Genomic DNA, 69,514 nt, shown 5'->3' on the forward strand with positions numbered 1-69,514 from the left:
TCAGAATGAGATCGTGGTGACAGTTCTACAACATTGTGAAGACACTAAAAACAAGTGAATTGTATTTTTTAAAGAAGGGTGGATTTCATAGTGTGTGGAGAATTATATCTCAATTTTTTAAAAATCAGTGACTTAATCCAACCCTTTGATTTTTCAGCTGAGAAAGCTGAAATCTAGAAGGATGGGGAGACCTGCACACTTGAAAGGCACACAGCCCAAAGTCCAAAATGGATCCCCAATCAAATCTCAGACTTCATGGTGACCTGGCAAGCAGGTAGGGAAGATTTCCTGTGTTCCTGAAACCACATGAAAAAACCAATAGCTTCTGTGGCCTACCTAGCAGCCTGGCCCTAATCAGAAATAACAATGGCTCCTCCCCATGTCCCTCCCTCCTATAATTTTCCCATGTAGTGGAGGTACATTGCTGCAATGAGAAAGAGCACAGGACCCAGACCAAAGCCTGGGATGAGAACAGAGGACTGCTGATGCTTGTGGCCCACTGGAGGAGCCATGGGGGCCTGTTCTTCACTAACCGAGCCTTGGCCCGGCTGCAGAACTGCATCTACACTGACTCTCACCAGCCCTGGTTCCAGTGTCTGTGTACTATGTAACCATTAGCAAACCTCTTCATCCCATAGCTGGGATCCTTCCCTATAAAATTCAGTTGATAATAAGAATAACACCTTTGGAGAACTGAGTAAGTTAACATCTGTAAAGTTCCAACGCAAGTACTGTTACATTTATTACCACGTGAAGATGCTTTGAAATGCCCAAGGACTGTGTTCTGTTTTAGCAGTGACAACCTGTTAGAATTGCATGTTAGAAATGACCTAGGTTCACGTCTGAAAAAGAGAGGTCTGGGGAGGGGAGAGTGCTCACAGAAAAGCATAGCTTCAGGATAAAGGGTTACATGTTTCAATATAGAATCCCTCTTTCTCATCTTTCTGCCTCATTTTTTTAGGGTGCTAGCAGAAAGACTAAAGCGAAAGAAAAAGTCCGATAAGCCAAATTCCACAAGTGAATCTGAGGGTCTGGGGATGGTGTGCTGATGGGAGGGAATGCGGGGCAGAGGCTTCAAGAAGGTGGTGACGCTGGAGCTGGCTTTGCAAAAAGAGGAAAATAAGCTCAACAAAGAAAATTGCACAGGAAAGGCCCAGGGGCGACAACTCTGTGTGTGGGCAACAGGGGTGCTGCTTAGGAAGAAGGGCCAGTTCGGTGAGGTGAGTTGCCGATGGTGGTGGGAAGAAGCCAAGGCAGAGATGAATTTGGCTTTTCTGAGGCCACCTCCAGGACCAGTGCTCTGAACTGTCCTCCTAGATTTAACCGGAACCAACCAAGAAGCTGGAACCTCTACTACATTCTCACGGGCAATCCCCAGAACATGCCCTGAGGGGAAGGGCACTAATCCCCACCCAAACCCACGTGGTTTTCACCTACAATTCCAGAAATCAGTTGAATGGGAGCATTTCTCTTACAGTGACGTGTCTAGAGGAATCCATGGATTTTAAGGAATTTTCGCTAAGGAAATGTGGGGTCTAGCTCCACAACTTTAATCAAAGGAGGCACCCAAAATCCATGCTCAGGAATGGCCCATGTATTCAAGCTCCCTAACACTCTTGTGAGCGTAAACAGGGGGGTGAAAGAGAGGACTGAGGGTATTTTCAGGCATCGTGTCCATGTTTTTTGCATAAACAAAGGGAAGAAATCAGGCTCAGAATCAACTGGCGCCTTTACACCACAGATTATTACACCTCTCTGTGGGAACCACACTTATCATGACATAGAATATGCCACTTGGGCCCTCATCAGCTGCAAATGGAAGACTTGTGAAATAAAGCCCAGGCCTCCTATTTGGGGAATTGGGTGATGTGGAGAACATCTGCCCTAGCCATCCTGGCTGGCATTGAGTGAGCTTTACTTTTTAGTAATTTACGGAGCAATTTACTCTTACATTTATCAATGTAAACCCCCAAGTTCCCACATCATTATCACACAATAACCCATGAAGTTCCAGAGAGTAAATGTTACTTTTTCCACTACGGTGACCAATCAAGAGAATGGAATTATCTCTCAGGTTAGAAGGGAGAAAAGAACTACAGAGTTTTGCCCAGACTGAGAAGGGTGAGCATCCTCTTTCCATGTCAGCCAATTTCAAGCACCCTGATAGGGAGGGACCATGAGCTGCAGTTCAAAGCCCTTGAGAACTGGGATCGTGTACATCTCCTTGTGGATGGACCCCAGTGCCCCACCATGGGGTTGGCCCACAAAAGAAGCTCAACAAATAGTCATTGAATTCATGAATGAACACGTGGTTATGGTGCAGTATTATTTTCAGATGCATACACGTACCCATATGAAATAGAATTAGTAGGCTGGGTCATATATAGATAAATAAAATATATTTGGTGCCTTGTATGTGTTGAGTATGTAATGTACTGGAAGTATGTGAATGATAGCATATGTCCCTCCACCTGGAGAGAATTCTCATCAATCTCCATTTTCAAAATGTCAGCTAAACTATTTGAACATGGAGCTAAAACATTTGGACCAATAAAAATTCAGGACCTCAGGCATCCATCTGAAAAATCAGCTGAGAACTGACAGGAATCCATACCTTGCCAATGATTCATTTGAGACACTGGTCTCTCTGAGACAATCCAAAGACACAGAAAGAAGGTATAGTGATGAGTAGGAGCTGCCTAGTCAATGGCCACATGTAGCTAACCTAAATGGAATTGTGCTATAAATGTAAAATACACAGCAGACATCAAAGACTTAATATAAAAAAGAATTTACCACATTAGTAAATGTTTTACATTGATTATATGTTGAAATAATAAAATTTTAGCTGCATTAGCTTAAATAAAACATATTTTAAATAAATTTCACTTGTTTCTTTTTATTTTCTTAGTTGTTACTAGAAAATTTTACATTACAAATGTGATTCACAAGAGTCAAAAGATGGCAGCAACTCAAATGTCCCTCAGTGCATGAATGGATAAACAAAATGTAATAAATGTACACACACACACACACACACACACACACACACACACACACACACACAATGGAAAGTTATACAGTCTTAAAAAGGAAGGAAATCCTGACACTTGCTACAACATAAATGAACCTTGAAGACATTATGCTAGGTAACATAGGCCAATAATAAAAGGACAAGTATCATATAATTTTACTTACATGAAGTAGCCAGACAAAGAGCAGAATGGTGGTTGCCAGGTTCTGGGAGGAAAGAGAGTGAGAAACTATTGTTTAATAGGTATCGTGTTTCAGTTTGGAAAGATTAAAAAGTTCTGGAGATGGATGGTGGTGATGGTTGTACAACAATGTGAATGTACTTAATGTTACTGAACTGTACACTAAGAATGGTTAAAATGGTAAGCTTTGTGTTATGTATGTTTTACCAAAATAAAAAAGAGAAAAAAATAAAAAGAATGCAATTAACTGAAAGGATTTTCAAGTGTTCCAAAAAGGAAAGAAAATCTTCATTTTATTAGATCTTTAGTTTCTAAATCGATAAAAATGCTAACTTCACTACTTCTCATACTTCAAGTCAAGAATCTCTCTACATTTAAGGGGATTTCTCGCTGATTATATAGAAGAGTTTTCTAGGTCATTCAATCAGGAATTTCACGGTTTGCTGAGCCAGGGGACTCCAAATGTGAGGGTATATGACTTGATAGGGGTGGAGAGTTCTGGTTCGGGGCTGAGGAAGCAGGAAGGAGGGGTTTTTGTTATTGATTGCAGGGTATCCCAGAGAAAGGAGAGAGGTGAGAGTAAGAAAGGGTTGGCACAAGGGGCCCATTCCCTTCCAGGTCCCTTGGGACTCCAGAGGGACAAAGAAGTCAGGGCAGAAGAGAAAGGAAGCTGCTGTCAGGAGGAACCACCTGAGACATAACAAAAGCAGGGCCACTTGAGGTCCAGGTGACAAATGTAGCACCAAGCAGGGGAAAGAGCTCTTCTCCCTCCACTTGGGCACACCAACCACCTGAGGGAGACTGTGGGAGTAGAATCTGCTCTGGCACAGAGGCTGGCATTGCCACCAGGCATGGGACTGAGCAAGGAGCAGCAGGGGAGGACCAGGGCAGGAGCCACATGGTGACTACAGATGCTGGCTGGTTTGTGGCCCCACGGGGGCTTCTCTGTGTAAAGCCACAAAAATATTTGGAGAGGCTTTGTAGGAGGCTGGAGGACTCTTATGAGCACACGGGGGAGCCAGAACAGGAACTCGGAGTTATTGACATGAATGTGACTTAATTTGCAGTCAGACTGGTGAAGCCTGGGAGAGGGGTTGTGTTACATGTGTGCTGTAAGGGTGCCCCAGTTTTGCTCCAGAGAAAAAAATACCCTGTAAATGCCAGAGAATGGTTTGGTAAAATAAATTGAAGTTCCCTGAACAAACAAAATTCCAAAGGCAGGATGATTTAATTCAGTTTGAAAGGACTGTAATGAACAAGGAAGAGGAAATCCATTATCCAGAGGAGATTCTCCGAAGAAAAGGCTCCAATGCTAGAAGCTGGGAGCACTTTTCCTGGCAAGAGATTCACTGGGGTAGACAGTGAATGCTTTTCTAAAGTAATTAGTATGCATGTGACCCTGTGCCCCTGGCATAGCCAATAGGACCAAAGATACACAACCCACCTAGCACTAGGGCAGCTGATCTGTGGGCTGCTAAAGCTATGAGCTGTGCTCCAACTTGAAAAATTATCAGAAGCAACCATCCTATATAATAAAGAGGTAATATGCAAATTGACTGTCACTCCAACACACAAGATGGCCGCCCCCATGTGGACACAAGATGGCCAGCATGGGAGGGCAGTTGGGAGGGACAGGCCAGCAGGGGAGGGCAGTTGGGAGGGACCAGGCCTGCAGGGGAGGGCAGTTGGGGGGGACCAGGCCTGCAGGGGAGGGCAGTTGGGGGGGACCAGGCCTGCAGGGGAGGGCAGTTTTGGGGGACCAGGCCTGCAGGGAAGGACAGTTAGGGGTGACCAGGCCTGCAGTGGAGGGCTGTTGGGGGCAACCAGGCCTGCAGGGGAGGGCAGTTGGGGGCGACCAGGCCTGCAGGGGAGGATAGTTAGGGGCAATCGGGCTGGCAGGCGAGCAGTTAGGGGCAATCGGGCTGGCAGGGGAGCACTTAGGTGTCGATCAGGCTGGCAGGGGAGCAGTTAGGCATTGATCAGGCTGGCAGGCAGAAGCGGTTAGGGGCAATCAGGCAGGCAGGCAAGCAGTTGGGAGCCAGCAGTCCTGGATTGTGAGAGGGATGTCTGACTGCCTGTTTAGGCCTGATCCCACAGTGGGATGACTGCCCGTTTAGGCCCGATCCCACAGAAGGATGTGAGAGGGATCCACAGTGGGATCGGGCCTAAATGGGCAGTCGGACATCCCTTGAGGGGTCCCAGATTGGAGAGGGTGCAGGCTGGGCTGAGGGACACACATACACACACACCCACCATGCACGAATTTCGTGCACCAGACCTCTAGTTTTCAAATAAAGAACAAGGCATTTGGCAGGGGACTTAAAGCAAAAGTATATACTGGGGGTTGTGAGATTGTACAAGAGAGGGAATTCTCTCTGTCCCTCTCCCCATATCTCCTGACTCTTGTGCAAGAGAAGGACAAATATGCCTGGACCAGGTTTCAGGGCACCAAGTGGACCGTGTGTCCCAGGTTCCTCATCCTTCTCTTGCACCCAGGTGAGGTTAACCAGGGCCTTTCCCAGTGCAGGGAGAAGTCTGAGCATTTAATCTTTTTCTCCTATCCTGCTTAGGGTGCTACTACTACCCTTTTGATCTCCACTCTATGCTCCTAACAATTTATGAAAATTTAATATAGTATACAAACTCTTCTGAACTATAAAAAGCAATAAATAAATACAAACAGTCCCCAACTTATGATGGTTCGACTTTCAATTTTTCAACTTTATGAAAGCAAAAACAATACACATTCACTAGAAACCATACTATGACTTTGAATTTTGTTCTTTTCCTAGGCTAGTGATTTACCATGCGATACTCTCTCATGATGCTGGGCAGTGGCAGCCAGATGATTTTGCCCCAACGGTAGGCGTAGGCGAAGGTAAGTGTTCTGAGCATGGGTAAGGTAGGCAAGGCTAAGCTATGTTCAGTGGGTTAGGTGTATTAAATGTGTTTCTGACTTATGATCTTTTCAACTGAGATGGGCTTATTGGGACATAACCTCATCACAAGTTGAAGAGCATCTGTATAAGGTTTGATGGCTACTGCTCTTTTTACCATTACCATCCCCTTTGTGATTTTCATTATGGTCCTTAACAGAAGCATACTACAAGTCCCCAGATGGAATTTTTACTTCATGAGATATTTTCTCATGAAAAAGAACAGCACGCTCAGAAGGAATTGAGACACTCTGTTCTTTGGAGAGAAGGGTGAGAGCCAAGACTTCTGTGGATTATTGATGTCCACTGATGCCTATTATGTTGATCCTGCGAAATCTGGAAGGCCTTCGGAATCATTAAAGAACGCTTAGACTGTGTCTAGTTTACTTGTTTAATGTTAAGTGTATTTCCTTGCATTTGAAGTCTTCGCAAAGTTGGAATCTGCCTGTGGTGACTCAGTTATTAAATCGTGGAATGTGCACTTTATTAGCCAACCAAGCCAGATACACTTTGATTGGGACCCAGACCACCTGAGATTTCATGTCCAGCTCCAAAATCCTCCATGTCTGTGCTCCCCTGCCTCACCACAGGACCCAAGGGCGAACCCGCCCTAACATCCTTCGTCAACATGTAAATTAAATCAGAGCAAAACTAGCTCACTGAATCACTTTTATGTAAATCAAAGCCCTTTGGGAAAATCAGGGCACCGCACAGAGCAAAGGCACAGCAGGTGGGCCCCTGCCAATGAGGCTCCTGGCCCAGCTGGAGCTGGACCTCCCAGGAGCCAGCTACCTATGCACAGCCGGCGGCCACCCAGTACTCAGTACTTGTGCAATCGCTCCTCATAGGAGTCCATTGTTCTAAATTATTTTAATTTTTTAAAATATTCATTGAAAATCATTTCACACTTACAAAAAGCTTACAAAGAGTACATGTATATCCTTCATCTGGATTCCCTAAAAGTGAACATCTTAACCACAATACAGGAATCAAACGAGAATATTAACATCGCCACACCCCTTAGAATCTATACGGCACACCTCATTCACATTTCATCAGTTGTCCCACTGACTGTCTTTTCTGGTCCAGGACCCAGTACTAGGTCACATGTTGCATTCAGCTGTCCTGTTTCCTTAGTGTCTTGGAGCCAGTTTCTCAGCCTGTGGCCCCAAGGAGAGCGGACATCCTGCTCGCCTGGGCATCAGCAGGGAGGAGTCTGTTCTCAGTGGGGAAGGTAAGTGCTAAAGGGAAAGAGGCCACATAGCCAATGGGCACTGAGGACACTGTCCCCTGCAGAAACCATGGGATGGTTTGTCTCTATCTCCCCAGTCCCATACCACACAGCAGTGAAACACCATCGAGGGCTCGATGAAGTGTACCAGGCCTGGGGAAATCTTAGCATTTTCATTCTCCCTCCTTTCAGAGTCCTCACAAACTGCATTATTACTTACTCTTTTTTTTTTCTTTTTCTTTTTTTGTCAAATAATTTGGATTTTCCACAGAGAAATTTTTCATCCTTAGCAATGCTGTTTAATCAACAAAGATTCCTTTTCATCATGTTTTCCCTAACCACAATCAGAATATGATTACTATATGTCAAGAAGTTATACTCACCATTCTCTCTCTCTCTCTCTCTCTCTCTCTCTCTCTCTCTCTCTCTCTCTCTCTCTCTCACTCTCTCTACACACACACACACACACACACACACACACACATGCATTTCTGAATGCATATTAACAAGTTTTAGTTGTTCTTGAAAAATGCATAGTAGTTAAATGCCACATTCTGGAACCAGACTGAGTTTTAAACACAGCTCTATTACTTACTAGCTCTGTAACCTTGTGCCTCAGTTCTTATCTATGAAACCGGATAGTAATAGTGTAGACCATATATGTTAGAAGGAGTAATGCTTGCACAGCATTTAAAACAGCTTCTGGGATATAGTTAACACTATATGGATATATTTTTTAAATGTTTAAAAATAAAGAGGCCAGTGAGACTACTTTACCCAATTAACACCCTTGCTATTAATATGCAATTGGATATAAATCTTCCTTAAATGTAATTGGTCACTTCACTTACATAGTTAAAGCTCTTGGGTTGTTGGCAGTGCTCTAAAACTAGCAGTTTCCAGAGGGAATTCAGTCTATGGATGTGTGTTATGTTCATGTGTGTTTTGCATGTGCATTTTTTTCATTTGTTATTGGGCCAACATGTAAAATGAAAGATGTCATGGAGAGTGAATTTCTGACATTTCTCCAACATTCAGACTTATCCACATGAACCTTATGTTCCCCAGAACAATAATGTCAAAAGGAGCTAAACAGACAGATCCCCTTTAGGCAGGGACATGATAGTGCATCAGCCACAGCCCCCACCTCTCCTCATAGTCTTCCTGACACTGAAGTGAGAGTGAATTGCCATATATGATCCCGTGTACACTGTTTTTCTCATAGGAGAAAACTATTTCTCTTTACCTCTATTAAGAGTAGAACAAATAATTTTCCAAGTACAGGTCTTTCACATCCTTGGTTAAATTTATTTCAATTTTTTAATGCAATTGTAAATGAAATTATTTTCTTAGTTTCCCTTTCTGATAGTTCATTATTAGTGTATGAAAATGCAGCCAATTTCTGAATATTTATTTTGTATCCTGCTACTTTATAGAATTAATTGATTAAGTCTAGTAGTTTTTGGTGGACTCTTTAGGGTTCTCTATATACAGTATCATGTCATCTGTAAATAGTGACAATTTTGCTTTTTCCTTTCCAATTTGGTTGTTTTTTATTTCTTCTTCTTGTCTGATTGCTGACTTCCAGTATTATATATACCAGTGATGGCGAACCTATGACACGCGTGTCAGCACTGACACACGTAACCATTTCTGATGACACACGGCCGCTGAGGCGGCCGCATGCCGAGGATGAAACATTTGCTGCTCCTGAGGATGAAACATTTGCAAAATAATGTTTTTTCCTCAAAGTGACACATACCCGAGTTATGCTCAGTTTTTTGGCAAAGTTTGACACACCAAGCTCAAAAGGTTGCCCATCACTGATCTATACTAATAATAGCCTAGGTGGTGTCACGCCCTCACATTGTCACAAGATGGCCATCACAAGATGGCTGTCAGAAGATGGCCATCACAAGATGACCGTCACAAGATGGCCTCAAGATGACCATGTGCACAGTGGAGGCGGGGCCCAGCGACCACTCCACACGGTGAGGCCTTGGGGTCCCAAGGCTCTGCTCTGCATGGAGTAGGCCGGTCCCAGCAGAAGAGGTGGGTCGCGGAAGGGGAGGGCAGTTAGGGGCAACCAGGGCAGTTGTGGGCGATCAGGCTGGCAGGGGAGGGCAGTTGGGGATGACCAGGCCATCAGGGGAGGGCAGTTGGGGGTGACCAGGCTGGCAGGGGAGCAGTTAGGGGGTGATCAAGATGGTAGGCAGAAGCGATTAGGGGCAATCAGGCAGGTAGGCAGGCGAGTGGTTAGGAGTCAGCCATCCTAGATTGGAGAGGGTGCAGGCCAGGCTGAGGGACACCTTCCCCCGTGCACGAATTTCGTGCACCGGGCCTCTAGTGTTGAATAAAAATGGTGAAAGCAGACATCCCTGTCTTGTTCCTGATCTTAAGGGAAACACTTATTTTTTTCCCATTGAGTGTGATGTTGGCTGTGGTTTATTATATATGGGCCTTATTATGTTGTGTGATACATTTACATAGTGGTATACTACTCAGCTGTAAAAAAAGAAGGAAATCTTGCCTTTTGCAACAGCATGGATGGACCTGGAGAGGATTATGCTAAATGAAATAAGTCAGTTAGAGAAAGACAAGTACCATATGATTTCACTCATATGTGGAATCTAATGAACAAAATAAACTAACAAACAAAATAGAAACAGACTCATAGATACAGAGAAAAGATTGATAGCTATCAGAGGGAAGAGTGTTGGGGGCTGGGTAAAAAAGGAAAAGAGATTAAACAAAGAAACAAAAAAACACCTCATAGACAGACAATAGTATGATGATTATAAGAGAGAAAGGGGGTGGAGGGAGGTAGAGGAGGATAAAGTGGAGATAAATGGTGATGAAAGGAGACTTGACTTTGGATGGTGAACAAAATACAATGGACAGATGATATATTATAGAATTGTACACTTGAAAGCTATATAATTATTTTTTTCATCTTTTTAAAATTTATGTTTAGAGAGAGGCAGGGAGAGAGAGAGAGAAACATTGATTGGTTGCCTCCCACACACTCCCCAACCAGGGATAGAACCCGAAACCTGGGTATGTGCTCAGGAATCAAACCATCACCTTTGGTGTATGGGACAACACTCCAAACAACTGAGCCACACAAGCTGGGGCAACACCTATATAATTTTATTAATGAACTAGGGGTCCAGTGCACAAATTCGTGCACCTTGAAAAGAACTGTGGGCCGCGAGGCTGCCGTGGGCAACAGGTGCAGGTCTCGGCCCATCCTCCACATCCCCGCCTGGCCCCTCCCACTGAGGCCCCCAGCCCCCCATCTGCTGGCAGCCCCACTCCCGCTGCTGCCACTCCCATGCACTGATGGCGCCAGCCCTGCTCGCACCCATTGATGCAGAGTGATTGGGGCAGGCGCTGTCAGTGGGTGTGAGCCGTGGCTGCTGCCCCATCGCCCCACAGGAGCAGGGGGGTGGTGGAGAAGCCCTCAGGGGCTATCGGAGCTGGCAGCCGCTGCTCTCACATGCTGATGGTGCCGAGTGATCGGTACCAGTGCAGGACTCTGGCAGTAGACGCGAGCAGAGGCTCCGGCGCCAGCAGCATGTTCGAGAGGCAGCTGCCAGCCCTGATCGCCCCTGAGGAGCAGGGGGAGGTGGAGAAGCCCTGAAGGGTGATCAGGGCCAGCGCTAGGTGCCAGCAGTGGGTTCAAGTGGTGGCTCCAGCACTGGCAGCGGGTGCGAGCAGAGCTGGTACCAGCAGCGGGTGCAAGTGTCGGGTGGGACTGCAGCACAGGAGAAAAGAATTTTCAGAGGCTGGCCCCGATGACAGCAACTGGCACCCTGCCTTGGTCTGGCGCCCCTGCTCACCTGCTCACCTGCTCCACCATCCCACCATGGCTGACTCCTACCATGTTCTGCTCTCTGCCACCTGCTGCCAATGCCCGTCATGTTCCAAGCGCATCCCCTGGTGGTCAGCGCACGTTATAGTGACCAGTTATTCGGTTGTTCCAGTTGTTCTGCCATTCAGTCTATTTGCATATTAGCCTTTTATTATATAGGATGTCACCCCAGTAAATTCAATAAAAAAAAATTGAGAGTAGAAGTAATAAAGAGATGTGAGGATCACATTTAGAGAAAAACGTGACAAAACGTAGTTCTTCATAACCATGACATTTTTTCCTACACGTTTTATAAGAAAATTGTGTCAGGTATGAAAAAATACAAATCAAAGCTGCTAATTCTTATACTGGACCTCTTCATTTTCTGTAGCTTCATTCATTACTGCCTGGCCACAGTAGGTTTTCCAGTTTGTGACCCCTGGCCCAGGAAATAAAGCACCAACATTTGGCCTAGAATTTCAGACCCTTCAGGACCTCATCATCCCTGTGGACCCCCTCACATTCACTTTCCCACACACATATGCTATATTCAGCAATTTTGAACTATTTTCAGTAATGTGACTCCATGTCTTTTATGCCTCACTGAAGCCTTATAAATGGAATATCTAGCTATAAAATAGAAATATTAGTCTGATGCTCCATCTTAAATCACTGGTATTTATCAACATTATACATTCCAAAATATCCATAAAAAAGATAACATTTGGGTTAATCAAGTAACCAAATTTAGTTTGATGGTAAATCAAAGCTTGACCATCAAGAACAAAAAGTATCTATAAATCGTCAAGCATAATTCATTCTGACTACAATACAGTAAAAACATGCATGAGGAGTGCAGATACAATCCCATGTGCCACACAGCGATTTTAGAAACTGACACGTGCTATTATGAACTGGAAAATATATGTGACAGTATATATTTTGAATAGATTAATAACATGCTGACATTTCCTCCTGGAGGTTCAGGCTATGTATATATTACCAGAATCATCTTAGCCCAAACAAAATTGATCCTGGTTTAGGAAAGTTCTTCACTTGGTTGAGGGTTCAGAGTAAATGGAGAGGGTGCTGAAAAGAATTTCTTATTGAGTGGATATCTGTGGGAACAAGAACATGATTGCTAGTGGTGTTACCCACATGTCAGGTCCTTCAGGCAGGAGAAGAGGCCCTGGATTGGGGAGGGCAGAGGAGGGAGGGACAGAGGAAGGGAAGCTCTCTTATTCTAGCCCCTGGCAGCTTGGTGACTTAGCAAAACAACAGCATGTGAAATGAAGAAATCTTTGATAATCCCCTGAAAGAGGTGAGATCTGGGAAAACGTTTTCTGCTCAAATTCACACATTTATTGAGGTACACATAGCCCTTGTAAATTCTCTGTTTCAGGTGAAGAAACTCAGGCCCTGAGAGTTTGATTTTTTTAAGAATGCACAGCTAGTAAGAGTTCAGGATTATTAAACTCCAAGGGCTCTGATAACTAGCCCACAGCTGCTTCCCCTGTTGCATTTCAAAGTTTCAATATTTTACTAATTTTTCTCTCATCTTAAAAAACTATTTCAGTGCTAAAAGTCTATAATTATTTTGTTGTGGGATGGCAAATGATACAGAATTAATGATACATCTCACATATGGAAATAATTGCCACATTTCTTGAGCCGTACTATGTGTTAGTCCCTAAACCTGTGTCATCTCATTTAATTCTCACAATAATCCTAAGATAGGTAGCATCATCCCCACTTTACAGGTAATAACACACAGGCTCAAAGCAGTAAAATAACCTGTCCTGGTGACATAATTCATAAATGGTGAAGCCTGGATTTTTCATGTTTCTCTGACTCTAAAGCCTGTGCTCTTTGCACTGCACTAAACTGTCTCTCAAAATACCATCCTATATAATAAAAGGGTAATATGCAAATAGACTGAATGGTAGAACACCTGTGGCCCATCACCCTGGCGGGCCCTGCCCCCAATCAGCCCTCCACCCCAGCTGGCCCGCCCCCGATGGCCCCCATCAGGGGCGGGCCAGCTGGACCCCACCAGTGCACAAATTCGTGCACCAGGCCTCTAGTAGCATAATAATCATGATTCTTCACTGAATTTTATAGGTCAGCTGCTGGTCAGAATAATTTACTTTGGTTCTCAGATTCTCATTACCACACCACCATGGGGGTCATACGATTGCCTATTCAGGGAGAGGTTGACCAGCCAAGGACACAGAGTCTATATGTATTTGATCAAAGGTCTTTCAGAGTCCAAAGCCAGGCTTCCCCTTAGATGGGCTCACAGCCCCTGGTGGGACATGGTAAATGCAGTGAGCAAGTGGTCTAGGTGAGTGCATTGAGAATCGGCTGTACAGCTTTTTAAAATCCTATTACAGTAATGTTTAATTGACATGGAGTTTCTGTTTGGGTGAAAAGTTCTGGAAATCGATCGTAGTAACAGTTGAACACTGAAGGTTGGTATTCTCCCTCTACAGTACTGGTATTGTAATGGTGCGTGTGTCCAAAGCAGCAAAATCACAATTTGGGGTCAGATCACATGGGTAGCATTTTGAAGACACAGTAGGTTTGGCATGAGCAGAGGATTCATTTTAAATTGATCTAAAACCCTGAAAGAATACATGTTAGCACAGAGGTGTCCATCTCTGGCTTTTCCTTCTGCTTCTCTCTCAGTCCCAAACCAAGTCTTGCTGGTCCTGCCTGGACTCCAGCTCCCGCATTCCTGCCCTGGCTCTACCCATCACTGTCTCTGGCCTGGAAACAGCCACTGTCTCTGGCCTGGAAACAGCCACTTGGAGAACCCAAGCTCTCCTCACCTGCCCAAAGTCCTTTTTCCAAAAGGCAAGACTATCAAGTCTCTCCCACGGGACTTAAACACACCAACAGGCCCTGTACCCTCAGGAGAAAGTGGAATTCCTTGGCCCGGCTGCAGGATGCAGCATCGGTCCCTGGGCAATGAGCTCCATCTCTACTCAACTACTTGCAGGTTCCCACATGTCCTGCCCTCTCAGCACCTGGATTTTGCTGCTGTTCCTTCTACTCGGCTGTCCTGCCCTTTCCTTCCCCATTACCTTACCTGGATAACTCTACTCAGCCTTTAGGTCTTGGCTTAATCATCCTTTTCTTCCAAATCCTTCCTGACCCTTACCCTCCATCTGCATCCCCAAGCCCTACAGAGGGACCCGCCGTGCTCCCACACTGTGGTAACCACAGTACTGCAGCCCCACACCCAACTCTTTCTCCCACTAGACTTGGGGACAGGAACAAGTAAATCTAGTTCACAATTGGATCCCGAGCCCTGGCCCAATGCCTGGAACAGAAAGTGTGCTCAACATAAACGCACTGAGTTGTTCAAAACCTGAGTCCCCAAGGCCCTGAGGAGGCATGACAAAGAGCCTTCTTACCTGAAGCTGGTTGGCTGCCCTCCCTGGGAGCTCACCTGTCAGCACCCACCAGTGAGTCCCATGAGGAAAGGGATGGGAACCATGGTACCAGGGCCTGGACAAGTCAGCAGCGGGCCTGTGTTCTACTTACAGTCTGTTGACTCTGTGCCTGCGATAGTGCCGCTCCTCTGCTCAAGCACCCTCAGGGACAAAGCTGCTCGAGTGACAGAGTCCGTGCTGCTCCCCTCGATCAGGACTCCACTCCCCACAGCCCAGCCACTGCACCGCTTTTCAACCTTTTGCCCACTCTTCCCTTCGTATACCTCACAGTCCAGCCAAAGAAATGCCTCCGTTTCCCCATACACGCCCCAAGCAGATCCGCAGCCGCTGTCCTTCCACTGGATGCCTTCCTGGGCCCCGAGCCCACTCTGCCAATGCCCAGCCCTCCTGCTGCCCATCCCCGATATTACCTCCACGTGAGAGTTTCTAAGATCCTCCAGCCAGAGAAATAGCTCCTTCCCTGCTTGCCTCTTTCCCATGACTGTCCCTTCCTATCACGCCTTATAGTTTTCTGTGTATTTGTCCTGTCTCCTACTAGACTCTAGTGGGGAAATATCTCATCTGCTCACAGTATTGTCTGCACCCTGCAGGCTCTAAGACATATATTGCAATAACTAATTAAGGAGGTAAGCAAGCTAAATAGCAAGAGCATAGACCGAGAGAAGGCAGTGAATAATAACTACCATCACACTTTCTGTTGTGGAGCCTTTATACCTTACACAGCTCCTTCACGAATTTAACCCAGCCAAGTCCCATGACTATCTCTAGGCCAGCGGGTAAGTTCTACTCTGCCTACTTTACAGGTTGGGAATGAGTCTTTAGGAGGCTCTGTGGCTTCTCCAAGACACCACAGCTGGCCTGAGGTGGGGCTGGGATTGGAATCTTCTAAATCCAAATCTGACCCATTTTTATTAAACCATGTTGCCCAAATAATAACAGTTTGGTCCACTCTTACCTTTTCAATAAAAAGTCGACAAGTACAATGTTTGCTGTTCCTGATCCAAAGCCGCAGGAGGGTGGAAGGGAAGGAGGCGGCCTTCACTGGAGGGTTTCTTGTCCCGAAGAGGCTCCAAACACCATGAGCCAACAAAGCCTTTCTTTCCTGCAGTTGGCACTGCCTGCCCCGGCCCCGGCCCAGGGAGCCCGCCAGCAGGGTGATTGGCCAACTCCGGTCAGGATTAGCCCTCAGACTCCTTCTTCCCCTAAAGCCTGCAGGTTTTTGCATTATCTGTTCTCCATTCCACTTCAAAAAAAAAAAAAAAGTTTCTGTTTTTGCTTAATTTTAATCCTGGAAATGGAGAAACACAGTTTGCTTTTGGTTTCTAACCAAAAAGACTGTAGGAGTTTAAATCAGCTGAAACCTACAAGTCCCCGAGCTTTGCCTTAGTGCAAGGGTGATCTGAATGGGCCATGCCTGCCCTGCGAAAGCTACACGGCTAGTGTGCTGAGAACCACAGGCCCGGCTCCCTCCCCGGGCCCTTGTGAATTGCACTCAGACCCACCATCGCTACTTCCCTTCTTCTAGGAAGCTACATCCTTCTGAAGGCAGTGGACTGAGACAACTCTGCCCACCTGGCCCCTCAGGTCCATCAGGCCCCTCTCTGATTTGGATGAACCTGGGGGTACAGCCTTCCCAGGGCCAGGACTACGGTAAGGCAAGTGAGACACCCTCCTTAAGTGCAAAATCTAAGGGGCATCAGAAACCTCAGTCATCACAATATATAATATTTAAATGCAACATCAAAAAATCTAAATTAATGCGCAAAAAAACCCATGATGAATAAAAGATCAAAATTTTAATTAAAGACAGAATCAGTATTCCCAGTTTTCCTTTTGCCTCGGGCTCCAATGTGGCTATTTTGTTCAGCATAAATTTTTTGGCATTAATTTTGATTTTTAAAAATAATAGTATTAAAATATTTTATCTACATTAATTACTGTGGTTTTGGGTGGCCCTTACGTTTTGTGCATGAGGCAAGTGCCCTAATCCTAGCCCTAGTCTTTCCTGCGTAAGAGTAAAGTAGCTTGCTGTGTTAGCTACTCTGCCACATCCCCGGGTCGAGGCTCTGACAGCTACAGAAAACCCGCAAAGCCACTCTTCCTACAGCCTACCCAACAGCCCCTTCTATAGCATTTCTGACCATGATCATTTGGCTCCAAGGTCAATGATTCTAAACCTTGGCTGCATATTGGAATCACCTGGGAAGATTAAAAAACTCCCAATCCTGGTTTAAACCAGCATCTCTGGGAATGGGAAGCATCAGTAAGGTGCCCACGCATGTTGGTTTGCCCAAAACAAAGGGTTCCCCAGGACAAGGGATGGCCAGGTCTAAAACTGAAATAGCCCATGGCAAACGGACATGATTGGTAACCCTAGTTGTTGTCTGCTTCTCAGATGATCCCAGTGTGCAGCCATGATTGAGACACTGATGAATAAATACTTCTAGTGAAGGGGAGCTTACGACCTAAAGACAGCAGCTGTAGATTCTCAAAACCTGGGGCATTATTTACTTCCCTCTGACCAAAGCATTATGGGATCCTTGATAGAAAGGTGTGAGGAGCAGAAGCAAAGTAAATAGTAAATCCAAAAGCCAACCGAGTCTGAAGTCAAGTTTGGCAGCAAAATTACACATGATTCAGGACAAAAGGGTATGTAAGTAATGGAGACATTCCACATCTTAGCCATGCTGACCTACCTCCTATCATACCTGGGAGTGAGGCAAACAAGACTAGAGAAGAGAGTGGAGGGAGAGTCAGTTTATACATTAAATGCCATAAGCAAAACCCTGTGTCCAGACCCACATCCAAATATTACTTGGCCACAAACTCTATTCATCCCTGTTTTTTCTGACAAGAAAACTTTGTCTTATACTTTGACCTCCTTGCAGTTGTCTGTGGTCTCAATCAGAGGGTTAATTGAATACAATAAAAGATATATTCGAGGAGACAGCCCTAAATTAAATTAGGGGAAACATTCCCACGGTTTTGATTTACTTCACAGGAAGAAGCAAAACATTGGACATCTTCTATTATTTCACTCGTGCCTGGAGGGTAAATGCAAGATAAACTTGCAGAAAATTCTAAAGAGGTCGCTTTAATCCCTAACCATTCCTGGGATGACTTCATTACTGGGAAGGAAAGGTTGTCTTTCCGATGCAAAGGCACCCTTGGCGATCCTGTGGGAATCTTCTCTGAGGCCAGTAGATCTCATCATTCGGGTTCTGGGATTTCTGAAGAGAATGGCAAAGAGGAGCACTGATTTTTTTTACTTTTTTAATTGGAAAAGTTGTCTTTCAGCCAACCTGCTTCCGCGGTGGCAGGAGATGTTTGCTGTGCTGCTGACATCTACTGAGGGACTGTGAAATAGCATTTCTCCACGGAAAGGAAGCGCAAGCTCCTCTTGAGAGAGCTGTGTCTCCCACAGGTAAGGCCATCTGTAGCACATCACGGACCTTTGAGCTAGCACTCATCGATTTCAGTGGGAGGTCGGGGGCCTGGAACGCTTACCCAGGCAGCTTGTAAAAAAAGAAGGGGGCAGCTGCCCTTAGTGGAGAGTGGTTTTTAACTCCGGCTTCTCTACAGGGAAAAGGAACCAGCGTTTCCTAGGGTAGAAGGCGCGCAGGTGCTCCATACCCATGTCACACTTGGTCCTCCTAGCAGCCCTCCCAGGTTAGTATCATTAGCCCCATCGTACAGATGTGAAAACTAAAGTTCAAAAATCAGGCATGTCCTGTCTAAAGCTACACAGCTGGCAAGTAGCAGACCAGGAACGGACACGGAGAAGCCTGGCTCCATCCCCGGGCCCTGTCTGCACTCCCTGTCCCCAACAGCACAACGCCTAAAACTCCCAACCCTAGGAATTACATTTGTACTCTTCGTTTCTAGGGGATCCCTATGGGTCTATGGGGGAAAATGAGACCGTAAGCAAGGAACTTAGACTCTGCAGTGAAATCAATACAACCTCTTCCTCTAAGTTATTATTTTGTTAATGACAAAGATATGCCACTAAAAAATGATCTATGCACTATAACCTTTGAAAAGATCCAAGTCGGATGGCAATTATATTTGGAATATTAAGGGATTATAAAGACCAGTTTCCCCTTCACTCTATTTCCTTCTCCCTTTTGGAAAGTCACTTTTATTTTATCATGAACCATGTGCCTTAACCCTGGGCTCAGGGCAGAGCCTGCCCTGGGTAAGCTCATGGGTAAATAAACGTGTCCCTCTGCAGGTGGATTTCAAATAATCAAAGGGGCCTCCTTTCCACACTCAGAGGCCCCTGTTTGTAAACATCAGAAGCCATCAGCCTAAACCCGTTTTTGACATCTGGCATCCTGGTCACAGGTTTTCTGGGCCATGACTGCTGAAATTAAAGGGCAGAGGATATAAAGGCTTAAAAATGTTTACTTCTTTGTTAAAAATCATGGTATTGGGGTTCCTGTTGGTTGGTCTGCCAGTGGGATAGGGAAGAACTGGTGTAAGAATATTTGTTTCTATACATTTGGTTGGGAAATTTGGTTTTCTTCTAGAAAATTGGGTTCCAAAAGACTACACGGAGTAGACAGAGGGCTCAGTAAGTAGTTATTTTGGGGGACAATAGGTAATGCGTGTACATGGTCTAGATTTCAAAAGACTATACAATGCAAAGCTGGTCCCTCTGCTCTGGACCCTCGCCATCCAGCCCGTCTTCGGGATGCAGCCTTGCCAGCATTTATATCTCCTTCCAGATATTCTAATATACAGAAATGCTTCTTAATTTTTTAACCTATGATAGCATACTATGCACATCATTCTCCCCCCGCTCCTTTCTCTGGACAATACATCTTGAAGATCCTTCAGCCCTTAAGTACAATTTAAACAAGTTAGGCCACCCACCAGGACTCTGAGAGCACCCTGTAACTTTATAAGTCTTTCAAAGCACTCGCCAAAATGAACATTCATCCTGGGATTAAAAGATCTCTTTCTCTTTTGAGGCACCACTAACCTTTGGCTGGGGATCCTCTGAGATTTTTCTCATCCAGGGTTTCTAATTCTACCTTCACGTATTAGATGGGATGATAAATTGCTATTGTGTTGTGTGCATTTCTACTTAATTATCTTCTTCAGTGAACCCGAGAATATCCGTGAATCAACAACCCAGTCCTGAAGTTTAGTTCAAAGTAACATGGTAGGGTTCTAAAAGGAACGCACTGGCGTTCTCTTGGGGTGAGACAAGAGCTTCGGAGAAAGGCTGGAGGAGGGGACAGCTTTGGAAAGGAAAGGAAAAATACATGAAACACGTACAAACAGAAATCAACATTTCCCATCAGGAAAGAGGAGTCTCCATCCCATCCCCAGGTGGTTGGTAAGTGGGGCACTCAGCCCGTGACACAGTCCTGCTCTAACCCCCAGGTCTGAGCTGCTGGTGTCTGCCAAGTCACCTTGCCTCAACTCACCTACTTCCTCAGTCCAAGTTCTTCCATGCAAATGGTACCACCACCCTGTAGTTCATAAATCTTCTAAATGTTACTTTCATCGGTACATCTTTTTTCCTTAAAGACGCTGATGGCGACAGTGGCATCACTCCGCACGTGACCATGTCGTTTTGCCGGTTTGCAGTTGGGCCTGGCCAAGTTCGAGAGCAGCTTGTCCTCTGAGCTGGAAAACGGCGTCTCAGAAAACAGGCCTCAGCTTTCAAGTCCATTCGGATCCAGGAAAGGTTGAAGGCCCCTTCAAAATACAATTCACTCCTCTACTCACAAAGCCCTCCATTCCTGTGGATCCGGGAACACCGAGTGGAGGAGGTAAATCCTGACCTCTGACCTTTAACCAGCCAATGATCTTGGTAACAGCACCCAGTACACGAGCTGGGAGATTTGAAGTGAGCAGCGACCCTGCCCAGGGGTGAGAAGCACACACAGTGTTTTCACAAAACAGTCAGATGCCCTGGGAAGGATGTCAAAATATGTGGCATGATCCTCAAAAATCCTCTCCCAGAGATGCACCCAAGGATGGTTTCAGACTGGCCTTGTGTTCCATGGAGACCAGGGCAGCCGGATTCATATCAACATTTCATAGACTCTAATAACAAAATGCTACACACACACACACACAAAAAAAAGTTGTCTACCAAAGTACATGAAACAAAGACTCTCAAATATTAAGACCAGATGTGGGAAATACTGGAGGAGGCATTTACTTTCGACGTACCCAGTGAGATATAAAAAAAAAGTATGTGATATCAACTGAATATAGCTTTGACTAGACTTTTCCCCCCAAAATACTGACCAGTAACAAAGCAATTTGTGCTCAAAGATTTAATCCCAAAAAGGAGGTTTCTTTCTTTCCGTTGTTGGCAGGGACCCCTTTTAGCGTGAAGCTGTAATAGCTCAATAAATAAACAAAGTCACCTCTCATTGTCCAATGTTCAAAATGTCAAGTGCTAGGGGAGGGCAAGCAGTTCACCTTCTCTCAAGTGCCCATCGATTTAAATTATAATCACTTCCCTGGTGACAACCGAAGGGGTGATGGGGAATGTACGCTGGGCGGCTCCAGGCAGATGTTTCTGTCTCGCTCACAGGAAAGTTCCACTAACCCAGGGAACCCAGGGTTTGGACGTTGGGACTTTCTCTGGGAAGTTGACTGCCTTCCCCTCCAACCCTCTAAGAGAGCAAAGGGAAGAAGGGGGCCTGCGACAGAGGGATCCCTCAAATGCCAAATGAATAATGGGCAAAGCAGCCCGGTCCCCAGAGGAAGTCCGGGTGCACTGACAGCGAGGTCGGGCTGCCCTGCCCTGAAGGCAGCCGGCCAGGGACAGGATGGCCGCAGGCACTCCGCGGAGGAGCTCGGGACCCTCCGTTTCAAATTTCCTGGCCATTGTCAATTTGTCTAGCAAACTCCGTATTATCTACACTTAAGAGACTTTTAATTTCCTTTCTTGATAATAAAAGTCTGTCTGAGGTGGTTGTAAAATGTATATTTATTTACCTCTGGGAATAGGGCGGAGGGCAGTGGAGTGTGGGTTAGGAAGGAAGAGGGGAGGAGAAAAGCCTCTGGTTTCCTTTTGCTTAGCCGTCCTCACCCCCTGGGCTGGTCCTCCCCTGCTCTGGCTGATCTCAGGAGCAAAGCTGTCAGGTGAGGAGCACACTCAGTCACCTCCGTGCCCCCCACCGACCCCCCTCTCCCTGCCAGTCCACTTAAGCGCTTGCTGAGGCCGCTGAGTCCAAACAAGAAGGAAAAATCTACTGTAGGGAGGACACCCAGGAGGCCGGCTGAGCAGAGGGGCTTCTCCAGCGAACTGGCTCCAGCTAGAGCAGGTCAGCAAGCTGCAGCCGGCAGGCGACTCCAGCCACCACCTGTTTCCGTAAAGGAAGTTTTACAGGAGCACAGCCACATTCGGGCTCTGGCTACTTCCCAGGGACGGCCGCAGAGCTGAGCCGTTGAGGGTTGAGTTATCGCAGGGGTCCTCAAACTTTTTAAACAGGGGGCCAGTTCACTGTCCCTCAGACCGTTGGAGGGCCGGACTATAGTTTTAAAAAAAAATACTATGAACAAATTCCTATGCACACTGCACATATCTTATTTGAAGTAAAAAAAACAAAACGGCAAAAACACCCGCATGTGGCCCACGGGCCGTAGTTTGAGGACGCCTAAGTTATAGGCATATGGCCTGCAACGCCTAAAATACCTACTGTTTGGTTCTATGCAGAACAGGTTTGCCAGCCCCTGAGCAGAGAAGGTGCAATGGCAGGTAGGAGGTTGTTCCCACACTCTGGGTAGGAGATAATAGTGTTTTTCTGGTTCAGTGCTGCTGTTTTAATCTTCCAGACAGGGTCTTTACCTGTTTGAAGGAAGGGCAGTGTATTTAGGGGAAGCCTACTTTCTTTAAGGGCCTCTATTATATCTGTGGTTCAAGCCCAGATGACAGAGAGGTCACTGAGAGCTGAGGAAGCTGGGGACAATCCATGCAGACTCGGGGATCTGAGCTGGGTCTGATGGATGGGCAGGAGGGACAGAACCTAAAAAGCCTGATGTTTCAAGGAAGGGTGTCATCATAGGCAACACAAAGAGAAATCTCTAAGGTCTGTGAAGAGGCCTCAGGGGAGCTACGGGCCCCTACTACTTGGAAGCAATAGAGAAACATCATAAGAACAGCCATCACTTATTCAGCACTTACAGTAACGTCATCTATATTAACTCTGCCCTTACAACTCTATAAGGTAGGTATCATTGTTATCCCCATTTTACAGATGAGGTAACTGAGGCACAGGGAGGGTAAGTAACTTGCCAAATGTCACACAGCAATTGAGTAGCAGAGGTGAAATTTTAGCATGGTGAGCCTGACACCATGAACTGATCGCTGTGCTGAAATAAGGCTACAGAGGAAGGATGGGGGACCAGGGCTATATTTTTTTTTTTCTTGAAAACTGGAGTAAATTCATGAGAATGGTATTTGAGAAAAATTAGCTGGTGACAGAGAGAAATTCACAATCAAGGAGCCAGGGAGGAGACAGTTGAAGTAATTGAGGTGTGAGCGATGTAGGAGTGAACCAAGATGGTGGCAGTGGGGATGGAAAGGAAAGTCAACACCAGCAAGACTGAGGTCTTCCTCACCAGCATTTATTGAATGCTGCGTGCACAGCTCCCTGCGCACCTCTCCTAGGAGTGCCTGGAATTCTTTACCCACATCCCCCCTTCTCTAGGCTGAGCACCTTTAGGTCTCTTGGTGGCTTTTATTCATCCCCCTACTCTGAGCCCGAGCATGCTGCCTGACACCCAACAGGTGTTCAGTAGACTTTTCATAACTGACTCCAACGTTTCTAGCCAGGAACTCCTGAAAGCCGGCGGAGCCCCGGTTGAAATGCATGCCTGGATGAAGCACCTGCACGTCTGAAAGGGGGTGAGCAGATGGAGAGCAGCGCTGTGGGCACACTCAGGCTGAGGCCTCCAGGATACGTGAGTGGAGATGTCCTGTCAGCGGGTGGAAATGCAGTCTGGGGCACAGGAAAGGGTCATGGCTGCAAAGGTCGACTTGCATGTCATCTGCAAAGAGGTGCTAATGAAGCCATGAGAATAGACGAGCTCATGGTGAGGGGCATGGCTACGAGAAGGGACAGGGGCTGAAAGAAGCCCATTGTTGGGGAGTGAGAGGAAGGAGAGGCACCCATGCAGGGGCAGCCCGAGAGGTAAGAGGAGAAGAGCAAGGTCAGGTTAGGGGGCCCCTTTCTTTGGGAGCTGAAAGACACACTTATCAGCTGGCCCAGGCAGGGACATCAGGGCCCAGCATTCCCACCTTGGGATCTTTCTGCAAAAAAAAATTATCCCTTAAAGAAGAGCAAAAATGTCCAACAAGAATGAACTCAGGTAGTCTAGGTGGGAATTTCAGGAGGCTAAGCAAGCTCCCCTTGCCTGAGGATGCCCACAATCTCTATGGAACATTCTTTCCTTTATTGTAAGGCTTTGGTTCCAGTTAAAACAGGCCACCGCTCCCAGGAGGAGCTCTGTGCCTGGGGGTGAATGAGTGCTCTGCAAGCCACTTTGGGTACAGTGTCCAAGGATGAGTGACAGGTCACTGGGCTCTGGAAGGCACGATAGGAAGAGGTAAGACAAGCAACAAAGCAGACAAATGCTGCTCATTTCACTTTGCCAAAGGTGAAGCATGCCGCATGTTTATTGACTAGGCAACATGGCAACAATAATCTCAAGAAAACTAGTGGTAATAGTGCAAAGTGGCCAGGTGAACAGCTTACATGTGGTTAAGCTTTCATACTGTGTTTACTTGATGGGGAACGCAGACTCAGCCAGAGGCAAAGTGACACACACACCCCAGTACCTTCCATGAGCATTGCTCAGCGCAGGGAGTCACAGGAGGACCACGAGCTGGATGAGTGCTTGCAGAGCCGGCCCTTCACATAGGTGATACCTTTGAAGTGTCACAGGAGAATGGGGGAGCTAAGGCCCCGCAGACGGTGGTAGGAGCAGTGCCATTTCACCCCGGTTTGGGAGGCTGCAGGGGTCTTCGGCTGCGGTGGGACAAGGACGTCCGGCTCGTGGTGCAGAAGTGGAGAGCTGTGTGCAATGACTAAGGGGGAGAAGAGAGGTGGCTGCAGGGGCTGGCTGGTCTCTGGCTGTGGAAGACGCTGCATGTCAGATAGACACAGCTTTTGGGTGGGATAGAAGTTGAACATCAGAAATGGCAAGCTTCAAGCTGGGAAAGAGGGGCCTGCACCCCCAGCAGAAGCATCATGGAACAGGGAAGAGAGAATACGAAACAATTCAGGCCCCAGCTCTGCAGCTGACAAACTCTGGAATCTGGCCACACTGGTTTCCCCACCTATAAAATCAGGGTAATTATAGCACTGATTTCAAAGACTCATAAGGACTCTGAGATAGGGGCTATCCAGTATTTAGCACAATGCTTCTCACATCCTGAAGGTTCCCCGGCATTCTCCGTATGGCTGAATCTACTACTGGTCAGTAGGAATATTAGGGAGAGGGAGAGCCCTGGGGACTGGCCCCAGTGGGCTCTGCCTGCAGGCTGCACACTGAGATCCCTCACTAAGAACCTGCTGGACAAACATTCTGTCTCTACTGTTCACATGCCAGCGGCGGGCTCGCCCAGCCACAGGCACAGGAACCAGGCTTAGGTAAGTTAGCAGTTGTGCTCAAGACGACACCTGAGTGTAGTGTGGACCTCCTACAGGGGGGTCACAAAAGACCAGGGAGAAATGGCCCAAACTTCAGGGGTTGGGTGGGATGGAGGTAGGCGGGGAGCAAGCATCCTGGGAAAGGCAGCGCATGCTGCCCGGGACAGAAAGAAAACTGCTGGAGGCCTCAGGCTGCTAAGGACAGGTGAGGCCTCCTCCACTTGCACACACGCCAGCCTCAAGCAGCCTTACACAGTGCACCCTTACACAGTGCACTAAGTCAGGGTCCAGGGCCTTCCAGACTCTGGTCTAAGGCATTGGATGTGGAAAGGCAGGGATAGTGTCGAGGCATTACCGCACATGGTCACTTCCACTGCAATGTGAACCAATATTTTCTGCACCCTTAATAGCGTCAAGCACTGTACTAAATGCTTGTCATGCATCGTGTTATTTGATCTTTACAAAATCCATTTTACAAGTAAGAAGACTGAGATACAGAAGCCCTGAGTAACTTGCCCAAGGTCATTCAGCCAGGCAATTCCAAACCGGGACATCTGATTCAGGAGTCTACGCTCGCCTGGGGAAGGCACGCTGGGCCCTTGATGAGCAGGTCAGGAAGGGGCACTGGTTGGTGAGACAGACAGGCAGCCCTGGGTAGGTCGCCTGTGGTGTAGCTGGGCTTTACCAAGAAGGCAGGGCAACCCATTCTGGAGGTGGCGCCCCTGGGAAAGGTTTGGGAGCTGTGAGGGGTCAAATGGAGAATCTTGCAATTCCATCTGATTTCCGTAGAGTTGTTCTCAGCACTCAAGAGACTCTGGGCTACATTTGAAATGTCAGATGCCCAAGGACAATTTGCAGTGTTAAAAAAAATAACTATTTTTGAACTTCAGTGGCAAAATTTTAAAGACAGAACTTAAAATACATTCTATCTGCAAAGAAGCTGGGAGTAGCCAGGCCAAAGAGGACAAAAACCCTCCATTTGCAGAATTCTGCTCCTAAAATATATTTTTAATATATTTTAATTGATTTCAGAGAGGAAGGGAAAGGAAGAGAGAAATAGAAGCATCAATGATGAGAGGGAATCATTGATCGGGCATGTGCCCTGACTGGGAATCAAACCGTGACCTCCTGGTTCATAGGTCGAGACTCAACCACTGAGCCACAGCGGCCAGGCCACTCCTATATTATTTTAACTTGTATTTCCGCGCCCACCCCTCCCCCCCCCTTTTCCCTTTGGCTGTCAGCACCTTCTGTCAGAGACCTGGGAAGCAAGTTTTCGATTCTGTCAGTTAGAGTTCTCTATTCTATCCTTCCTTCCTCTGAATATAGGAATCGCATGATTGAAGAGTTCAGCACAAAGGAAAAACAGCCACTACTATGACAGTTCATATGAAAGTGTACTGTTACTATCGTTTCCAAAACTTCCTAAGATTCAGGGTGGGAAAGAAAACGGCTCAGGTACCACTGATGTACATCAACAGATGCTTTTCCCCCCTTAAGATGAGAATATATTTCAGGTTTCAACTCTTAACACCAAAACCACTAGGAAGTCCTCTCCAGGGATACATTTGGCCTTTGCTGCTGCTCGTCACTCACACCCCTCCTCCCTGCGCTTCACATGTAATTCCTGGTGTTATAGGAAATGACAATACCGAGGTAAACATGCATATGCTTTCAATATGTCATCAATCGTGTTACATTTGGGGAGCATTTAGCAACAGCAACCACAAAATTGGAACCTTGAATTCCGGAGAAATTTAAACGATGGAGACGTTGCGACTCAGGGCTCACTAAGCCACATACACAAACCATCCAGAAACTGTCCTCAGAGCGGAGCTCGGGGCCTGGCAGGTCAAAAAGAGGCTCCAGAACACTGATCGGAGCACCTCTGGCCCTTCCGCAGAGGAAACATTACAAGTGCAGATGTGTGAATCTCTGTGCAAAGAGCCCCGGTCCCCTCTCCGGACTGCAATTCTTGGAGAGTTAGGCTCTCACCGCCCCACCCCCACCCAATAAACTTAATAGTAGAAAAAGAGGATCCCACAGAGTGAAAATCTCTCATTTTAAACTTACTTCGTGGGCCATTCAAAGAGAGTAGAAGAGAGAAACCCTGATACTATTTCCATTTTTCAAAAGGCTTAGAGAAATTGTAGATACGTTTCTTTTCCTTTGTTTTTGGCTGAAATTATATCAACTCTGTGAATGTGGGTTATCACAGACCAACCAGGGGAGTTGGAGGTTGATCTATCTCCAGGTTAATAACTAAGCTGGTTCGTACCAGGTTTACATAAAGTTGGTTTCTAAAGAAAATCTTTCCAACTGTGGGGTCTCTGGGGGGAATGAGTAGCAGAGCCATTGCTAATGAAGAGACTGGGAGGACCTGGGTACGCAGCATCGATGTGGAGAAAATAGGGATTGTTCATTTCTTCCACATTTTGTTTTAATTATTTTTCAAGTACATTTTATGTTCCTAAAACCTTGCTCAATGGTTGTACCTAACATGACTTGTTGTTTTGCAATCTGGATGCTGGAGAGAACCGGAGAAGTAGATTTGGAAGTAAAAGATATTTAATTGAATTGCCTTTTGTTTTGACAGATGTTTTATACAGTACTTTGTCTGTTAAGAACAAGATGTTCCAATAAATATTGGATAAGTGGGAGAGAAAATTTACTACAAGGCCATAAATCAATTGGCAAGAGGTCATAAACTGCAAGATTGGTGCTCAAAGCATTTATTAGATTATCAGAATCTAAGATTGATCTGTAGCTTTATCTACCTTCCCCTATCCATCATTTTTATGGGACATGAAAAAGAGTTATAAAGGACAAATTGCATTTAAAAAATTAAAATACAGGTTTTAGACAAAGCAGTATGCCAGGATATGGAACTAGATTAAAACAAGGGATAAATCAAAAAAGCTATCCAAAGTTGAAATATTTTTGTCGCTTGGTAGCGGATAAGTGCCAGTTTAGTAGACAATGACTTACTAAGATAAGAGAACTCGAGAACTTTTAAAAATACAGATGGGACTTAGAGATTGTCTCATCTGATCCCCCATCATCTTACAAATAAAGAAACCAAGGTCCGTGAGGTTAAGTGACTTCTAGAATAACACAGCCAGTTAATGGCATCCAAGACCCTAGTTCTGCTAAAGATAATGCAGAAGGTTTTGAGATTCTTTTTTCTTTTTGGAAGAATATATTTTTTATTAACAGAGAGTTATATATTTTTAATTTAAGACACACACCATAAACTCCTTGAGGACAGGAACTGACTCTCATTTTTACTACATATACCCTAAATATTTGTCTGCAGACTTCAGAAGTATGGGAGACTCTTCTGGGTACCCAGAGTGTGTGCTTCGCACACCTGCTCTCATGTGGTAGCAATGAGCTGGTGGAACCACAGACCGTAGGCAGGGACCTCAGCATCCGCATGCTCTGGCTGAGGCCAAGGGACGCAGAATAAATACAGGGGTGAGCTACACACCCGGCTACTTGAGCCACTCCAGGCCTGTTTTCCTTTGCTCTTTCCCCAGGAGACAGGGCCAGACTAGGGTGAGGCAAGCAAGGCACTGGGGTGTAAAATTTAAGGAAGCACTCACTCCCAGTGTCATACAAGTACAGTGTTGGTACTTGCACAACACTGGAAGTGAGTGCCTCCTTAAATCATAGGATCTAGTGCCTGGCAAGCCAGGAATAGATTCGCCAAAGTAAGGGACAGCCTAAGAGGGGGTGTCTCTAACTTTGAAGAAGACAACTTCTCCACAACTGGTTCCTAAGTGCCTCCAGACCCGACTCCCACACCCTGGACACAAAGGCTGAAAGGACTAGAGGGTGAACAAGACAAGGTCTCAGCCCTAGAGAGGATTTCAGTCAAATCGAGGAGGCGGCCATGCAACATCTGACAACATGTGCATGAAGTCAATGACTCTGACCTGTTCATTATTCCCAGACAAAATGCTGTGGGGACACTGAGAAAAAGGCAAGGAAGATGTATTTGGAGGAGGTGGTATTGAAGCTGGCATTGAGAAATATGAATGTGCTATTTATAAGGGGAGAAGGTGGCATGGGGAGGTGGGACTTCGGTTCTGCCCATCCACTGGCTTCTACTACAGGGATTGGCAATGCGGGGCCTGGGGCAGGCTGCTTCCAGATGAAATGTTCTACGAGCCTCAAAATGCGGCTCTGAATATAGGATTGCCAGATGAAATGTGGGGCACTCCATTAAATCTGAATTTCAAAGAATCAACAAATAAATTTGGGACATTAGGCTAAAATCCGTATTTGTTTTTTATCTGAAATTCCAATTTAACTGAGTGTCCTGTATTTTTATTAGCTAAACCTAGCAACCCTCCCTGAATGGAACTGGTGCAAGGTGGACAGGGTGGTCCTCTGCTCTAAAAGGAATGTGGGAGAAAGAATCCAGGCCTGACGGAGGATTCAGAGCAGCGGTTCTCAGTCCAGGATGCACATTAGCATCTCCCGTGGGAGCTGTTAAAAACCGTAAGTGCTCGAGTCCACCCTCTGGTTTAATTGGTTTCAGCATGGCCTAGGTATTAGCATTTTTTAAAGCTCCCTGGGTGGTTCTCATGTCAAACAGGGTTGAGAACCACTGCTTTAAAGACCACCAAGCCCAGACCTCTGAGGCAGAGGGTCAGACAGAGCTGGGTTTAAGATCAGCCTCTATCACTTCCTGACTGTGTAACCTAAACTATGCCTATGTCACCAACTGTAAACCGGGGATAATAATAATTCCTACATTATAAGGTCATTGAAGAGATTGCTTAAGACTTCCAGTTAAATACTGCAGATTGAGTGCATGCATTTAAATCCACCCTGTTCTGAAGCCCTCCTAGTAGAAGAATAAAAATTATACCAACGCATGCACTTACCCACATACTTGAGTAGAGAAAGCTGATATGTAACTGTCTACAGGCGGAGAGAAAGCGATAAAGAATGAGCCAGTTTACAACACTGAACCCCACACTGGCTCAGAAATGGAGGCAGTGGACTTCTCTGAAAGATGGGCTAAAAACTGCAGGATTTGCTGATGGTGTGCAAAGGGAGTGGACAGGCCCCAGACCCCTCCTCGAATCCCTGCACCTGGTGGCGGCCCCTCTAGAAAGAGACACCAGAGACTCGAGGACACTCAAGGATGCACAGTGAAGGTGTGGGTGAGGCAATTCATTAACAATAAGGGGATGGAGTGAAAGACTGCCGGCTGAATGGGGAGAGCCCCGGGACTCTACCCTGAGTGCCTGACACTAGGGCACACCCCCAAGGCAGGAGACTTTCTGAAGAACCTGGCCAGCATGAGAGAAAGATGGACAGTTGCTGACATTTGGGGATCTCCCAAAGAAAGGCTGGGTGTTCCCATCACTCTAGGCTCACACATCCTCCCCACAATTTTTTAGTAACTCACTAGACAGCAAGGCTAGAAAAGATCAGAAGAAAGCCTCTAACATGATCAAGAGACCAAAAGCAAATAGGGGGGAAAAAAGCACTTGAAAGAAACAGATAATTCAAGGAGTAGAATAAAACAAAAAAGAAAACTATAATGAATAGAAATATCAATATAACAATAATCATCCAGAAGATCTAATATCTGACTAATAGAAGTTTCTGCATGAGAATACAAAAATACAGAAATGAGTAAATTATCAAATAACTAATACCAGAAAATTTCCCAGGAATCAAGAAACACTTTTCTAGATTGAACAAATCCAACCAGCAGCAAACCACTCCACACCTCCACACAAATAAAAGGGCAAATACCAAAGTACATCATCATGAAATTTCAATATCCTATGAATAATAATAATAATAAGAATAATAATAATAAGAGAGAGAGAGAGAGAGATGTGAGAGAGAGAGAGAGAGAGAGAGAGAGAGAAGTCACACACACAAAGGATTTTGGATTAGAATGCCATTAAATTTCTCAGCAGCTAAAAGACAGAGTCATTAATGCCTTCAAATCCTAAGAGAAAATGATTTCCTATTTAGAATTCTATACCCAGCCAAACTATGAATCAAGAGTAGGGGTAAAAATAAAACCATCAGACAGGCAAAGGCTCCAAAATTTATTTCCTATGCTGCCTCTTTGCCACTTCCATAATTGATGGATGATGTGTGCAATCAAAAGTTGAGAGGAAATCAAGAAAGACAAAGATGCAGGATCCAGCAAACATATTATGTGCAAAAGTGAGGTGAAGGGAATTCCAGGATGAGAGTGAAGGGAAGTCTCAGGGAAGACAGTGTGTGGCAGACCAAGAGACCAGTCAGCAGTGGAGCAGGCAGGGGCTCTAGCAAGGAAGACTCCAGGTAAATGAGAACTGATGCTTATTTGATTTGTTTAGCAATATGGAGAGGAGTTTTAGGTTTCTGTCAGAAAACCTGAGACTCCCTTTTCTGGGCACATGTGTGATTATGAATCCCAAAGCAAACTGAAGTCATAGAGAGAAGGGCATGTAATAATAGGAAATATTGTTTATAGTCATTGTAATGTAGACACTGAATATTTAATAAAAAATTGGGAGCCTGAGAGGGGCAGAAATGGGAGAGGTGGGTGGGGGACTGAGGCTAAACCACACACTTCAATCAGTAGATAATGTCTATTTGGAAAACTGAACAAATGCACCATAATCATGTTATTCAGAAATCTAGAGGCAAATAACTGAGAAACAACTAAAGTAACTGCTTTAGAGATAGGATGGGGTTGGGGAGGAAATAGCTGTTTTTCATTATAAACCTTCTAGTTCTATGTGACTTTTTATGTTATATGCATGCATTTCTTAAATGTAGCTCCTGATATAGCACTTTGTATTGAATACAAAGAGCTCAAGGAATATTGACTACAATAATCACGTGCTAGATCTAAAACTGGACAAATGGAGACATTGTAGTTTGCGTAAAACTTCCTCCTTCCAAAATCACTAGAAGAAAACTAGGATCTCTTTTTTTTTTTTTTTTTTCCCCCCACTGGGTTAATGAATCTTTATTGTTCAGGTTACAATTGTTTCTCCTTTTTCCCCACATATCTCCCCACCACCCAGTTCCTACCCCCCCTCTGCCCTTACCTCCCCCCCCGCCCTCCACTGTCCTTATCCATAGGTGTATGATTTTTGTCCAGTCTCTTCCCATACTCCCCACACAGACACCCCTTTCCCCCTGAGAATTATCAATCCACTCCCATTCTATGCCTGATTCTATTAAGTTCACCAGTTTATTCTATTCCTCAGATTTTTAATTCACTTGACTTTTAGATTCACTTGTTGATAGATATGTATTTGTTGTTCATAATTTTTATCTTTCTTCTTCTTTTTCCTCTTTTTAAAGAATACCTTTCAGCATTTCATATAATGCTGGTTTGGTGGTGATGAACTCCTTTAGCTTTTTCTTATCTGTGAAGCTCTTTATCTGCCCTTCAATTCTGAATGATAACTTTGCTGGGTAGAGTAGTCTTGGTTGTAGGTTCCTGCTATTCATCACTTTGAATATTTCTTGCCACTCCCGTCTGGCCTGCATGGTTTCTGTTGAGAAATTAGCTGATAATCGTATGGGAGCTCCCTTGTAGGTAACTAACTGTTTTTCTCTTGCTGCTTGTAAGATTCTCTCTTTGTCTTTTGCTCTTGGCATTTTAATTATGATGTGTCTTGGTGTGGTCCTCTTTGGATTCCTTTTGTTTGGGGTTCTGTGCACTTCCTGGACTTGTAAGTCTATTTCTTTCATCAGGTGGGGGAAGTTTTCGTTCATTATTTCTTCAAATAGGTTTTCAGCATCTTGCTCTCTCTCTTCTTCTGGTACCCCCATAATTCTGATGTTGGTTCGCTTGAAGTTGTCCCAGAGACTTCTTACACTATCTTCAACTTTCTGAATTCTCTTCTCTTCATGCTTCTCTGGAGGAGTGTCCTTGGCCTCTTTGTATTCCAAATCTTTGAGTTGATTCTTGCAATCCTCTAGTCTGCTTTTGGGTCTCTGTATAATATTTTTTATCTCAGTCAGTGTATGTTTAATTTCTAGTTGGTCCTCATGGAATTTATCGGCCTTTTCCATGAAATTCTTGAAAAACCTTATAACCGTGGTTTTGAACTCTATGTCCAGTCGCTTGTTCTCCTCCATTTCTTTGGTTTGTGATCTGTTTCCTTGCCTTCTCATATTCTCTGCTTCCCTAAGTTGGTAGGGTAGCTTTGTGTACTAGGTGTCCTATTGGTTCAACGGGTCAGCCTCCCAGTTACCTGAGGTGGACACTCTTGGTGTACCCTTGTGTACTGTGTGTCCCCCAGCAGGAGCTACAGCAAGGGCTAGTTTTCTCCTCCTTTGCTTGGGCGGATTTGGAGCAGTCTGACTGGAGCTGTAGTTAATTTTGGTTAAGCTGCCACAGAACAGGCCATTTATATGCAAAAGCCGCTGTGTGGAGCCTGGACGGGTTTTTAGAATGTGCGGAGCGGGGTCTCAGGGCGGGGCGGGGTCTCAGGGCATCACTAGGCTGGGGCGTGGCCAACGGCGATGGCTGCCGTCAGCTGTCTCTGCCTTTCCACGTTTCCAAGTCCCTGCGCCCTGCACTCCAGCGCAGTAAACAATGATTTCTGGGCGCACCACTGCAAAAAAGACACTCTCACTTTCCGACCCGATGGCCGAGAGTCCAGCTTCTCCCCGTAGGTGCCTGGGTCCCCCGAGTGTCCCCAGAAACTGGATTTCAGAGTCATCGGGAGCTTGTCTCCCTGCGGGTTGAAGAAAAGCCGCGCACCCAGCTGCCCGCCGCCGGCCCGATTCGCGTGCCTCCGTACCTCAGCTTTTCAGCGATTGTGTTCCTTTCTCTTCTTAGTTGTAAATCTTCCACTCAGCCAGCTTTCCCATGGTTCTGGGTGGTAGACGTTTTGTCTTTTAGTTGTATTTTTGAAATTGTTGTGTGAGGCAGCAGATTAGTTGTTTAACTATGCCGCCATCTTGGTTCCTCCAACAACCTAGGATCTATGAGCCTAACCAATGATCACGGACAACAGGGGGGCGGGGGGGCTTGCGTGTGGGGGGGATTGGGAAGGGAACGGGGGGGAGGGGGTTGATGACAAATATGTGATACCTTAATCAATAAAGTAATTTAAAAAAAATAATAATTAAAAAAAAATGGATACTGAGGTAAAAAAAAAAAAAAAAAAAAAAAAAGGACATCCTCTGTGTCCAACCCTCTGGTGAGGTGGCTAGTCCCAGTCCACGAGTTTGCAGTCTGGTCAGGGTGGGGAGGAACAAATCTGTACCTGCCTATTTCACAAAGGACACGCGGTTAGCACCATGTAACAAGCTCCCAGTAGGTATTAAGCCAACCGCTAACCAAGACGGCCCCCCAGAGGGGGTCATAGTCATTGGGGGTCATAGTCATGCTAACTTTTAATGGATGAGAGTGTAGGCTCTCTGGAGGTAATACATGCAATTCATCACATCTCTCTTTTTTTATTTTCAACTTTTAGGGGAAAGCTTGTATTTGTATTATAAAATGTATAAGAGCAAGCAACAGGACCATCGACGGAGCTTTGCCCCCAACTCCACAGCTAGTTTTACTTCAGTCAAGTTTTTCAAAAGTCTGGCTCTCTTCATGAGAGCAGCACGCTATCCTTCTGGTTCCTTCCTGACTAACCAAGGGGCACATGACTCCAAACAATCAAATAAATTTGGTAAGAAGACCTAGGAGTCCGTCTTCCCCTTTTATTACCACTGGTGTCCTTCACTGGGGCTGGCCATGCTGAACAAGCTCAGGGAACAGCAGTGCTGGGGGCTGTAAAAGAGTCTTTGCTGAAAATAAAACAATAAAAAAATCAAGCTCAGCTGGATTCTGATTTAATAGTATCTGGCAAGCCAACTATATTATTTTTGAACACACAGACATAAATTTGATATGAATAATAAAACTGAAGTATAACATGGACAAAGGAAATATAAAATTCACCTAATCTTCAAAAGAAATTCTATACTTGAATAATTAACTATGCTCTATTTATAAAACGAGAATAATTGAAAACAGGATTTTCGGTTGATTCATATAGCCTCTGAAATATTTATTATTGCAAGTCGAAAAGATCTGTCTGGGGTTTGTCACTGAAAATGTCTAAACTCGGTGTCCAGATGTTTATTTAAGTTGCTCCCACAGAGTTCTAATGTCAATAACAGGGGTTATCAGAGAGCATCTCTGTGTATCTTCCTTGACTAATATTCTCATTTCTTCTGCATCTTTGATGTTTTCTTTCATTAAAATTCCTGGCCCATATCCACAAAAATCTGCTGGGCTTGCATTAAAAATTAGTCTGCAGACTTGACATATGATGATGCCCTACCTCTCCACAAAGATAATATTTATCAGCAGCTATCACTTAGGCATTGCAATCAGCAGCATAGAATCAATTTCAGAGAATAATTAAAAAAAAAGAACACAGAATCCAGATTTTAGAATGCCTAACTTGCAGATTCTAACTTCCTGCCTATACTTTTTTTCTGTTAGATAAGGCCAAGTTAGAACAAGTAATGGAATTTCTCACTATGAGCCCAGTTCACTCCTTCCTCTCTCTCACTCTCAGTTACCCTCCCTTCCCCTCCCCTCCCCCCCTGAAAATCTAAAGTAATATGATTTTAAAATAAAGGAAACCAGGCTCTCTGTCAAAACTCACTTCCTAAAGTTTCTGCAGAACAAGACAACAGGGAGAACATTTTAAAGACGTCTGATGCCCTTTCCCGTGTGTGAAGGTGCCAAAAGACAAAAGGAGTAGATTTCTGAGCCAACCAGATGAGGATTTTATTGAGAATCAGCTGTACAAACGAAACCTGTACTAAAAGTTCCTTCTTTCCAAAACTAACCGAGTTTTGCCCAAATTATTAAAGCACCCAGCACCCAAAGGAAGGAGGCATAAGTAAATGAAGTTTGTGTGAACATTCCCTAAAGTCTTGTGCATCTGAAGGCCGGTTCAGTCCTCTGGGCTGGGATCCGATGGGCAGTTAAGACCAGCACCCGCTTAACACTACTTACCCTCTGCTGTTCACTGTATTAATGTAAAAGAATTAAATCTGATTTGAACTCCAATACAATGTGAAGGGAGAAATTGGCACTAATGTGCAAAACCACTAATGATCCTAAACAGTGCCCTGTGGAAGGAAGGCACTCCTGGGAATGGGGAACAGATTAGTTATAAGATGTTATCTGCAGAAAAAAAAATCTCCATCTCCACTGGTCATTTGATTAGATCATAAGATTCATAAACTGACGTAATACAGCCCAAGAGGTAACTTCCTAGCACAAAGTAGGCGCTCAATAAATGTTTATTGGCTTTTCAATGAACATCTAGTCTAACATTTCTATATTAATAGGTAGTACATAAAATTGGATCTCGAGGCAAATCCATCTGGGAAATGCTGAGTTAAATAAAGTTAAACGGGCTTTTTACTCTAGGGCCCATCAAAACCTTTAATATACTAAGGTGATTTTGAATTCCCATGGGACAGAGAGTGAAGGGGGGCAGAGATTATGCCACATTTCCCCAACTTATTTTACCTGCAAATTCCATTTTTCTCAGGATTTCTGTTTTAAGACACACATTTTGGGAGATGCTGACCAGGTCCAATGCCATTTTAGAAAATGGACTATTTAAATCCCCCGAAGTTAAGTGACGTGGCCACACACTCAAATGTGTTACTAGCAAAGCAGAAACTCTCTACTCTTCCCCTCTCCCCACCTTCCCCATCCCTTCTTCAGGGCACTTTGATTGCTCTTTTGCTAATATATTTATTTTTTCTCCAAGTGAAGCCCAAAGGGAATGCCCTTTTAAACCCAATACTTGAGATAATGTAGCATTACCTGGTGATGCTCTGTAATAATTTTAGCAAGATGTGGTCCCCTTTGAGTGGAAGAGAGTGAAGGGAGCAGTTAACACTTGGGGGTGGGTGATTAAAATTCAGGTTTACTCCCACAATATCCTTCCATCACACTTCCCACATTTGTCATTATTAGTATTCTCCACTAGACTGTCAGCCCTACAGTCTCTCAGTGCCTGTTATATAATAGGTGTTAGTAAACATCAGCTGAATGAATGAATGACCAATGGAACAAGCCGACTAGCTGTTTATTGTCTTAAAGAACATCATAGCTCTTTGAAAGAAAGAATGACTGAACACCCCTCTACTCACCAGAACCAGAAGACTGAAAGAGGAAACCGTGTCTGTTTCCAAGGAAGATCAGCCTGGGACAGAGGAACGGACAGAAGCCAGGCAGAATGATCGCCAAGTGGCTTCACGGGATGGCACTCGCCCTGGTGATTTCACAAGAGTCACCAGAGCCAGTTAGATCAAAATTAACAAGCTGGTTTTGGTTCTTGCGTTGTCCATACTTTCAAAATACGGACTTTTGTTGGGGGAGGGGCATATAACAGAGATACATACCTAATGTGTCTAAAGTCAACGGTAACTGTCATCTGTGGCAAATTACCTTGTTGGGAAACTAACTTTGCCTGAAAATCTGGACATGGGTACTGGCTATACTCAAACAACATTTTTAAGTGTACACTTCAGATCCAGCCCCCTAGTGGTAGTAAAGTGATCTCTAGGTGGAGAGGGATGCATATAGGAATTTCTGGATGGCCACTGTCTCTTCCTAGTCTCTGGTTGTAGCAACATGAATTTTATCTCAGATTTTTTTTTTTAATGGAGGAGAAAACTCCCTTTAACGTTAATTATGTGTGCAATGCTTCTGTATGCAAATTCTTCTGGAAAGACATGCATGGGCCCACGCCCTTCTGCTTGGGCGTTGAATGTGCAGAGCCAACATTCCTGAAAAATAGATGTGGTGAAGAGCATTTAAGAAATCTGTACATCATCTATGCTATTCTCAACTAAGTGACCCTTTTTAAGGGTAAGGGCTTTTTTTTTTTTTTTTTCTCTAAGAATCAGTGTAATGTGAAGGGAGCAGTAACGGAGACACACAGCCCTGAACTCAACCCAGGTATGTTTCTGGGATCCAGAGAGGGGGCAGTTCCAAGGCAAGGAATGTGGCAAGACCTCCTGATGAAAAAACCCATCTGGGACTTGAGAAATCTGGATTCAATTCTTGGCTCCATCTCTAGCTCACCACATAATTAAGAGGGCAAATCGGCTAATCTCGCTGTCCTTCACTTTGTCCTCTTTAAAACGATAGTGTCTGGCCTCTCCCCACGTCTCAGGAATGCCATGTCAGCAGATGCTGGGATGTGAGGCCTGCGGAGCCAATTAGCTGTAGGCAGCAGGGACCTGTGCCCAGCCCCAGCTGCCCCTCCTGCCCCAGCCTGTCTTGCAAATTAATGTCTCTGGTCACACAGAGTCAGCGTGAGAGTGTGTGACTGAATTTCAGACAACTCAAAGCTCTTCCCTTCAAATAACAAGGCAAAGTAACATTTCTTTTGGCAAGCACACATTTTGTTTCATGCATAAAAATACTATCAGTGTCATGCAAAGACCTGGCTGGGCACATGCAGAGAGGGGGCCTGTTACAGACCAGGGGCCTTTTGCCTGAGAGGAAATCTGGGTTCTGATCCCGTCTCTGGCGGCTGTATGACCTTGGGTACACTCTGCATGGAAATAGCTACTGTTTACTGGGTGCTTACACACAAGTATGAACTCATGTACAAGCCTGCCTGGCTTATATACAGTAAGTGCTCGATAAATGTTAGCTACTGGTATTATCATCTAGTTTTGTCTCCTAGCAAACTTATGAGATGGGTCTTATTATTATTCCTATTCTGTAGGTGGGGAAACTGAGGACAGAGAAGTGACTACTGTGGTGCATTGTCCAGATCCCCTTTAGAAATGAAGAACACACTCCCCAGGCTGCTGGGAGGGCTGCCAGACAAGGGCCCTCAGCTGTCAGGCCTCTGCAGATTGGCTCACCCAAGGTGATGCTTCCCTTCAGGGACAGTCCACATCCCATGACGGATCGCACGTGGTGAAAATGCCTGGCCTCCTGTATTCGTTTCTAGGGCTGCCATAACAAATCACCACAAATTGACAAAAAGCTTAAAACAACAGAAATTCATTCTCTCACAGTTCGGGAGGTGGGAAGCCTGACAGCAGCAGGTTGGTTCCTGAGAGAGATTTCATTCCAGACCTCTCCCCTAGTTCCTGGTGCTGCAGGCCTTCCTTGGCATTCCTTGGCTTGCGGATGCATCACTCCAATCTCCACCTCTGTCTTCGCATGGCTTTCTCCCTGTGTGTCTGAGGGTCACATCCCCCTCTCTCTTAGGACACTGGTCATTGGCTCACCCTAAATGCAGGATGATCTCATCTTAAGATCTTTAACTTAATTACATTTGCAAATAAGGTCCCATTCACAGGTATTAAGCATTAGGGCTCAGACACATCTTTTGGGGGGCCACTAACCAACCCACTAGACCTCCCATGAGGAAACTGCTCTGCAGGGCTATCGAAGCTCCTGGGTTCCCTGTGCGGCCACCTGAGGTCTTTAGTGAGGCCTGATCCTGCCTCCTTCTCTTTCCTTCCACAGGTGTTTCTTTGAGGAGCTCTCCCTAATAGATGTCCTGCACACTACTCTCCAACTCAGTGTCTGCAAAAACAGTATGCATTTCAGTGTCTTCCTAAACCTTAATGTTTGGCTCACATATTTTTTTTTAATGCTTTTGAATTCAAATCCAGTTCTGCATTACTCTCTGAGTACCTCTGGCCAGATATTAACCAGGAGTCCTGAGTTTTCTTGCCTCCTTGCCTTTGCTGATGCTGTGTCTAATTATCTCCCGATCCTGCCAGTCTACATCCCCCTCAAGGTTCAAAGCCTAGTTCAAATGCCCTCCTTCGTGGAGTCTTCCTTGCCTCTATGCCTGGGAATGAGGTCCGTGGTCTCAATCACCTGACTCTGTCTACTTTAAATAAGAATGAGTTATGCATGTGGCAGCTCTATCAGGTCTGTGAGGGCAGGATTCAGATCCAGTGTGAGACTGCTGCATGTCAGGCCTGCACCTGCCACTCTCTTATACTTCGCATGGTTCTGACCCGGTCCTTTCTCTTCCTGCTCTGTTCTCCCTGGGCATCTAACTTAGGGGCTTCAACCGCCTCCTCCCAAGGGTCAGGCTTGCCTTTCCGGCGGCCCAGACCACATGTCTGCAAGATCTCCTGCAGGACCCCACAGGTCCAAGTCCAAATCTAATGCATATGTTGTCACACCTCAAACCTGATCTCTTTTTATAACCCAATCCTTCCCACCCTGGCTCCCCAACTTAGGAATCACAATGTGACAGAACAGGCCCCATTCCTAAAGGAGGGTCTAGTTCTCACTCTGAATGCTGCTGCTTCTGTGACATGTGAAATGAGGTCCCTCCTGGGGACTGAAGGGCAAAGCCATGCCCATGGAAGGACTGCAGTGGGCAACCTGACCCTTCCGTTCCCTTCTACCAGTGATTCCGAGGGTGCAGGGTGGGCAGGTGTTGAATGGAACCCTCCTCAGGGAGCCAGGGGGAAGCAGGAAGAATCGCAGCTAGCAGTTGCAAAACTTAGGACCATCTCATCCCCACAACAAGCCTGAGATGAGATACTACTCTTGTTCCCACTTTTCAGATGAGGAGGCTTAGAACGTGGGGTAACTTGCCCAATGCTACCTTGGAGTACGTGGTGGTCTGAGCGGCTGGTCAGGCTGGGGCCTGAGTGCTGGCAGCCCTGTGGGGCAAGGCTAGCCCTGGAGGGAGCCAGCTAGAGAAGGGTTGTAACTTGGGCTGTTTTCATGCTTTTGCCTTCTGTTTCCCCCTGTTGTCTCTTATCAAATTAAAGAAAATATCTATGAAAGGTATAACCTGTCATAGCACTTCGGTCAGGACCAAAGGGGAGGGCCAAGCTTTGGTGCAAAGCTTTGGTGACACCCTCTAGGGTTCTTCCCTGGCTCCATCCTTGCCAGTCCCCAGCAAAAGCCAGGCCACTGGCTGTCTGTAATTCAAGCAAACGGGGCAAATAGGAAAGGCAGCATGGGGGATTGAAAAGGGCACCTGACTTAGGGCAGGTCTCACTAGTGTGTGACTTTGAACAAGACCCTATTTCCTTCTCCAGAAAATGCTGGAATAATACCTATCTCACCGGGCACATAGAAGAGAGGCCACAGATGTGAAATCCCGTCCTAAGTCACACATTGCTCTGGGCTAGGAAGCCATCTCTACACATGCTCGAGTAGACAATCTCTACACATTTACTGCTTTGTGTCATCATACTGCCAAAGGGGATGAAAACTATTTGTATTAAAAATCTAAATAATCAATAGAAGATAGGCTTTTGTTTTTATAACAGAATCACTAGAAGAGCTATTTGACTCAATGCACATATACGTGGTACTGATTAAGAGAACCGATGTATTTACTAGCAATATTTTCAGACAAAATTTATAAGCACCAAGCTGAGTTTCCATCTTTTAAGGAGCATGCTTGAGGAAGGCCTTGATTTACAACTCTCATTCTTTTGCCTTAATAATATGAAATTTTTCCATTCGAAGCTTGGTCTGTCTTTAGCGTAATGTCCTAATTTCCCCTTGTCAAAACAGCTTTCTCGGGGAGTCTCTATTGTTCTCAGTTAATTTTAACACTAAATTAAAAGCTTCATATGGTGGTGATTTTAGAACATTTTCCTTCGCATGCCAAAAGGTGCCTCCTAAACTACTTCCAGTCATAATTGTTACCATCGTTACAATAAGGTTTTCATATAGACTCTCTTTTAGACCTCAAAGCGTTCTATAAAGACCACACTTTGAAATTTTGTTCTCTCAAAACATACCCCATACATTAGATAAGGGGTCACTGACCTCATCTTACAGACTTAATAGTCATGAGAGTACATAACTTCCCACCGGATTCAAAGGAAATAGTGGCATTTAAATCCTAAATCTAATAATCTAATGCTATTTCAGTGGCTTACCCTCTTTTGCGCCTTTTTTTCATTCCAAGTTTTCTAAAATCATCTGGGAAGTAATAGATCATCTTTAATTGTTCAGGCTTTTATGCTGTGCTTTCAGAATCGCTTCTGATTTGTGGTCTGGCTCTAGTTCAGTATTATCCAACACTAGGTTTATTTCATCGGCCCAGAATCAAAGCTTCCTCACTTTAGCCAGAAATTAAAATAATAGCTTTAAGTTTCTCCTCCCTGTCAGGGAGCTAGTCAATAATGCAATTTGCCATATTTCTTAGATGATTCTGTATGCTCTCTATAAAAGCTGGATATATAATCCTTTTATTTATTTAAGCACAAGCATTCTCAACTTTCTCTGTACAGAGGCAAAATCTTTTCTTCCCTAACAACTTGACTTTCTCTTAGTGTTCCAAACTCATGACACCTGCAAAGAACAAACTGCTGGATTTCACCTGGTCCTCTGGATAAAAGCCTTTGATACCTGATGTCACTTTTCCTGACATCTCTTCTCCAAAAAGTTTTATGCAGCCAACTACCAAGTGAGACGAGAAGAGTGAAGATACCAGCAGTGCCCAAAATGGTCTAAGATGGTTACAAACAAATCATTTCAAATACAAAGTGTTATCAGAAGAAATAAAGTTCTTTTGTAGTGTAAGTCATAGAGACATGACAAATACCCTGTGAGTAATCTGAGCTCTTGCCTAGCATGAGCACTTTTTAAAGCTCAAATGCAACCCTGATGTGTGGTATTCATGTGCAAGGCCATGCAATCCAGTGCCCAAAATTCTTGGCTGACTCTGAGTAACCTTGAGCAAATCAACTCAACACCCAGTTGCAGGAAATAGAGATAATTCTACAAATTATTTACCTTCCACATTGAATCAAAGCTCTTGGATGCCCAGAGAATGTGATGTGGATTAGAGACAGGTCCTATGATTATGAAAAAGTGTTATCCTAGCCCAGCCTGTGTGGCTCAGTGGTTGAGCGTCAACAGTTCAATTCCAGTCAAGGCATATGCCCTGGGTTGCAGCTCAATCCCTCCCCAGTAGGGGGTGTGCAGGAGGCAGCCAATCAATGATTCCCTCATCATTGATGTTTCTATCTCTCTTTGAATCAATAAAAAACATGTTTTTAAAAGTTTTATACTACAGATGACTATTATGTAATGAGATTAATCCTCCTACAATATTCCACGGTTCAGGTTAAGTCCCAAACTTTAGCACTTAACTTCCTTCTCTTAAACTAACCACTTCAAAATTGAAGGTAAGAGTTCATGATTGCAGATTCACTCCATTTTCCCATTTTAAACCTACATTTGACATTTTTAAAAAATTCTCACTTGCAAATACTTCTCAATTAAAACTACAAAATATACACACTAAAACTATGGTCTGATTTTTCTTTTTAACTTGTACACATTAAAAAATCATCCTAGTTGAAAGAATAAGTGTAATTTAGTTTATAATTGGCAAGGTTCCAAATCTCCAAAGCTTCAAAATATAGAATCTTAGGAATAAAAAGTTAGTTAATGACAGAACATGTCAAGCTGATTCTAAGATTTATATGAGGCCAGCATTATCTTAATTCCAAAACCAGGTAAAGACACTACAAAGAAGGAGAATTATCCCTGATGAACATAGATACTAAAATCCTCAATAAAATATTAGCAAATTGCATCCAGCAATATATTAAAAAGATCATACAACATGACCAAGTGGGATTTATTCCAGCGATGCAAAGCTGGTACAATATTCGCAAATCAATAAATGTGATACATCACATAAACAAATTGAAAGACAAAAATCATATGATCATATCAATAGTGCAGAAAAAGTACTCAACAAAATCCAACTCCCATTTTTTATAAAACCTCTTAGCAAAGTGGGAATAGCGGGAGCATATCTCAACATGATAAAGGCCATATATGACAAACCTACAGCAAACATCATACTCATTGGGCAAAAACTAAAACCATTTCCCCTAACAACAGGAACAAGATAGGGATATCCACTTTCACTACTCTTATTCAACATGGTACTGGAAGTCCTAGCCACAGTGATCAGACAAGAAGAAGAAATAAAAGGCATTCAACTTGGAAAGGAGGAAGTAAAATTCTCATTATTCATGGATGACATGATATTGTACATAGAAAACCCTAAAGACTCAACCAAAACACTACTAGATTTAATAAATAAATTTGACAATGTAGTAGGATACAAAATCAACACCCCAAAATTAATAGCTTTTTTATACACCAATAATGAATTCTCAGAAAGAGAAATTAAACAAATAATCCCATTTACCAATGCAACAAAAAAAATTAAGATACTTAGGAATAAACTTAACCAAGGAGGTAAAAGACTTGTACTCTGGAAACTACAGGGCATTGAAAAAGAGATAGAAGATATAAACAAATGGAAGAATATACCATGTTCATGGATTAGTAGAATCAACATCATTAAAATGTCCATATTGCCTAAGGCAACCTACAGATTCAATGCAATTCCTATTAAAATACCAACAGCATATTTCACAGATATAGAATAAATACTCCAAAAATTTATATAGAACCAAAATGTAAGTCGGGAAACCATAAAAATCCTAGAAGACACCATAGGCAGCAAAATCTCAGACATCTCTCATAGCAATATGTTTACTGATACATCTCCCAGGGCAAAGTAAACTAAGAAGAAAATAGACAAATGGAACTACATCAAAATAAAAAGCTTCTGCACAGCAAAATAAACCATCAACAAAATGAAAAGAAAGCCCACTATATGGGAGAACATATTTGGCAATGATACATCTGATAAAGGGTTAATATCTAAAATATATAAGGAACTCATACAACTTAACAAAAGGAAGACAAACAATCCAATTTAAAAAAATGGGCAAAGGACCTAAATAGACACTTCTCTAAAGTGGACATACAGATGGCCAAGAGACATATGAAAAAAAATGCTCAAAATCACTGATAATCAGAGAGAGGCAAATTTAAAACAACAATGAGGTATCACCTCACACCTATCATCAACAAATCAACAAATTACAAGGGCTGGCGAGGATGTGGAGAAAAGGGAACCCTAGTACACTGCTGGTGGAAATGCAGATTGGTGCAGTTATCATAGAAAACACTTTGGAGTTTCCTCAAAAATTAAATATGGAACTGCCATTTGACCCAGTGATCCCACTTCTAGGAATATATCCTAAGAAACCCAAAACACCAATCAGAGAGAATGTATGCACCCCTACGTTCATAGCAGCACAATTTAAAATAGCTAAGATCTGGAAACAGCCCAAATGTCCATCATTAGATAACTGGATAAAAAGAGCTGTGGTACATTTATACCATGGAATATTATGCATCAGTAAAAAAGAATCTCTTACCCTTTGAGACAGCATGGAGGGACTTGGAGAGTACCATGCTAAGTGAAGTCAGTCAGAGAAAGACAAGTATCACATGATCTCACTCATATATGGAATCTAATTAACAAAATAAACTGATGAACGGAGTGGTTCCAGAGACATGGAAACATGGAACAGAGTGCAGCATCTCTGAGGGAAGGCGGCGGAGGGTGGGTGGGTGGGAGGTAATCAACCAAAGACCTTGTATGTATATATGCATAACCTATGGATGCTGACAGTGGGGTGGTGGGGGCCTGGGGTGGGGGGGCAGTGTAGTCTGGAGAGGATCAAGGGGGGAAAAGGATATATGTAATACTTTCAAAAATAAAGATTTTTTTAAATAAAAGTAAAAAAATAAAATAAATTTTATATGAAAATGCAAAAGGTCAAAGATACCCAATCCACTTTTGAAAAATAGGATGGCAAGCTTTACTCTAGCCTTATCATAGAGCTGCCATAAATAATGTGGTGAAATATTAACACAAATAGATTAATGGAATCACAGAGAGAACCCAGAAAATAACACATATACATACACTTAATACGCAGAAGTGCACTGCATGATGCCAGGACAAGCGGCTACGCAGGATACTCCCTCACACAGCCACAAATAATTTCCAATTAGAATCAAAGACGTAATGGGAAAGGTAAAATTATGAAACATTTTTCAATGAAAAAGATTTTAAATGGCAAGAGAATATTTTTATGACTTCAGGATAAACAATGATTTCTTAAGATACAAAAGATACTAAATGATTGATAGACTTGCCATTAAAATTTAGAATTTCTGTTCATCAAAACCACCATGAAGAGAATGAAAAGTAATCCAGAGAGGATAAGGATATTTACAACAAATATAACCAAATAATGATTAGTATCAGGAATACATTCTCCAAATCAATGAGAAAAAGACAACAGAAAGATGAAGGAAAGACTTGGATGGGCACTTTTTAAAAGAAATCCAGTGGCCAATAAACATATGAAGATGTTCAATGCCATTCCAAATAGGGAGGTGCAAAATAAAATAAATATCTACTGTAAAAACATATTGGCTAAAATTACAATCTGGCAATATCAAGTGTGGATGAACTGGAAGTATCATACATGGTGGATGGGTCATGGTGGGAATAGTCAATGTTAAAGATGTGCACACCTTCTATTTCAGCTCCTAGGTAAATATCCTACAGAAATTTATGTGCACAAAGATACTCATTACAGCATTGCCTTTAATAGCCCAAACTAAAACGATCATAGAAGTAACTACCACAGAATGGTATTAACAGAATGGCACATGAAACAGCAATGAAAATGAATAAATCACACTTACACATGACATGAATTTTATAAACAATGTTGAGTGAAAGACACCAGATACAATATACACTATGACTCCATTTTTGTAAGTCAAAAGTCAGCAAAACAAACTAAATAGTTGCATACATAACTGGTAAAACCATTTTCTAAAGATGAGGGAAGTATTACCCTAAAGTCAGGATAGTAGTTATATTTGGGGGGCGGGGGAAGATGGGGAGTAACAGGGGACACACAGGGAGATTCTGGAGTACTGGCAGTAGCTTTTCTGCATCTGGTTTGTGATTACATAGCTGTTTGCTTTATCCATTAAAAGGCACATCTGTTTTATGTTTATAAAATTTTATAAAATTAAAAAAGCTATATTTTATAAAATTTTAAAGAATGAAGGAGTTGTACTACCAAATATTAATGCTAATTAAAGTCATAATTATTGAAAAGTGTGGGGAAAACAAAATAGGTCCAAGACACTGAAGACATCTATGGCTATTCTATGGCAGCATTACAAATCAGTGGGGAAATGGTGGTTTATACTAAATCAATTGATCAACTATTGGCAAAAATTAAAATTAAATCTCACCTCATACAATATCTCCAAATAAATTTGAGATGGATCAAAAATTTCCTTTTGAAAGGATAAGTATAAAAGTGAAATTTTTAAGAAGTACTAGAAGAAAACAAGGATAAATATGTATCCACCTTTAGAGTGGGGAAAGCATGCTCAAGCACAAGCATATCTGCAAAGGTATCCTAAAGAAAACTTCTACATTGAAAACACCATGGGCTGTATTAAAAGGCAAATAATAGACTAAAACAATAACAACAAAAGATGGACATCTTAACTTATAAAGAACTTATAAACAAATCAAAATCACAAATTCTCCAAGAGAATATAGATAATAGAATATAGAATGCCCCCCAAAAATGTATATACTAGTAAATGGTCAATAAACATGAAAAAAATACCCAACCTTCATTAAGTAATCAAAGAAACACCAATTTTACAGGTATCCTTTTCTGCAACTATTCAATTTGCAGATTCTGAACAGCAATTTTCAATTCTGGTTGTTTGATATATTGCTAGTGGGAATGTAAAAGGACACAATCTTTGTGATGAGTGATAATATATATAGCAAGATTCTCAAAAACTTACCTTTCACCTAGCAATTTCACTTCTCAAAAAAGATCTTCTGGAAATAAGTCATTTTGTACATGTGTAATTATCTCTTAAGATGTTGATAGCATCATTGTTTAGTTATAATTAATAATCAAACTGTCAAACATTAAGTTGATTTTAAAAGTTATGGTTCACCCATAAAATGCAACAGTCTGCAGCTATCTAAAATGCAAAATATTTAATATGGGGAAATGTTTACAACATATTGAGCAGACTATGAGTTAATGTATATTGTGATTGCACTATACTATACTAGGGGCCCGGTGCACGAAATTTGTGCACAGGGGAGGGGTCCCTCAGCCCAGCCTGCCCCCTCTCACATACTGGGAGCCCTCAGGGGATGTCCTATGGATGGCTTAAGCCCGCTCCCCATTGGGAACAGACCTAAGCCTCAGTCTGGCCTCCCTTTGCTTGAGGCAACCGGACTGATCAGGGGAAGGCACCAGCCCCATCACCCCACTGCTGCAGCCACTGCCAGTCACCACAGCCGCCAAGGTATTTTCATCAACACAGACTCCATTCCCTTCACCATGAAAAAATGACAACTTTCTTTAAGCATTTTCAAGGTGTGTCTTTCATAGGATATGACATTTCTTTCTTTTTCTTTTTATTCTCACCTGAGGATATGTTTCCATTGATATTTTCCCCTTCCCAAGCCTAAATCCTCCACCCCAGGCTTTAGGCTTGGGAAGGGATTTCCCCGGCACCTCTGATCATAGGCTTGGCCCCTTCCCACGCCTAAAGCCTAAAGCACCAGGCCAAAGCAACCCCCAGCTCCCTGCGATTGATTGCAGGGGGTCTGCTCCGGCACCAGGCCGAAGCGGACACCCAGCTCCCTGCGATCGATCACAGGGGGTCCGCTCATGCACCAGGCCCCAGCTCCCTGCGATCCGTCACAGGGGGTCCGCTCAGGGTGCCTATGTATGCAAATTAACCGCCATCTTGGTTGGGTTAATTTGCATACTTGCCCTGATTGGCTGGTGGGTGTGGCTTGGGCATAGCAAAGGTGTGGTCAATTTGCATATTACTCTTTTATTTGGTAGAATAATAAAAGCCTAATATGTGAATTGTCCCCTCGGGCAGTCATTCGACTGCTCGCTATGACATGCGCTGACCACCAGGGGGCAGCACAGAACACGGTGGAGGCTGGCATTGGAGGTGCTGGCAGCCCCAATGGGCTCCAACGAGAACAGGACCACAGCAGGATGGTGGAGCAGGTGAGCGGGCGGCCCCAGGTCAAGGCAGGTGCGAGCAGAGGCACAATCACCCTGCTGATCGCCCCACAGACGGCAACCAGCAGTGGTGGCAGCAGGGGGCGAGGATGCCGCCCAGCTTCTAAGCACTGAGGGAGTCGGGTGGGGGGCCCCAGCCCTGATCAATCAGCCCGCAGGCGGGATGGTGAAGCAGGTGAGGGGGCGGTGCCAGGCCAAGGCAGGGTGCCAGGCGGGGCTTTGGGGCTGCGAGGCTGGGGTCGCGAGCTGGGGCCCGATCTCCACAGGCCACCCTGAGGGACCCCACCTGTGCACAAATTTGTGCATCGGGCCTCTGGTTGAAAATATACATGGATAGCTATGCATATAAAAAAATATGTACAAGTACATATATACCCAAGTAGAACCTCTCTCTGGGTAGCAGAATTACAGGAATTGTGCATGTATGCATGTGAACCCTTCTACCTTATCCTACTTTCCAGACATACCAGTAACATGTATTATTTCATCCTCTAACAAAAGAACATCAAATAACTTTATGTTGTGAAATCATTTACTATTAGTTTTATAAACTAAAAATAATGAAATTATTAGCTCAGTATAGTTTTAATTTGCTTTTCTGGGGATAATGGGGGCTTGATATAGAACTCAGCCCTTACTCTCCTTGTACATCTGACCTAAATGTATTTTCCATCAAATTACATATATGAAAAGTCTCTTTTAAAGTTAAGTTAAATTTAATTAAGCACCAGTAACACATCATCATTAAAATTTGGAAGTTGCTCTAATTAATATTTTATTCTTGCTTTCAACGCTGTTTAAAAGCTCCAACATATTAAAGAAATGTTTGATAACATACATCTTAATTTCTCTGAAGATAATCATATAATCCTACAAACATGAATATATAGATTGAGGTTTCTGCAGCCTACATATGTATGTTTCTTTGGAGGGGGGCGGGGGGAAACAATGTATTGACAAATAATTCAATTGTATCTTAGAAACAAAAAAAAATGTTTTTTTCACCAAACTGAATCTATCATCTGTTAAGAGCAATAAACTCAGATCAGGTCAAGTATATGAACTCCCTTCACCTCATCAGTCATCTTAGACTTTCCTATATTTCATGTTACCCTGGGGAAAGCTGGTCATTCAGAGAGACCATCCACCCTCCAACATGAACTAAAAATAGTTATATACAATTTTCAACTGAGCAGGTTGGCACCCCTAACCCCCGCATTGTTCAAGAGTCAAATGTACTCCTTATTCGTAACCAGAAGAAAGATAACATTCTTCCAAGGGAAGACAGAAGAAGGAAACAAACATTTAAGCATTTTTCCATGAGTGTCTTCCTAGGTATTTCCCATCCAGTACCTCAATAAGCCCATGCAAACATGCACAGCATTCTTTAGACTGCTCCCTTCATTACTCGAAAGAAGAGGGAACTATATCTTCCTAATTCATTTTAGGTGATGCCTGGGACACCTAATATTTCACTGAAAGGCATGTAATAAAAGCTATTTGATAGAGGGAAAAAGAAGGGAAAAAAGCAATCACCTTTCATTTGGCTTAGAGAAAAAAAAATGTTCTTTACTATATACTAAAATATCAGACAACACACAACATACTGCAAAACTTTAATACAATGTTTAAACACAACATTCAAATGTTAAACTTTTCCAGTACATGAAAGTTATCTTCTGAAAGACAAACTATTTTTATAGCTACTGTTGCGTAACTTTATAATATTATTTCCCTCAACATCTGACACTGATCTTGATACTTGTTAGAAAAGTCTGATGTAAGAAAATGACATTTCAACAGGCAGAGTCAGGAGAGTACCCCAATGCCCATCTTCAGAATTCACCATCAGAGGACTGATCATCATCTTCATCCCTTACTTCTCGGTATTTCCTCGAAGACTCCCCTTCTGGATTATAGCTCTGCATTTTAATATTCAGTCTTTCAGCTAATTTTTGTGCTGCGAGCTTTGCTTGCATCTCCTTTAAAATAAAATGTAAAGCAAGAAGTTACACACTCACATATTTTCCCTACAATTCCTAAACTTAGAGCTCTGTAGCAATGCACCAAGCCTGACAGCTGTGTCTACCACAGACGCAACAGAGCTGTGCTGGGAGAACTACTAGCCTGCTACAGCTCTAGTTACAGATGTCCATTAATGAAGTGCATGGAAATATTCCACCTCTTCATGAGAAACTGAGTAATCAGTTCACACTGCAACAGTTATAAATACAGATATATTTTTAAGTATGTGGACACACACATCCTATCTAATAAGAGTAATATGCAAATTGACCATCATTCCAACACACAAGATAGCCACCCCCATGTGGTCAAAATGGCTACCACAAGATGTCCAGCAGGGGAGGGCAGTTGTGGGCGATCAGGCCTGCAGGGGAGGGCAGTTAGGAGGGACCAGGCCTGCAGGGGATGGCAGTTGGGGGCGATCAGGCCTGCAGGGGAGGGCAGTTAGGGGCAACCAGGCTGGCAAGGGAGGGAAGTTAGGGGTGACCGGGCCAGCAGGGGAGGGTGACCAGGCATGCAGGGGAGGGCAGTTGGGGACGACCAGGCCGGCAGGGGAGGGCAGTTAGGGGTGACCAGGCCGGCAGGGGAAGGCAGTTAGGGGCAATCGGGCCGGCAGGGGAGCAGTTAGGCGTTGATCAGTCTGGCAGGGGAGTGGTTAGGGAGTGATCAGACTGGCAGGCAGAAGCAGTTAGGGGCAATCAGGCAGGCAGGCAGGCAAGCAGTTGGGAGCCAGCAGTCCTGGATTGTGAGATCGGGCCTAAACTGGCAGTCGGACATCCCTCAAGGGGTCCCAGATTGGAGAGGGTGCAGGCTGGGCTGAAGGACACACACACACACACCCCACCCGTGCACGAATTTTGTGCACCAGGCCTCTAGTGTGTATATATAAACTCATAGAACAATCTGAGCTATCAAATGTCAAAAATCACTAATGCTGTGCTGATTCTCCAACTGACACTCATCTTTCCTAGATTAAATCATGGCTTCTAGGCTTATGAGTTACCTTTCAATGCCACAATAAAAGTCAAAAAGTTAATACTGGAAAGCTGACTATCCTCCAAATAAAGTCCCAAGGAAATTACTATGCAGAAAAGTGTCCAAGTAAATTCCAGATTCTGGCAATGTGCTTATATACACCCAAGGATAAACCACCAATGTATGGCAGTCAGCAACATTCATTTCCAGTTCTGCCCTTCACATTCCTCGTGCTTTCTCCCACATCACAGGAGCTCCTTTAGGACCGTCCCCACAGGCCATGGACATTATGGAAAAGTAGGACTGAAGCAGGAGCTACTACTACTCTGCCAAGGAAGTCAAATTCAAACTGAAGGGTGTAATTCAACCTAAAAATGTCTTAGGACAGGCATTTAAAACCATATAGACAATTTTTTAAAAAATTCCTCAATGCTATGGTTGTATAATTGTAATGCACTGAGAGGAAGAAAAATGGCTGTAAAAAGGAGTGCCTTGACAATGCCAATCCATGCCAACTGAGCTTTTACGAAAAGCCAAGGTAGAATAGCCTTGGTTCTGTATTAACTGGTACATACTACCTGATTAAAATCTAAGCAATATTAAGATGTTAGGCTACTGTTCTTCTGGAGACTCAAATTATTACTAAATATATCAAACCCTTTCTTTTCTCACTAAGGTTCTCATACCTATTTTCTTCCACTCGTTATTCTGTACACAAATTGTCAATATACATGTTTAAAGTTCTATGTAGAACGTACAGATCTTCAAAAACAGTCCTATACAAACATGATTAAGTCACTATATGTAGGAGATTCTTCTATCTTCACAAGGGCCTGCCGATGAGGCTTTTAAGCCTAGTGTCCAATTGTCTGTTAGAACACAACACTGTTCCCCCACCCCCTTTATGCCCTCCCATGCATCACAGGAGATGGAAGCCGGAAACCACATTTCCCTGGTTCTCTTTGCAGGTCCTGGTTGGATCCCACCACTAAGCAGCTCTCCCATGGGCTTTATAAGGTAGAAAACACAAATGATACTACTGCTGTCCTAAGAGCCTGGGCTTTCGGAGACGTGCCATGTTGCAGCATTTCCTGGTGAATACCAGTTTGATGCTGCAGGTTGCTGTGATCACCTCCAGCTGCTTCCTGCAGGTCTAGCAACTTCAAAACTGAAAACTACAGGCACACATCTGAGAGCTGACGGCACTCATCTGCCATTTCTCTGGCACCTAATCCCTGTTAAATCCCGTCCTCCCTGAAGTAAATTCTGACTTACGTAAGTAGCATCCAACATACAGACAGTAAACAAGCAATACTCTTAAATACCTCATAACTCTGTTTCTGCTGTTGCTGAAGTGCCAAAGACTCTTCTATGGAGAGCAGCTGTGCAGGCAGATGGTGCAGTGGCAGAAGCCGAGCCGCTGTGATGTCATCGAGATGCTGCTTATCCCTGCGCAGCCTTTCCTCTGAGGAAATAGGAGACCCTCTTCTCTGCGGATGACTCGGTGAATCATTCTGTTGTGAAGGTAACCTGGAGGGAAAACTTACGTTATATCACCTTTCTGTAGACATATATCTACCACACTCACACAAGTAGCCTTCAACCGTAGCTCTTTGTCATTTCCTTCTCTTCAAACCTTATACTTGAACTGAAGCTACCTTCTTTTTTTTTCATTCAAAAAACATTTGCAAAAGGGCTTGCCCATCAAGAAAATGAGGGGAGGAGGGCACCCCAGCAGAGGGAGAAGCACATGGCTGCAGCACACGGAAGGTGCAAGAGGGAGAGAGTACAGAAAAGGTGCCAGACAAGCCCGGGAAGTAGACTGGGTCCAGACATAGTGAAAAGCTCTATTCTGGTGAACAGGTTCCAATTTGATTTTACAAATTTTATTCTGGCAGCAGTGGAGAAGATGGACTGGTGAAGAGTCAAGGCGTGAGGCTGGAAGAGACCATAGTTATAGCCCAAGAGGGTAACAGTCCTCCCTTAGGAAAGAGGATGAAGGCAAAGGAAATGTATTATGTAGGTCTTCATAGCTAGAAGATATGGAGATGAGGAAAAAGGAAGACACCTTGGGAAGGGGAGGGATGAGGAGGTGACACTAATAATTAGGAAATATGGGAAAAAGTCAGTTTGGGAAGAAATGAGTTCTACTTTGTACATGATAAACCTGAGGTGCCATGGATACGCACACAGTCACATTTCACAGGTAACTGCAGTGTAAATCTGAAGTTCCAAAAAGACCAAAGCTAGAGATAGGAGAGGGGCAGCCTCCAGCATCCTGGTGGCAATGGAGCCAGGAGAACATGCAGGAGGCGGCCAAGGGAAGAGCAGAACTGGAGCCTTAACCCACTTTCTAACTGCCAAGCAGCTGTTCATGCTCCCCTCAACCCCTCTGTCCCATGGCCTTCTATCAAGGCCCAGCCTTTCCTGATCTGCTCTAAGTGCACAGGAGCTCTTTCTGTTCAACTTCCTTAACCCCTGGTAGCCCTCACTGCTACTCCCATTCCAGCTAACAGGATCTCAAAACTGGGATCAGGGTATTCTGTTTATTTTTGTCTTCCCAGCAGTGAGGAGATACTTCTTTGCACACAACATGAGAGGTTACTTAATCAAAGATTACTTTTTACTCCTAACTAAAAATTAATGTAACACAATCCTGGTTTTCTAGACTAAAGAAATAAAACGTTTTGATTTAATATTTTAACTTTGAGGTTAAAACTGGGGTAGGATTAAACTTTAAAGTCTCTTTATAACAATAAAAATGGTTTTAGGTATTTTTAACTAGAGGTGTTCAGTTTTTAAAAGGAAGGCAGTAGTGGTTCCCCTATGTGTCTGGATAATGCTACACCCTTGTAGATCTAGGCCTCACCAGTTCCTACACCGATTTGAATGCCACATTTGCATACAAATAGGTAACATTCTTTCTTCAAAGAGCTTTTCTTTCTCTGAAGAGCTCAGAAACAAAACTATGAAAAGGAACTTAGAAGCAGGGTTAGTTTGCGTCCTACCCCAATCTATTTGTTTTTTTTAACCTCTTCTCAGCTTCTTTCCCTCTAAAGTTGTTACATGGTTTGTTCTTCCAAGTATGTAAGCCCTGGGTCCTCATCTACAGCCTAAACTCTTTGATGAGCAGAATCTGTACTTCTGTGTCACCACAGCACCTGCTGCTACATCCATGAGCACACAAAATATTTCTGCTGAGAAAGTCTGTGGGCTCCTGCAATTGCTTTTTCTTTGGCTGACATTCTAATCAAAGGGGGAGCTGTATACCAGAAAATGGTCCTGAAAAAGTCATAATAAATTCTGTTTATTATAAAATACTGGCTAAGTATCCTGAAATTTAATACTCCATCTGCTATTTAAAACCTTTTCGATTATTTGGCTGAAATATTCAAGTGTTTTCCAACATGAATCCTCCACGCCAGGCAGGCCAGTCTCACTGTTTCCACAGCACACTCATTCCTAAACACAATAGTTCTCACACAAAGTCCACTGAACTTAAATGTTCTCCCAATTTTTTGAGTTTAACCAATATTATGTTCCTGTGACAGGTCTGTCTCCGAGGGTACTTACACATTGGTTTTAAATTTACGTGGTGGGGGCACTGGGTTTTTGGCTCGCATGTCTAGCACTTCCATGTAATGAGGCTTCTTCTGTGTCCCGCTACGAAGGCCTGTCAAGTTCTCAGTCCTCGTGTTCTCTTCCGAATGTTGCTCATCTGGGTCTGCAATTGTGATACTTTGTAACCTGTCAATGAAGAGGTCGTCGGAGCTGGTAGAAGTATCTTCTGCTGGACCTGACCCAGGATGCTGAGGGAGACACTCAGTGGCTTCGGGTGAGGAAGGAGCGGTGGCTCTGCTGCTGGAAGCTGGGCACTTGTTCACTGGGTACCCAACCTGAGGAGCCTCTTCATCACCTTTGTGACTAGAACGTACAAGTCCCTGTTGTGAGGCTGTTTTAGACGACGTGGTGTTATCTACAGAAGAACAGCCAGGAACTAGTGATGAAGTATCAAGTATCTGGTCAGAATTCTGGGCCTTATCTGTGTCCACGTCAACTGCAATTGCTTTTTGCCTTGGTTTACAGTCTAAACTAATAGGATGAAACAGTTCACTTTTTCCTCTAACTTCTTCACGTTCTGCAATGGCAGCTTTCAGTTTGACAACAGAGTCCAAGATCTTTTTACCGTTGTCGGGCAATCTGCAAATGAATTTTCTGTCAAATGGAAAAGAACATGTATGCATTAGAGCCATGTTTTTAAACTTGAGATATAAAGACAAAGCATTATCTTCAAAGGGAAAAAAAAAAATCTATCCTTACGTTAAAAACCTGACTTCCAATTGCCCCGAAGCAGGAATGTAATTATCCGACTACCCCCCAAAACAAGGGAATCCTGAAAGAATAGGGAATATGCCTCATTTGTCTCATCTAATTAGAATTTCAACAAAAGTATTTTATACAACACTTATATAAGATGTCCCAAAAATCAACATAAGTATGAATGATCTACAAGACCTTTCTGGGGAGGGGAGGTGGCCGTGTCTGGAAGGCCAAAGTATTTCCATAATAATACTAAGTAAGACACTTTGCCATTTCCACTCTCATTTTCTCACATGGGTACAGTGGAGTCTTCCAGAAGCCACGGGATATGTGGTTATCACTGCTCTGGCTAACAGAATGTGTGAGCTTGTACATTCTTGTGTTTTTTTAAAGATTTCTCACTTGTAATCCCTAATGCATTGGCAAATATCCACAGATATAAAACAAGAGCTCTTGGGACACTCAGTAAGTGGTAAAGGGTAGAAAAGGGGGTCCTGAGACCCCCAAGTTAATTTGCTGCCATAGATGAAAAACCCATTCTCACTAAGTCAAAATACTGTGTCTTTGAAGCCCCCAAGAGATCAGTTGTCCCTTTTGCTGACAGTTTCTTTTCTGATTCCCTTGCTCCAGCCACCCAGTAAACGGGGAGGGAAGGTTACACCCCAGGCCCTACATTCCGTCTCCGACACCACACTCACTCGCGCAGTTTCCACGGCCAGCATCCCGCCGGCTGAGACTCCTGCATTCCCCTAGCCTTCTCCTCTCTCTCGGGCCCCGCCACCACGTTCTCCACAGACTCCAAACCTCGGCCCTCCCTGCCAACTACCTACTCAAATCAGCCCCAGCCCCACGTCGCTTCCCCAGCCCCACAACTGCTTTTCTGGTTCCCTTCCTACCCGCTCCTTGTGGGGGACCTCTCTGAAAGTACCCTCGCTCTGTCGTCGGCCTCTCATTCCTTCCGCGCGCCCGGCACCGAGCTCAGCTCGGCTTCCTTCCCAAATCGCGCCCCTCATCGTGCCCCGGCTAACACCCACCGAGTCCGCCACCCGGAGGGGAGGCCAACTTCCTCTGCCCAACAAACCACGCTTTACACCCCGCTCTTTCCATCCCCAGGATTCCGGTACAAACAGGATTTACAGACCAAACTGCGAAGGTGTTTGGGACACGATGCGGGGGGTGGAGGGGGGCACAACCCTCGTGTCAGGAACCCACCCAGCGGCGGGTAAAGAAACCGAGGAGGAGCCAGGCAGCGCGGGCGGGTGCGCACACCAGCCGCCCCGCGGGGGGAGCGCAGGGGCCGGTCGGCTCCGCGGGTCACCTAGGCCGTCCGCTCCGCGCGGGGCCGGCCCGCAGCTGCCGGCGCCCAGGTCACCTTCCCCGGAGGGGAACCGGGGGGGAGGGGAGGGGGGGTGTCACGTCCAGGAGCCAGAACCAAGCCTGGCGGTGACTCGGCGGGACCCAAGCTTACTCGTTGCGCAAAAGTCTCTCCTGGCGCTTCAACATCTCCCGCAGCTCCGCCAAACTCCGCCGCCCCAAGTCCTCGGGAGCTGGGGGCTCGAAGCCGCGGGGCAGCGAGGACATTCTGCGGGGGCTGCGGCGGGCGGGACGGCGGGCCCTCGGCTCCCTCGGCAGCCCCCGCTGCCAGCGCCGGGTCCGCGGCCGGCGGCGACTCTGGGGCACTCGAGGGCGTCGCCATTTTCCCGGAAGGACTGGTTTTATTCGAACCGAATCGAGCTTTATTGAAACGCCGGAAACAAACACAGACAAGGAGGAAGGGGGTGCCTGGAGGAGTGCGCAGGGGCGGAAGTTTCCGAGGATGACGTCGGGCCCAGCCTGGGCGGGAGTGCGCAGGGGTTTGTTACTTCATCTTGTCAATTCAAAAAGTTCCGCTCTCTGTAATACTTGTCAACAATTAAATAAAAAATTTAATTTAATTTTTAAAAGTTTTACTCGTGCCCGGCCGGCGTGGCTCAGGGTTTGAGCTCGACCTGATTGCAGGCTGGATCCCCAGTGATTCTCATCACGGATGCTTCTGTCTATCTCTACCTCTCCCTCTCTGAAATCAATATATATATTTTGAAGTTTTACTCAGTGCCACCATGACCCCAACAATAGCCACAGCCCCTGCCGTGGTGGAGTTTACGGAGTGCTGGAGAGGGCAGACATCAGTCAAATAATCAGACAGTGTGATGGTAAGATTGGGGTGGGCACCGGGGGAGGTATCTGAGAAGGGAAATGTAAGTCCGAGCATGAGTGATGAGTTAGCCATTGGTGAGGGTGGGGACTGCGCAGGACCCGGCTCGGAAGGCCCCGGTCTGTGGTGTGGTGCCCCTTGCTCGAATGGAGTCGTTAAAAGTGGGAAGGATCCTTAGGGACCATTCACTTTTCTTAATGGGACTCTGTGGCCTGTGGCCCCAGACTTTTATTCATTTGCGGCACTGCCCCCAGGCATTGCAAGACATTTGGTGTCTGGCTTCAGAGCCTCTCTTGACAATTTCAGGTTTTGCCTGTAGAAAAACAGAGGCACAAAAACACAAGTAAATATTCCCAGGGCTCAACACTAGTGACAGCACCAGCTTTCAAACTCAAATGCCCAGCTGCTCTTTCTACAACACCAATCTGAAAATTCCCTTCACTTTATGCCTATTTCCACGTGTTTAAATGTGTTGAAAGGTGTTGTGTGTGTTTTTTAAAGGCTGTTGAGAAGAGGAAGGCGGTGTAATAAGCACCACACCTAATTCTTACCTTCTCTTTATAATTCAGCTACCCGAGCTGTGTCCCAAGGGAAAGACTAGGAAGCATGCAAGAATCACAAGAAATATCAACTGGGAGGTTTGAATGGCCTCGTAATTTCCAACACTGCCTCTCCATTCATTGATATGAAAAATTTAAATTTTCTCAGTCCTATGTAAGGGGCTACAATAAACATAGCAATTCCCTCCCAATCAGACAGACGCTCTAAGTAATATCTGAAGCTACCCCAGGGAGCACAGTTTCTGTGTCCTCCCAATCTAGTCCATTCAGATCAGATTAACTGATGGATCACAATCCTCAACATAAGCCCTACTTTCAAGGACTTCAATAACCTGCTCTAGCCCTAACTAAATAAGAAACACTGGAGTAAAACCCTTGGCTCAGGTAATTGTCCCCTGGTAAGCTACCCCAAACCTTCCTCATCTTGTCCCTGGGCCAAAGCTGAGGCCTTTATTACCCCACGGTAGTGAACCCCTTCTTCTGATCCTGTACCACAGGTGTCCCAAGGCAAGGATGCCTTCTGTCAAGCCTCAGAATTTTGCCCCCAGCTGTTTTCCTTTTGTGGAAGATGTCCCTTTTCCCCTGCCCATTATAAATCTTAGATCAAGTCTCACCTTCTCCCTAGATTATCCCAACCCAAACTGCTCTCTTTTGAGCATAACTACAATGCTTAGTTGAGTTAGAACCTCACTACATGAAGCATATTGTGCTTTTCCAATTGCGTTATGCATGGTGATTTCTTTGTCCTTTCTGATAGAATTGTAAAGTCAGGGAATTCTATAAGGGGGCTATATTTGTACTTCTGTCTCTCCTAATGCATATTGATGAAATCTCACTCATAATTTTTCTTTCTGCCTTCCCCCCATATTCCTCTTACTCTTAATGAAGTGTCCCATTCATATATAGAAATCTTAAACTTTTTATATAAATACTAGAGGCCCGGTGCACGAAAATTCGTGCACTGGGGGGGGGGGGGAGTGTCCCTCAGTCCAGCCTACACCCTCTCCAATCTGGGACCCCTGAGGGATGTCCAACTGCCTGTTTAGGCCCGATCCCACTGCCTAAACGGGCAGTCTGACATCCCTCTCACAATCCAAGACTGCTGGCTCCCAACTGCTCGCCTGCCTGTCTTCCTGATTGCCCCTAACCTGCTTCTGCCTGCCAGCCTGATCACCCCCTAACCACTCCCCTGCCAGCCTGATTTATGCCTAACTGCTCCCCTACCAGCGTGTTTGCCCCTAACTGCTCCCCTGCAAGCCTGGTCTCCCCCAACTGCTCTCCCCTGCAGGCCTGGTCACCCCTAACTGCCCTCCCCTGCAGGCCTGGTCGCCCCCAACTTCCCTCCCTTGTAGGCCTGGTCCCTCCCAACTGCCCTCCCCTGCTGGCCATCTTGTGGTGGCCATCTTGTGTCCACATGGGGGCAGGATCTTTGACCACATGGGGGCAGCCATCTTGTGTTGGAGTGATGGTCAATCTGCATATTGCTCTTTTATTAGATAGGATAGAGGCCTGGTGCATGGGTGGGGGCCAGCTGGTTTGCCCTGAAGGGTGTCCTGGATCAGAGTGGGGGTTCCCTTGGGGCATGGGGCGGCCTGGGCGAGGGGCCTGTGGTGGTTTGCAGGCCAGCCACGCCCCGCAGCAACTCAAGTGGAGGCCCTGGTATCTGGGATTTATTTATCTTCTACAATTTGAAACTTTGTAGCCTGGAGAGGACCCAAGCCTTCTGCTCACTCTGTGGCCACAGGCATTTCTGTTGGGATTTATTTACCTTCTATAATTGAAACTTTGTAGCCCTAAGTGGAGGCCTGGGCTGGCAAGGGCAGGCGGAAAGCTTGGCTTCCTCCATCGCCTTGGAAACCCAAGCCTCCCTCCTGCTCTCCGTGGCCTCAGCCATCTTGGTTAGGTTTATTTGCATATTTGCTCCTGATTGGCTGGTGAGCTTGGCTTGTGGGCATGGCTAGTGGGTGTATCGGATGTATGGTCAATTTGCATATTACTCTTTTATTAGATAGGATTAACCATAATGACTGTGGAGATATTTTTTGTTGTATGGGATAGAATCTTTTACACAACCTCGCTCAGGACTTCAAGGTTTCATGATGAATATCTGAATTCGTAACAACACCCATACACAAACTTTCTAGTTCTAAGCTTTGGATACATAATAATGAATAAGATGAGTTTCTTGCCACACTCAAATATATATTCCATCAGATAGTATAAGTGCCACACAAAGATTTAATCAGGTGATGTGATCAGGAGTGATTGAGAGGCTACCTTGATTGATTAGATGATTGAGGTTGGTTTTTCTGATGAGGTAATTTGTAAGCTGAGACTTGAATGACCAGAAGCAATTAGCCATGGGAAAATCTGACATAAAAACATCCCAAGTAGAGACAAGAGCAACTACTAAAGCTCTACAACAAGTAAGTCAAACTCGCGGCCCAGAGGCCGCATGCAGCCCACAACGAATATTTTTGCAGCCCAGCCAATATAACGGTATGTAAGAAACATTTGGATAAAAAAATTGTAACTTAATTTTTGCAATATCTTGTTATACATAATTATTAATAACGAATTACAACATTCGCTAATGACTGATTACTATAATCATATTGCATTCATTTCCCTTACGCGACTTACGTGAACCATTTCTCTCCACTAATACTAGCAGTGAATATTTTAGCAGCCGATTGCCACGTCATTAGTCTTGTACTGACTTGTTTGGTGTGCGCAACAGGAAATATTTCGCTTTCGGAGAACAAGTAAAATAGGTTTATTTGTGTTATGCTTATTAATTTGTGCAGTTATTCAGTGTTTGATAAGTTAATGTTCAAGAAAAAATATTAATTTTTATTAAAATGTTCTATTATGTTAACGATGACACATTTATTTCAGCCCTTTGTATTCAGCATATCTCTATCAAAATAAACCTACGTTTCTATGAAAATTGAAGCTTTTGTTTTATTGGGGCCCACATAAACTTAAACTTTGTTTATTTGGCCCATGTTAGCCTTTGAGTTTGACATACTTGCTCTACAAGGAAAAAGAGCTCAGCGTGTCCAAATAACAAACAAACAAAAAGGCAGGGCTAGATGTTGCAGTCCTTTGTAGACTAAGATAGGGAGATTAAATTTTATTCCAAGAGAAATGGGAAACCACCTGTCATTACCAGCTCTATGACACCCACCAGTCCTGCCTTGGTCTAATCCCCTCCCATTGAATGTGGGCCAGACTTACTTATTTGCTTCCAACAAATAGAATATGGTCAACAGGATACAACTGGTGAAAGTGATGGGGAGTCACTTCAAAATTAGATTATAAAAGATTTGAACAGACATTTCACCAAAGAAGATGTACAGATGAAAAAATAAGTACACAAAAGGTGACCAATGTTATTAGCCATTAGGAAAATGCAAATTAAAAACACAATGAGATACTACTACACAACTATCAGACTCTCTGAAAGACTGATCATGCCAGGTGTCGGAAAGGATATGGAGCAACTGGAAGTCTTATACACTATTAACGTCAATGTAAAATAGCACAGACACTTTTGAAAACAGTTTGGTAGTTTCTTAAAAGCTGCCATGTGAGCCAGCCATCCCTCAGCTAAATTTTTACCCAAGATAAATGAAAGTATGTCCATGTGAATACTTGTAGATAGATATTGATAGCAACTTTATTTGTAAGAGTCCAAACTGAACACAGCTCAATGTCCATCACTAGGTGAATGATAAACCAATCATGGTATGTCCATTTACTTGAATACTATAGTCTATGCAACAACTTCAACCAATCTCATTTATACTCAGTGAAAGAAGTTCCCCCCCCCCCCAAAAAAAAAAAAAGAATTTATGTAGACTCTAAAAAATGCAAACTAATCTATTGTGTCTGAAAGCAGATCAGTGATTGCCTACTGATGCGGCATGGCAGGGAGAGGGTGGAAAACTGAACTTATATTTTCCTCTCCCAACCCACTCTTCCTTTTAAAGCTCCCACTGTTTGGCATGGCTCAGTAGTTGAGCATCGACTTACGAAATCAGTTCAATTCCTGGTCAGGCCATCCACCCCAGTTATGGGTTCCATCCCCAGTGTGGGATGTGCAGGAGGTAGCCAATCAATGATTCTCTCTCATCATTGATTTTCTATCTCTCTCTCCCTCTCCCTTCCTCTCTAAAATCAATAAAAATATATTTTTAAAAATAAAAGAAAATTCCTACGGTTTAATGGCAATACCATTCACCTAGTTGCCCTAACCAGAAACCAGGTATTCATACCTGACTATTCTTTTTCCTTCAACCCAACTGATCACGAAATCCTGCAGCCTAAATACCTTCTTCTCTCTACACTCTGCCTCTTGCCAGCCTTTCAGCACCTCCCCATACACCCACTGCTGCCTCCATTGTCTCTGTCCAAGCCCTTCATAAAAGCTCCTAAAAGATCTCCCTACCTGTAGCCTAAGCTGTCCTGTTCCTCTGCTGCCAGATAGTTTTTTACTTAAATCTAAGTTTGCTTCCTTCACTTGGGATAATGATTGGCAAACACCAATACTGATGCAGCAAAGACTGGAAGTGTTTGATTCCACACTTATTAGGCCTCTCAGCACACAGAGATGGTCGGTCCCCACATTGGATTACTGGATCGGGGGAGGGTGGGGTGGAGGGGGCCGAGTATGGCAGGGGGCCAGGGAGAAGCATGCCCAATCTCTCTGCCTAGAACTGACCATTGTGGCTGTGGTGCATGGTCATCGTGGCAATGGCATGTGAGGCAAGTGTAAATTAAAAATTTAGCCCAATTCCTGCCAAGTGGCAGGAACTCGGGCAGCACAATGATGGTCAGTGAGAGGTTAGTCCCAAAAGAGAATTTAAAGGAGTGGAGAGTCAACGATTGAAACCAGACAAGGCCCTTAGAAACAATGATCACCAACGAAGAAGCCTGTGATGGTTAATTTTATGTGTCAGCTTGCCTAGGTCACCGTGTCCTGATATTTGGTCCAACATTAGTCTAGATGTTTCTGTGAAGGTATTTGTTGGCTGAGATTAGAATTCAAACTTTGAGTAAAGCAGATTGCCCTCAATAATAAGGATGAGTCTTGTCCAATTCGTTAAACCTTTGCTAGAACAAAGACTGGCTTCCCCTGAGCAAGAAGGAACCCTGCCAGCAGATGCCCTTCAGACTTGAACTGCATTGGTGGTTCTTACCTGGGTCTCCAGCTGCTGGCCTATGTTGCAGTGATAATCACGAGAACCAATTCCTTAAACTGAGAGATTCATTTTACAGAGTCCAGTAGCATTAAGCTGTTAGAAAAATCCAGGCTTGGTTGATGCCTGGACTTCCAGGTGAGAGAGCGGACCGAGAATAGGGAAGGCTAGCTTTTGGTCTGCCCTTGCTATGTGCTGGAGAGGAGATGGGAACCAAGGGTCATAAACAGATTCAAATAAAATTGTATTTTCTTCCGTGTTGTTGTTTTTTAAGCATCCATTTGGGAATGAAACATGCTGAACTTTCAAACCATAGCAACCATAGCTAATAAAAAATTCATAAAGAATGGTAAACCTAAGACTTTATTGAACAATAATAGCTGACATCTGCATACCATTTACCAAACCTCCTCTTCCAGTCACTCCCCAAACTGCTTTCTCAGGTAGAGCACTGGGGACTAGGCTCACGTCACAGAGGGAGAGGCAAGTGCTAGGACCTCCTGACCCCCTCCCTCGATGGGCCAGTCTTGCCCTGCTGCCTCTTCTGTCTGTCCCTCAGCATAGACCTTCACAAATAACTGACAGGAGCCCTGGCCAATTAGGGAAGAGAAAGAAAGAAAGGGAGGTAACAGGGAGTTGGAACTAGGTATGAGAACAACAGAGTGAAAAAAGGAAAAAGAAAGGAACTGGTAAAGAGGGAGACAAACAAGTGGACGGGGTAGAAAGAGTAATAACATTTCTCTGCACAGGAATCAGAAACAGAAATTTTCATAGGAAGCTTTGTGCTGAGGAAATTACAGATAAATTCTTCATTTCCCTTCCAGCCCTAAAACTCTATACTTCTGCAGAATGCCACATTTCCCCTCTTTGTATTTCACTGTGATCCCACTGCAACAAAAGGTTTTCCTCACCACCCAAGGGCTTAGGCTGTAAAGAGAATGTACTCCACACTAAAAGTAAATTCTTGCATTAGTTATCCAAACTGTTTGAAATGAGGGACCAAATTTTCAGCTCCTATCTCCCTCTTTATCAGCAAATAGTAATTTAAGGCCATTTACCAGAGCTGTGGTTCCCGGCTGACAGACTGTGGCCTATTAAAATTAATCCTGACAGAAGATCCTTGTTGCTTTCTCCAAGCACATTCAGGCAGTGGGTTTATGAACAGGATGCACAGCGGCCCATCCCAGAGGGCTGGAGGGAGGAAGCGCGTTAACATGGCCGCCTACAGCTTTGTTTGCTCAGCTGCTTGGAAAAACTAAGACTGAGGGAAATGGGATTAATCAAGAGGGCAGTTGCCCATGGAAAAAAAAAGAACATAGGAAGACTCTGGTGAGAAAATCCCAGGCAAATGAGGTTCAAGTTGAAGGGAAAGAATTTTTTTTTTTCCCTCGTCAGACTTTCACGTGGTTGAATGTTATTTGGTGTCCAATCTCCCATTGCAGGCCACCACCGTGTTTTATGATCTTTTTGATAGTGTGGGAAGAGATCATTCAGAAAAAAAAATTATTAAATGTTTGATCCTCTAAAATTGCACGTTATTTTGTTTTTTAATTAGATTATGTGACAAATTGTGGTTGAATAACATCTTATTATTTTTTAAATAGTTATTAATTTTGAGGGAGAGGGCGAGAGAGAAACATTGATGCAAGAGTGAAGCATCCATCAGCTGCCTCCTGCACACCCCCCACCAGGGACCAAGCCTGAAACCCAGGCATCTGACCCAACTGAAATCAAACCAGAAACCATCAGGGCACAGGATGACACTGTGCACTGAAAGTGAGCCACAAGTGCTAGGGCCTATGATTTTTCATATGAATAAACTCACAAACCAGAAAAAAAATTCCTTGAAAGATCACATGTACTGAACTTTGGTACAGACAGTATAGACATTGTAGCTGAGGCCCCTCCTCTTAGTTTAGAAGAATCTTGAACAAGATTTAAAATATATTCCCCTCCCCTTGACTTACTTCATTTTCCTTTGACAAATTAGCTGAAATCCCACCAATAAGATTATTTGGTTAACAAGGATCTTCCTTTGAGACCATAGATCTTCTGGAAGGGTTGTGGCCTATCAGTCATTTACACGAGAGTGTAAATTTGTTCCAAATGGCTTTCTTACAAAAGCCTAGCTGAGGTAATGACTTACACTAAAAGAGTGGAATTTGATAGGTGGGAAAGGGAGAAAATGGAATTAATATTGAGTAATCGGAGAGGAAGAATAGACCAGAGAGAGTATTACAGCAGTGAGTTTAGGATAGCACGAAGACCCCAGAATACCTCCTCACTAAGATTTGGAGAATATGTAGGGCAGGCAAAAAGGAAGGATGTCAAAACCAAACTTTACTCAGAATTGGTTCAAATTCCATGCTAGAAAGCAGGATCTCCATGTAAATGGGGCTCATCTAATTGATTAGATGATTTTTCATAAGATTTTTCATAAGACATCCCATATATTGTGTATCACAAAGTCTGGCTATAAGAATTATTTCATTGCCCGGCTGGTGTGTCTCACTGGTTGAGCACCAACCCATGAACCAAGAGGTCACTGGTTCCATTCCTGTTCAGGGCACATGCCCGGGTTGCAGGCTCAATACCCAGTGGGGCATGTGTAGGAGGCAGCCAGTTGATGTTTCTCTCTCATTAATGTTTCTATCTCTCTATCCCTCTCTCTTCCTGTCTCTCTAAAAAAATCAATAAAAATATATATTTTTAAAGCAAGAATTATTTCATTAGTAAAATACATTCAGTATGTTTATACTTCTTTTGTGTTTGAGGAAAAATGGTTTCACATACATTTCACAGAAAACAGAAAAGAAGATCAAGGGAGGTAATTTTTAAGGTCACCAAAGGTGAGATTACATGATTTCCTTTCAAGTTTCATCAGGGAGGGAATGGGAGTTGTGCCTTTAATGGAGGAAGGAAGGGCCTCTACAACAATCAACACACCTTATGTCTCACCACCCTTGGAAGTATGATGTATATCAGAGGCCATGACATAAAGAAACTGGTGATCAGCAACAGGATGAAGTTAGAGAAGACTGACCACTCATCTCCTCTCACTGGACCTGGCCAGAATCAAGTGTCTAGCCACCTTTCACATTCTGTCCTGCATGAAAACAGAACACGGCTCTGAAAAGCTTCAGCTAGGGGAAGTAGAAAAGGAGGAGCAAGGGATGCTTGTATAATGTAGAGTCAGGGAAATTATTCAGGGAAAAAAAGTCCTCCTTGATTTTCTTCCCAAAAATTTGGAGGAGAGAACAGTCAGGCATAGTATAAAGGACAATAAAAGGTATACCAGATCAGAAAATGAAGGGATGTGGGTGAGATTTGTCAATCCCCAACTATGCTTTTGGGGGGAGAGGGTTTGCATACCACTAACTTGGTGAACAATTTGACTTCTCTGGGCCTCAGTTTCCTCCTGTTTAAAATGAGGGTATTGAACCAGACAGATTCCAAGATGCCTTTCAACACTTAAATTATATGATTCCAGCATGATTAATGTTATAATGCATTCTTTGGCAACATCTGCATCTATTTAAGCTCATAAATGTTGAGAAGAAATATTTGGTATGCAGTAAACCAGGAAGCAGGTAGCTCCCTTTAAATAAATACTCACCCAACACTGACGAAGTTTCAGGTTTTATCAACCTTTGCTGGACTCCCACAGTTGTCCATATCTTATGAGACTGGATAATGTTTCCCATCACCTAGAATTCTTGGGCTTAATTTAATTTTTATATCTAATGGATGACAGCTCTGAGTAATTTAAGATTGTTTATAAGGTTTTTAAAAACTGAAGTTGTCAAAATAGCAGAAGACAAGCAAACTGTAATTAATGATGTGGGAGGAACATCATTCCAAGCAGACTGGAGGAAAAGGTGGTTTGAAGGAATGAGAATTTTCTTTATAATGCACAGAAAGAAAAACAGACAATGCAAAATTATGAATTGGAGTGACTTTAAAATAGACATGTACTTCAATCTAGGTGAGCATCCTCCCCACCCCATTCCCACCAGCCACTCACACCCATTATCCTACCCTAGATCCTCCCACCTTCATGCAAACTTCCTGGGCACCAGGGCGTTTGAGTGTGGGTGTGTGATGCAAGTATAAGTGAAAAATTTTGCCCATCTCTTTCTTTTCTGAGATGCTACAATTTATAGCACAGAAACTTCCTAGATCACTAGCAGAAGATGTGAACTTGTTATAGAAAAGTGTTCTTTCCCTCTAAATCTCAGTCTTCCTAAGACTTCTGTGCTTTAAGAATACCCACAACTGGGCAGAGGTGGCTCAGTGGTTGAGCATCGACCTATGAACCAGGAGGTCATGGTTCCATTCCTGGTCAAGGGTTGTAGGCTCCATCCCCAGTGGGGAAGAGAGGATGTAGGAGGCAGCAGATCAATTATTCTCTCTCATTGTTGATGTTTCTGTCTATCTCTCCCTCACCCTTCCTCTCTGAAATCAATAAAAATATATTATTTTTAAAAAAGAATCCCCACAAAAGGTTATCAGATAATTCATAGATTTACTATCCCCTCATATTATAAACTTCATTGAGACTACAGGGTCTTGTTTTTATCCCACCCACCCCCTACCCCCACTCCCTGGAATCAAGTGTGAAAAGTGAATTTTAATTCAAAATGACAGCCTTTCTTTGGGAAGAGGGGAGGCCAGTTTCCTTATTTTATAGTCAGACTAATAAGTGCTCTAGTCAAAGCATCCTGTTATTTTGAACAATTCCTAAAGAACTGTTTGCGAGCATCTCAAACAAAACATAGGCATTGTTCACAAAGCTTGATATAACATTTTTATCTATGACAAAAGCCATTTTAAAAGGTCAAAGAAAATTGCGAATTTTTATGATCAGTGTGGACGCATTAGCATCTTT

General features: G+C 44.1%; 1 protein-coding gene across 1 annotated transcript; it reads right to left on the bottom strand.

Annotated features, from left to right (window-relative positions):
* Positions 1–50,947: 50,947 nt before the first annotated feature.
* On the bottom strand, positions 50,948–58,387 carry POLR2M (RNA polymerase II subunit M). Its single transcript, XM_008143185.3, has 4 exons — positions 58,137–58,387; positions 55,922–56,563; positions 53,674–53,878; positions 50,948–51,330 (listed from the first exon to the last, which is right to left on the bottom strand). The coding sequence occupies exons 1-4, from the start codon at positions 58,247–58,249 to the stop codon at positions 51,184–51,186; spliced, it is 1,107 nt and encodes a 368-aa protein (XP_008141407.2). The 5' UTR covers positions 58,250–58,387; the 3' UTR covers positions 50,948–51,183.
* Between the last annotated feature and the right edge of the window lie 11,127 nt (positions 58,388–69,514).

Source organism: Eptesicus fuscus, chromosome 5 (genome assembly GCF_027574615.1).
Source record: "Eptesicus fuscus isolate TK198812 chromosome 5, DD_ASM_mEF_20220401, whole genome shotgun sequence".
NCBI classification, from domain to species: Eukaryota; Metazoa; Chordata; class Mammalia; order Chiroptera; family Vespertilionidae; genus Eptesicus; species Eptesicus fuscus.

Excerpts from the sequence above, each read along its gene's own strand:
- POLR2M (XM_008143185.3), bottom strand. The coding sequence starts at position 58,249 with ATGTCCTCGCTGCCCCGCGGCTTCGAGCCCCCAGCTCCCGAGGACTTG. Across the intron at positions 56,564-58,136 it reads GAGAGACTTTTGCGCAACGA|AAAATTCATTTGCAGATTGC; the intron begins GTAAGCTTGGGT and ends TCCATTTGACAG. Across the intron at positions 51,331-53,673 it reads AGCAGAAACAGAGTTATGAG|GAGATGCAAGCAAAGCTCGC; the intron begins GTATTTAAGAGT and ends TTTATTTTAAAG.